This window comes from Narcine bancroftii, chromosome 11, assembly GCF_036971445.1.
Source record: "Narcine bancroftii isolate sNarBan1 chromosome 11, sNarBan1.hap1, whole genome shotgun sequence".
Lineage (NCBI taxonomy): Eukaryota > Metazoa > Chordata > Chondrichthyes > Torpediniformes > Narcinidae > Narcine > Narcine bancroftii.
The window spans coordinates 11005947-11078035 of record NC_091479.1 but is presented as its reverse complement, the minus strand read 5'-3'; the positions used below and the strand labels follow the sequence as shown (position 1 = coordinate 11078035).

At 42.8% G+C, this 72089-nt stretch overlaps 2 protein-coding genes across 4 annotated transcripts in view; both read left to right on the top strand.

The window, feature by feature from the left end:
• The window catches only part of LOC138745512 (sorbitol dehydrogenase-like), an 18825-nt gene extending 3511 nt beyond the window's left edge, over positions 1-15314 (top strand). For both annotated transcript variants that reach the window (XM_069902601.1, XM_069902600.1), the window contains exons 3-9: positions 514-678; positions 3579-3738; positions 6197-6315; positions 8102-8167; positions 9792-9970; positions 12053-12174; positions 14932-15314. In XM_069902601.1, coding sequence (XP_069758702.1) covers positions 528-678; positions 3579-3738; positions 6197-6315; positions 8102-8167; positions 9792-9970; positions 12053-12174; positions 14932-15193 — 1059 coding nt within the window. In that variant the 5' untranslated portion in view covers positions 514-527 and the 3' untranslated portion in view covers positions 15194-15314. The remainder of the gene's footprint in view (positions 1-513; positions 679-3578; positions 3739-6196; positions 6316-8101; positions 8168-9791; positions 9971-12052; positions 12175-14931) is intronic.
• A 9891-nt stretch (positions 15315-25205) lies between these two features.
• On the top strand, positions 25206-56097 carry LOC138745511 (sorbitol dehydrogenase-like). 2 transcript variants are annotated; one of them, XM_069902599.1, is made up of 10 exons: positions 25206-25283; positions 27374-27438; positions 28364-28397; positions 35751-35915; positions 37781-37940; positions 42351-42469; positions 46073-46138; positions 47597-47778; positions 51228-51349; positions 54694-56097. In XM_069902599.1, the coding sequence occupies exons 2-10, from the start codon at positions 27382-27384 to the stop codon at positions 54857-54859; spliced, it is 1071 nt and encodes a 356-aa protein (XP_069758700.1). In that variant the 5' UTR covers positions 25206-25283; positions 27374-27381; the 3' UTR covers positions 54860-56097. The 2 variants fall into 2 exon arrangements, with proteins under 2 accessions (XP_069758700.1, XP_069758699.1); XM_069902598.1 differs by lacking the exon at positions 25206-25283 and having other exon boundaries at positions 27314-27438.
• Positions 56098-72089: the final 15992 nt, after the last annotated feature.

Sequence of the window (72089 nt, the reverse complement as noted above, 5' to 3'; positions counted from 1 at the left end):
CCTTGCAACCGTGTCTGCCTGTCCCGCATCGGACTTGTCAGCCACCAATGAGCCTGCAGCTGACGTGGACATTACCCCTCCGTAAATCTTCGTCCGCGAAAGAAGATTTCTATTAAATTTAAATTTAGACCTACAGCACAGTAACAGGCCATTTCGGCCCATGAGCCCATACCACCCAATTTACACCCAATTAACCTACACCGCTGGTATGCTTTGAACAGTGGGAGGAAACCAGAACCCCTGGGGAAAATCCATGCAGGCACAGGGAGAACATTCAAACTCCTTACAGACAGCGGGGGATTCGAACCCCAGTCCCGATCACTGGCGCTGTAAAGGTGCTGCACTAACTGCTACGCCATTCGTGCCGCCCAATTGTTAAAGGCATTCTTCTTTTAAACACTCGTGATTTTAAAGTAATTTCCATCCAAAATATTTAACTCTTCTGTCATGGGATATTTTCTGGTTTTGAATAGTCTTGTGTTTACCTTTGGTTTTTGCTCTACTGCCTTTCAGAGGTTCTGTTGACCATGCATTCAGTTGGCATCTGTGGCTCTGATGTCCATTACTGGCAACACGGAAAAATTGGAGACTCTGTTGTGAAGAAACCAATGGTTTTGGGCCATGAAGCCGCCGGGACTGTGTTCAAACTGGGGCCTGGAGTTCAAAATCTTAAAGTAGGTCAGTCCATAATAAAATGTAAAGGAAGAAGGTCTATATTTGCAGTGTTTTTCTTAACTTAAGGAGGCATCAAAATGCAAAACAACCAATGGTACGTATGAAGTGTAGACCCTGAAGTTAAGCAATGAGGAAATGCTCCATACATAGAGGATTTGAGTATAAGCATTGAGGCATCCTGGTCCAATTACAGAGAGCCCAAGTGAGACTGCATCTGACTTACACGGGTATTCTCTTCCTACTTCAGTAAGAATTGACGTAGTAGAGAGGCTGCAGGTCGATTCCTGGGTTGGTTGGCTTTGATGTAGAGGGGGAGACTGAGCAGACCGAGTTTATGCCCTCACAAATTTGAGAAGAATGAGTGGTGATCTCGCTGGAAAGTTCCAAATGCTCGACTGGGTTGATGTAGGGATGGTGATTCCACTGGCTGGAGAGTCCAAATCTAGATTGTAGTCTCAAAATAAGGGTTTGGCCATTTAAGATCAAGATTCAATCTACTGTCATGTAATAAAGACAGTGCAATATTACACTGAATTTGTTTTGGTCTGCTGTAAGGCAGACAAATTCACCACTGGCAGACACCTCTTACTGTCACAGAAAGAGAAGCAAGAGTCTCCTCAAGTGACCAGCTTCCCCGGAGTCTGTAAACCCACCCCCCCACATGGCTGCTACCGATCAAAGGTGTCGCCATCTTGGGTGCAGACCCTGCAGTTGCAGCACTTTTAAATAAAACCACTGTTGGCTTCACTAGCAGGCCGTTTAAAGCCTGTACAGAGCCAAGGACAGCTGAACTGGGCAGTTGGATCATGTGGGGGGGCGCCGTAACTCTGCTCCCTGCAGGCCTGCACCAGCAGCAGCGCTGCCATTTTAATTTTTTTCCTCAGTTTTGAGATTAGATGAATTTGCATCACTCAATGAGTGATTACTCTTTTGGGTGATCTGCGAATACACCCAAAATAACACTGACAGATGTTCAAGTATTAAGAAACATGACATTGGTGCAGAAAAGGGCCAAAATCAGTTATAAATGGAGGAACAGGCAGGGGTCAAAAGGCCTTCATCTCGTTTCTATCTCTTGTGTAGGAAATGCAGCAACTAATGTTTACCGTGGCTATATATTGCACCCAGTTCTTGGGACATGCCTTACCTCTTCTCAGTATGTTCAGGTAATCCTTCATCCACTCTTCCCTTCCCACCAATCGCCTGCTTGGCACCTACCCCTGTGACCGCAGGAGGTGCTCCACCTCCTCCCTCACCACCATTCGGGGATCCCATACAGTCCTTCCAAGTGAAGCAACACGTCATTTGTGAATCAGCAGGGTGGGGTTGGGGGGTCATCTACTGCATCCGGTGCTCCTGCTGTGGTCTCCTTTACATTGTAGAGACTGGATGTAGACTGGGAGATCATTTCATTGAGCACTTCAGCTCTGTCCCATCCAATATCCAGTTAACACCTTTTGTCTGTTAGTCTGTAACTTTTCCCTCTGCCCATTCTTCCCTTCTCCCCAAGCTTTTAATTTGGGTGCCTGCCTGCTTTTTCCCGATACCTTGAAGAGAAGTTCAAAACGTCGGCAATATTATCTTTACCTCCAATGGATGTTGCACAACCTGCTGAGTTCCTCCAGCGACTCTGCGCCTTTACTCACAGTGAATGAGAGAATGTTCCAAGAAGAAAAAAAGACAGGTTCTGGAAACAAAATAAAACTAGAAAATAATGGAAACCTATTCAATAGGTCAGGAGTATCTTTGGAGAAGGGATTTAGAATAAAGGTTACAAGCTATTCACCTTTTATCAGAATTATAACGACCAAATAAATTACAGAGGAGGGGTAAACATAAGTAGCCACTCTTTTCTCCAGCAACTCTTTATTGATGTTGAATTCCAACATCTGTAGTCTTTTCTATCTCCAAAATAAAGGGAGTGTCTGTGGTAGCCTACAGATGATCTGTATGGGGAGTATATTTAGAACGATGAATGAATTTAGCGGAGTAAGGGAACAAAACAGAAGGAGTTGTAAGAAGGCAGGAAATTGTTGGTAATCTGGAGTAGAACAGTGGAAATGTTTGGGAGAGAAAAATAGAGTTAAATTTATGAGGATTCTATTAGAATTAGGTGGATCTGACAAAAGTGGGTTAGTTGCAGCAGTTTTGAAAGAAATTAATTTTTGCTCTCTTGTGAAGGACTTGAGCCATCGTTAAATTGTGTTGCACAAAACAATATTGAGGTTGTTGACTTTCGTTTTGCGACTTGCAAAATGGGGTGGGACCGATCATAAGATCCGAACCTATTACCACAGTAATGACTGTCTGATATTAAACAGATGATATGTAATTACACTTGTCAGCCACAAACGAGCCTGCAGCTGATGTGGACATTACCCCTCCATAAATCTTCGTCCGCAAAGCCAAGCCAAAGAGAGTGATGTAATTCCACCACTAGGCCACCAGGGGTCATCCCGGTGACCTTGTCTATAAAGCAGTCCAGAGCGACAGTCCAGCCTTCCAGGTTCGTCTTGCAGAGAGTCAAGACCTTTTGTAATTCCACCACTAGGCCACCAGGGGTCTTCCCGGTGACCTTGTCTATAAAGCTGTCCAGAGCTACAGTCTGGCCTTCCAGGTTTGTCCTGCAGAGAGACAAGACCTCTTACTGTGCATATTAGTTTATTAAAGCTGTCTTATACTCGCACTGCTGGTGTGGTTATTGTCAGTACAGATACTCCCGTTAAAGGATGGTGTCACAATGGGCCTTTTGTGAAGTGGTCGATGAGATGCATTGGGATGGGAAAAACTAAGCTCAGATCTGGGAATGGAAGGTTTATATTCTATGCCATTAATAATTTTCTGAAATGCTAATTACTGGAAAGAAAAATCAATGTATTTATCAAATGTTCGCTTCACTGCAGGTGACAGAGTTTCCATTGAACCTGGAGTCCCGAGAGAAAATTGTGAATTTTGCAAAATTGGACGTTACAATCTCTCTCCATCTATTTCCTTCTGTGCTACCCCTCCTCATGATGGGAACCTTTGTCGGTACTATGTCCACAATGCCAGTTACTGTCACAAGTGAGTTTATTCTGGTTATTCAATTGTCCTTGATCATTTCTGAATCACAGGGTTTAAGAATAGAAATCAAGATTAAGCACATTGTAATCCTCCTGGGATTAATGTGTGGGCATGAATGAGCGGTGGGGAAGGGTACGATTAATATTGTGCATTGACTGAGAACACTTTCTTGCTCAAAGTCCTAAAAATCCAGACTGCTCTGGGAACGGGTCACTTATGTGGCACTTAATGTGCCTCTGTGGCACTTATGGCATGGATGCACGCACACAAAAGCTGAGAAGTCCATATTCTCGGGTCATCCGACTTCAGGCGAGAGTTTCCAAGAAGTCTGGATTCTCGTGTGATCCAGATTTCTGGCATTTGGATTTTTGAACTTTTCTGTATGCTGAAATTAAGGGTAAATGCAAAAAAGATGTCAGTTTATGATTTGTGTAATACACAAAAGTCCTGGAGAAACTCAGCAGGTAGCACATGATTTAGAGGAACTCGCATTTTGGACCTGAGGCCTTGATGACCGGCTCCTGCCCAAAACATTGGTCACCCTTTGCTTTCTATAGGTTCTGCGTGACCTGCTGAGTTTCTCTTAACACTTTTGTTCATTGCACAATAATCACAGTTTCTGGTGATTTTCCTGTTTAACTCACTTTATAATGTCCTGAAACTTGTAAAAAAGAGTGAACAATTCTCCATCAAGCAATGATTCAATCAGCTCCAGGTACAGGTACACAATCCTTTATCCGGAACCCTTGGGGGACAGTGTGTCCTAGATTTTTCCAGATTTTGGAAACCCAAATTTGAACCCACCCGATTTGTGCTGCCATATCCACCCCACCCCCTTCCGGTTGCGCTGCCTGACTCTCGCAGCCATCTCTCTCCCCACTTGCTGGATTTTGGAGCTTTCTGGATTTTGGAGCTTTCTGGATTTTGGAGCTTTCTGGATTTTGGAGCTTTCTGGATTTTGGAGCTTTCTGGATTTTGGAGCTTTCTGGATTTTGGAGCTTTCTGGATTTTGGAGCTTTCTGGATTTTGGAGCTTTCTGGATTTTGGAGCTTTCTGGATTTTGGAGCTTTCTGGATTTTGGAGCTTTCTGGATTTTGGAGCTTTCTGGATTTTGGAGCTTTCTGGATTTTAGACGTCCAGATAAAGGATTGTGTACCTGTAGTGAATGCAACGATGATTCTTTTGCCAATCATATTAAATCTATATTGTAGTCATTTCCACCAATAAAGATAGTTTCTATTTGGGTACCCTGATTTAATCTTTGATGAGTTTGAATATTCCCTATCATGTCAGCAAAATCCGGTACTTGTACAAAGGTTTTGCACTGACACTGTTGAGAAAAATCCAGGATCACTTGCATTCCTTTTTCGACCTGCCACTTCAAAGATCTAAGTGTGTCTACTCCCAGGTCTTTTTGTCCCTGAAATTGCTTTGGAATTATTTTGTTTTTCAAGGTAGAAGTAGCCAATTACAAATTCTCTCGTAGCAACAACTCAGTATCTATCGTGTGTGTGTGCAATGCCCTTCCCCAGAACATCAGGAGTAAAAGACATTAAACAATCAACTTCACAAAAGTGAAATTTAAGATGTTTACGACATTAGCCAATGCTAGTTCAGGAGGTCCAAGTTATTCACTTTTACAAGTATTCTCAAACTGATTTTTGAATAAACATTCAAAGTAATTTATGTTACATGCACAGCTTTTATAAGTCAGAGCAGTTTTGAATCTATTTGATTATGATATGTGAGCGTAATGGTCGAGATAATTAAAATCAGAATTTATTGTTATGACCATGTCATTAAATTCATTCTTCTGTGGCAGCATCAGATTGCAAACATTTATAAAAATCACATCACAAAATAAATAAAAAATAGTAGAACTAAAAGGAAAAGTCAAAGTGAGGCAGTGTCTATGGTTCATTGTTCATTAAGAAGTCTGATAGCAGAGAGGAAAAAGCCGTCCTTGTGTCACTGGGGGCTCGTCTTCAGGCTCCTGTACCTTTTTCCCGGTGGTAGCAGAGTGAAGAGGGCATAGTCTGGGTGGTGGGGGTCCTTGAGGGTGGAGGCTGGTTTCTGGTGCCCGTGATGCCACAGGCTGAGTTAACAACCCTCTGAAGTTTTTTCTTGTCCCGGGTATTGCAACCAGCCAGAACGCTCTCCACGGTACACCTGCAGAAGTTTTTGAGAGTCTTTGGTGACGATACCAAAACTCCTCACAAAGTATAGCTGCCTTTCATGAGTGCTAATTAACTAATAGGCAATTAATTAATTATCTATAAATATCTTTAGGAGCAGGACCTTTTCATTACTGATGAAATTAGTTAACAGGAGGTTTCTGAATATTAGAATTCTATTTTCAATGCTAAGCTCAAGAAATGACATGGAAAACTTCATACCTAATAAGTTATTTGCTTTAAATAAGGAAAGTTTTAATGCTTGTAATTTCCCCATGTTTCAGACTCCCTGAATGTGTGAGTTTTGAGGAAGGAGCAATGATTGAGCCCCTGTCTGTTGCGATTCATGCCTGTCGAAGAGGAGGGGTAAATGTGAGTCACAAAGTCCTCATCATGGGGGCAGGTAAGTAGTTAGTAATGCACATCACTTCGCAGTAACCAAGAGGGTTTTCACAGACGTTGACCTTTTCTAAGAGTTCCCTGCCCACCTGCTCCCCATACACACACATCCAAATAACATGAGAAAGTATTTGAAAGGAACCATTGATAAATTTTAGAAGTCACAAGAATATTTTGAATATACAGTAAAAGTCCTAAAATCCAGACTGCTCGGGGATTAGATTGATTTGGATTTTCTGGATTCTTGTGCAGTATTTTTAAATTTAAGGTGAATAAAGAAGAGACGGACAGGTAAATTTTGATATAGTTTATTAACTAAACATTTTTTTACATAAATACAAAGTTTAAAAAAAAACCCCAAATATTTATTTGTTAGTTTCCGCAACTTCTGTACATCTGTGGTGCTTACGCATGCACGCAAAAGCCAGCTATATTTGATAAGTTTGAGAGTTTTCAAGCAGTCCAGATTCTCAGGTGGTCCAGCTGTTTGAACTTTTAGTGTAGATTTTTTTGGATTAATGTGGATTAGTGTAGATTAATGTGGAAGCCCTAAACCATTGTCTAAAGTAATGACAGATAATTGACTTTATAGACCTTATTACAGGTTATTTATTATACAGCAACATTTATAGGTTTCTGTATAAAATTTGCGGAGTAATATTCACATTGTGATGGATTACAATCTTACCTTTGCACCAACCTTTTTATCTATTAGTTATCTGTAAGAACAGGGTTTTAGAACAAAACACAATCCACTGGAGGAACTCAGCAGGTCATGCAATAGAGGGAGAAAAAAAATTGTCAAGGTTTCAGGCTGAAACTGTTAAAACTGTGTAGTATCGTGTTTTGTTCTGGATTCTAGCAGTGCCCACTAGTATATTGCCCACAAGGCCAGCTGTTTTGGTCAGTCCAAGCACATCTGGACAGGGGCTATGAAAATGTTGTCTTTGGCCTGGGTAGGCTTAGTCAGGATCGATGCAGACAAGCTATAAAAGCATCTCACATATACAGATGATGTGCATTACATTGGTAGAGATTGACTGAACACCTGTTGATGCATATGTTCTTCAGACAATAGCATAGTGAGCTTAACAACACTTAACAATAGCATTTGTTGTCTTCAGGAAGATTCAATCAAGCAAAAATACATCGCCAATCTCCCAACAGTTGTGATGCATTCTGTTTCATTTGTGGCCAGTATACGATTAAGGCTAAATTCAGTAAACATTAATTTACTGTTTCTCCAACTTCCTACATGATACAGAAAATCTGAAATTATCTTTGTGTTCAGCTTGAAGTTGTCTATCATAGACCCCAATTTATTTTCAGGAAGCAAACCTTTTTTAAAAATAATTATTGACCAGTGTTATTCTGTATCTTTATGTTCAAAAAGGAGAACTCCATGGTGAGGGAGATCTGACCCTCATTCTTTTATTTAGAAGCTGATTCTGGCCATTTGAACCCATGCTGCACAATTACACCCAAATTAACCCTTATCTTTTGGAGGGGGGAGGAAACTGGAGCACCCAGTGGAAACCCATGCAGACACAGGGAGAACGTACAAACTGCTTACAGGCAGCACCGGATTCAAACCCGGATCGGTGGTGCTGTAATAGCATTGCGCTAACCGTGCCACCCACCTGATCACAAGCCTGTTGTTGAGTGACTTGAATGGATTGGATAAAGTTCCTTACCTCAAAGTTTACTGGAACTAGAATTTGTAATTAACTGTACTTCAATAAGTAACGTATTTTGAAACCAATTTTTGGTTTGATCTGTCTTTTATTTAGGGCCAATTGGACTTATGAGTCTTCTTGTAGCCAAGTCAATGGGAGCATGTCCAATTGCTGTTTGTGGTAAGGTTATTAATATGGTTTTAAACATTTTTGTACAGTGTTGCAATTTATTGTCCAGTATAATATTCCCTATTGAATTGAAGGACTTCCTAGACTTTTTCAGGGATACTAGGCAAAAATTACATGCAAGCTCACCATCTTTAGTGGGGACAGCATATTCCCTTCCCAAAATAACCTCTAGAAATTTGCCAGGGTTTCTGGTGTCATACCAGACCTCCGCAAACTCCTAAGGAAATAGAAGCGCCGATGTGCTTTCTTCATGGTGTCATTGGTGCGTTGGGTCCAGGAAAGATCTTCCGAGATAGTGATTCCCAGTTGATCACCCTCTCCACCTCTGATCACTGGATTGTATATCTCTTCTTTCCTTTCCTGAAGTCAACACAGCTGCTTATTTGACTTATTTGAACCTACAAACTTTTTTTTAAATTGAAGTTTAATTTAAATTAATTTTCTAATATTATCTTTTCCACTTGAAAATTACATCATAATCTGTAAGACTGTTTCATCGCTGGAATTAGTCAGATGCTTAGGGCTTTAGTTAGCACAACTGAATTCAATATACAATATTAAACAGCCATAGTTTTGTCCTGTCAGTTTTATTGCTGTTAATTATTCTGATGTGTTTGGGAGGTTTTTTTTCCAATGAGCATAACCTAAAATCCAGAATTAAATATTATCGCCACCTGGCATAATTTAAGAAAGTTTTTTTTTATATTGCTCATGTCAATATTTCCTTGAGACTGAGAAAAGACTTGTAGAGAGTAGAAATATCTGATGTCATACAAGAAATAGCGACAGGTATTGCCTGCGTAACCTAATCGACAAGATCATGGCTGTTCTGGCCTTTATAACCATATAACCATTTACGGAGCAGAAACAGGCCATGTTGGCCTTTCGAGTCCGCACTGGTTCACTGATTTTGTGCGCCCTCTTCAGGCAATGGTCCCGGTAGATCACTTCGATGGGGGAGGGGGCGAAGGGAGTCTCCATTGATCCTCTCTGCCACTCTTTTTGCAAACAAAGTCTGAAACTCATGAAAAATTCAAAATAAATTATCTCCCGTGCTGGATACTGAAGATCTTTCAAATTGATTGAACTGTCCCCTGTAAACCATGACAATGGTACAATCTGTATAATGAAGCAGCCTCATTAATCTCACAGATTAGCTTCTCTGGGTGAAGTCGTTCATCTTCCTTTTCTTAATTCTACTTCCTTGAATCTTGAGGCTATGTACCCTGATTCTAGTCTCATGACTAGTGGAAACAACTTTCCTGCTTCTATTGTATCTACTCTTTCATAATTTTATGTTTTGATAAGCTCCCGTCTCATTCTTCTAAATTCCAGCAGGTATAGTTAAAAAAAAAACACAGAAGTGCAGGGGAACACAGCAGGTCTCACAGTGTCCACAGGAGGTAATGATACGTCATTGACATTTCGGGCCTGATTCCATCTTCAAGTATAATCCTCACAAACTAACCCCCTCATCTCTGGAATCAACCTGGTGAACTTCCTCTGTAGTGCCTCCAAGGGCTGTGTATTATTTCCTCGGGCTATTGCAAAAGTAGCTGTGAAAAAGGAAAATTGTTCTTGCATGAGGTATTATCAGCCTCTTGCATTATTCCAGATATGATACAAGAGCGACTGGATATGGCCAAGTGTTTGGGTGCGTCTTCTGTCTTTAAAGTAGAAAAGACCACATGCCCTCGCGAATTAGCACAGAAGGTGAAGACCTCTCTTTGCGGCATGCCTGACGTAACTTTTGAATGCGCTGGGGCAGAATGCAGTGTACAAACTGGAATTTATGTGAGTATTGAAGTTGCAGAAATGATCAATGCTAAACGTTTTACATGATCTCCGCTATTTTTGCCTGATCTGTGGGCTCCTTATTCCTAATTTATGTATTGATTGGGTTGAAGTCTACCTGGTAATTTTTGTACCTGGTTGATGCTGGCAAGTTAATAATTTTAGATTCATAGAATGGGAGTTGTTCTCATTACCCATCATTCTCATTATTGTGTCATGACCAATGCTCCTATGTGCATTCACTGTCCTGTAGTGCTTGTCTGATATGATGTATACACTTAGTGTTTTACCTTATTGACACTACTTATGGAATTGTCTGAAGATAAAAATTGATATTGCAGTTCTGCCGTCACTATCTCAATCCTGAAGGAATGTGTGTTGAGCTGGTGACTATCCAGTGAAGCTTTTTCTTTCAACAAGTTCATTGTCATCTGATTGTACGTATACAACACATTGAAACAGCACATTTCTGGACCATGGAGCACACACATAAGCACACAGTGTGCCCTACACACCAACTATCTATCTGTATATAGACAATTTATGATCCAAAATAAATATTTAAAAATAACTTGCAAGTTTCTAGGGTTCTTCAACAGGAAGAACCTGATTACCAGCCTGGCACTCCTCCACCTCTTCCTTTAAGGTAGTGTATCATAGATACTGTGGGCTGGATGGTAAAGGTCCTTAATGATTCTCTGAGCCCTTTTTAAGAACTGTTCCCTTTAGATATCGTCGTACAAGGAAGGGACCCCAGTAATCTCAACAGTTTTAGTACTGTACTCTGAACTGACTTTCAATCTGATATTTTGCAGCTACCCTACCAGACTATTATGCAACCAACCAGGACACACTCTATTGTGTTCCTGTAGAACATTGTTGGGATGGTGGCCAGTAACCTTGCCCTTCTCAACCTCCTTAGTAAATGAGCGCACTTTTGTGCCTTTCTGGCAAGTGAGGTTCAAGATGGGTTGTCCTTTAAATGGAGGCCAAGGAATTTTATGGTCCCCACTTTCTCTATAATGCAACGATCCATTGACATGCAGTGGGGAGTAGTCCTTCATTTTCCTGATGTCCTCAATCATATTCTTTGTCTTGTCCATGTTGAGACTTGGGTTGTTGTTCTTACACCACTGTACAAACCTTTACACTTTCTCTCTGTAAGCCAACTCATCATTGTTGCCAGTGAAGCCAACCACTGTGATGTCATGTGCAAACTTGGATTTAGTTGGAACTGAACCTGGCAGTTCGGATGTGAGTTAGTAGCGTTAACAGTAGCGGGTTGAGCACACAGTCCTGAGGTGTGCCAGCACTCTGTGTGATGGAGCTTGATGTTTGCTGCCAACCTGGACAGACTGTGGACTTACATCAAGAAGTCCAGGATCTAGTTGCAGAGAGGGGTCCTGAGTCCCAGCAAGGACAGTTTATCCACCAGGCTCTGAGGCTGAATGCCCAGCTGAAGGTTTTGAACAACAGCCTGATGTATGAGGCATCATCCTGTAGGTGGGTCAGGACGGAATGGAAAGTTAGGGCTATTGTATCCTCTGCAGATCAGCTTGGGCACTAGGCAAATTGGATTGGGTCCACTAGCATTGTTCCTTTCGGTCTGCCCAGCAATAACTCCTTGGGTCCCTCCTTTATCTTATTTCCTTGGTGGTCCCTTAGCAACATAATCTTAAATCACCATGTTAGTTTAATAATATTTATTAGCAATGCCAAGGTCTTAGGACCATCTCATTAGAACCCTTAAATGCTTTTAAAATGTCAAACTGTTTTCTCAAAATTAGAATGAGATGGGCAGAAACCTCCTCCCTTATGGAAGGACCATAAATTTCCACCAAGATTTTCCCAATCCCTGTTCCCTCAAAATGCTGCAACTTTGATCTAATGGTTATCTTAATGACTTCAGATTATATAGCCATGTTGTGGTGTGCATTATAATCTGCCTCCCAATTTAAAAAAAAAAAAAAATCTTTTATTGTTCTTATAAAAGGGAAACGTGGTCAGCAGCAAATTTCAATTTTTATGTATTGCTATAGAATGAATAAATATTTATTTTTCTTGCTTCTGACCCTTTGTCAGGCTACCAAATCAGGAGGAACATTGGTTTTGATTGGCATGGGCTCACCATCAACAAATACTCCTCTTCTAACTGCAATAAACCGAGAGCTGGACATCCGAGGGGTTTTCAGATACTGCAACACGTAAGTACCATACCAAGAAGAGAGAGGCTATGTACAACAAAATAAATAACCTCTCAAACCCTTTCCCCCATTTATTGCAAATTACTTCTGCTGTAATATTTAAAATGAGATGCTATTCCCGATTCGCTTAATTTGCTCCCACTCTAATTCTTTCATTTTAACCTATTCACATTTTTTCTATCCCATTCTTGCTTATGCACCAACTTTTCTTTAATTTCTTCTTTGGCTTGGCTTCGCGGACGAAGATTTATGGAGGGGGTAAATTACACCCAAGATATATGACTCAGTCTCTCCTGGTGTTACATGTTCTCTGTATACCCTGAACAAACAATTTTCTCCTGAATACTTCAATGGACTAATTTCCCGTCATCATACTTAGATCCCCATTTTGGGTCACTTGATCAGCGAAAACAGCTTTACTAGATCTAATCATAGTGGCAGTGTTCACAGATGTTACAGTAGGTCGGCAGAGTAGTTAGTGGAACACCCTTACAGCACCAGTGATCGGGACCAGGATTCGAATTCTGCGCTGCCTGTAAAAAGTTTGTATGTTCTCCCTGCTTCTGTGTGGGTTTTCCCCCCAAGGGCTCCAGTTTCCTCCTACCGTTCAAAATTGTACCGGTGGGTTGTCGATTAATTGGGAATAATTAAGTGGCATTCGCCTTCTTCATGACCAACTCAACCCGGAGGTTAACCTTTAGGGTGTCCTGAACAAGGACTCCCGAGTCCCTTTGAATTTTGAATTTCCTCCCCATCCAAATAATTCTCTGAATCATCTTGAATGCTTTTTGCAATTCACTAAACTATCAAGCAGAAGTTTCCAAAAGTCTGTGGCAGTGAAGGCTACATTCCCCTTCAAGTTGTACGTTACCCTTGAAAATACATCAATTGTACCTTCATTATTGAATAGCACTGGATGAATATCTACATCAGATGGCCTCTAATGGCTTGAGGGTCTTCATGGTCAGCCTTTCAGGGCAATTAGGAATGGAATATAATGCTGTCCTTGTCAAGTCATTTCCTGTAAATGAATAGAAAAAAGTAACAATTTCTGCCTTATTCCAATAAAAAGGAAGTCAAAAATGGTTATTATTGTTTGTTCATCCATTCTGCCTTAATAATCAAATCTGCCATCCATTTTGATTCCCTGTCCCATTCCCATAATGACATGCATGTCCATGGTGTCATGCACTGCCAGACTGAGACCACCTGCAAACTGGAGGAACAACACCTCATCTTCTGTCTGGGCACCCTCCAACTGGATGGCAATAACATTTAACTTCTCTGGTTTCTGTTAGCCCTTCCCCCGGTCTCTCCCCTTCCCCTATGTCTTGTTCTCTCTCTCTCTCTCTCTCTCTCCCCCCTTCCCTCCAGCTCTGCATTCACAGAGCCACTCCCCTCCCCTGATCAATTCTCAATCTTCCCCTCCTGCCCTCCTATCCATGTTCAATTATCATCTTTTGCTTGTTAGCCTGTGCTCTGCACTCCACCTTTTCTTCCCTCCTCCCCCCAGCCTTTTAATTCGGACACCTGCCTAATTTTTGTTCATACTTTGAATAAAGAGCTCAGTCCCAGAACATTGGTTATATACCTTTACCCCCAATGGACACTGCGTAACCTGCTGAATTCCTCCAGCAATTTGTGTTTTTTATCATTTGAATGACAACTTTTCTTTGAGCTATTGTATTTTTTGCATTTCATTGAAAATTCTTTCAATGTCTGTATTGAAATAGAATTTAAACATTCTGTTTCAACACAATGACCATTCCAGACGACGAGTCATCTCTTTACTTATCGTTCCAAATGTTCATCCAGGGACTATTTCAATTGTAGTGAGGATTTCTGGCTGACAGTAACTGCAAGAATAACTGAGAAGACATGAAATACTGAACTTTTCATTTCTGGGTTCTGGTAAACAAGAACCTAATGGTACTTTTTTGAACATTCATTCTAATATGAATGAATCAACTGGTGTATGCAGTTGAAAAGTTCTTGTAAGGATTCTAACTAAAGTGGCGGTTAGCATAGCGCTGTTACAGCGCCAGCGATCGGGACCAGGGTTTGAATCCCGCGCTGTCGGTAAGGAGTTTGTACATTCTCCCTGTGTCTGCGTGGGTTTTCTCCAGGGGCTCTAGTTTCCTCCCACCATTCAAAAACATATCAGGGTTGTAGGTCAATTGGGTGAATTTGAGCTGCATGAACGCGTGGGGTCGAAAGGGCCTGTTACCGTGTTATAGGCCAAAAATGGCCCATCGAGCCTGCTCCGCCATTCAATAAGATCATGGCTGATCTAATTTATGACCTAACTCCACCGACCTGCCTTCTCCCCATATCCCCTAATTCCTCTATCATGTAAAAATTTATCAAACCGAATTTTAAATATGTTTAATGAGGTGGCCTCCACCACTTCCCTGGTTTGAGAATTCCAAACATTCACTACTCTCTGGGAAAAACTATTTTTCCTCATCTCTGTCCTAAATCTACTCCCCCGAAGCTTGAGACTGTGTCCTCTCGTTTTAATTTCCCCAACCAGCTCAAAAAAACCTTCCTACATCTATCCTATCCATACCCTTCATAATCCAATATGTTTCTATAAGATCTCCTCTCATTCTTCTGAACTCGAGCGAATACAATCCTAGACGATTTAATCTTTCATCATGAGTCAACCCCTTCATCCCAGGGATCAACCCAATAATGTTTAAAAAAAATTGTCAGAAATGAAACAATTAAGAGCCTGATTTTTGATTTTGATTTCAGGTGGCCTACTGCAATTGACATGTTGGCCTCAAAGAGAATTGATGTGAAGCCTTTGATCACACATCACTTGCCTCTGGAACAAGCCGTAGAAGCATTCGAGTTGGTGAAGAAGGGAACGGCACTCAAAGTGATTGTGTTGTGTGAGGAGGAGCAGCAGGGCAAATCACTGGAGCAGTGCCAACTGCAATGTCACCAGCTGCTGCAGCAGTGCCAACAACAGTGCCAGGAAATGAGAGACCAGTGTGCAAGCAGCCGCTCGTGAATCTCCTTGTGCTTCTCTGTCCCGTTCACACACTGAGTGACACATTTAGCACAGGTCTCACAAACGGTTTTCATTAATTTTACAGCCAACCTGTCTGTAATAAACACGCCATTTGAAACCACTTGTCCTTGTTTCGAGATCATGTTACACTTGATGACAAAGATTTTGCTGTATACCTTTGGGCTGCTAATCAAGAAAATCTTTAAAAAAAAAATACACGATGGGAAATTGTTAAAGCCATCACCGATATCTGTGATTTCCTCTCGTAAGTCGGCTTCAAGCACATAAAACGATGTGTCATTGAAAATACATTTTTTGCATTCACACATCGACTTCTTCCCCGCTGATCCTGGTGCAGTCAGTGACGAACATGGGTGAAAGGTTTCACCAGGACATTGCGACCATGGAAAAGTGGTATCAGTCCATCAGTGCTGGCCGACTATTGTAGGGCACTGACACGAGAGGCATCAGCCACTGAGTACAAATGAAAATCAGCACCGAAACATTTTTAGGTCAGTTGAACTAATGCAACGTGTCAGTGTCATTATGCGATTAAACGTGCCAAATGCAATAAAAGTTTGTTTCTCCAGCTTCTTACATAATACAGCAAGTCTGAAATTATATTTGCGTTCACCTTGAAGTTGTCTGTCATAATCCCCAATTTTTTTCAGGAACCAAACTTTTTGGAAAAAAAATTGTCCAGTGTTTTTATTTGATTCCCTCTTCCATTTAGTTCATTTTGCACCATAGAAGGATGCATTTATTTTGGTATTAAAGAAGAAAATCTGCAGACACTTGTGATTGTGGTTTACACAAAAATGCTGGAGAAACTTAGCAAGTCATACCACATTCTTCACATTGCAAAGATAAAGGTACATAACTAATGTTTTGGGCTTGAGCCCTTTGTCAAGGTGTAAGCAAAAAGCAAGGCACCTGAATAAAATGGTGGGGGCAGGGGGAAGAGTCAGGGTCAGCGCCAGAAAGATCATTGGGACAGCATTCGGGTAATGGGGTGAGAGGGGAGGCAAAGTCCAACATGCATACTCGCTCACCAGGAGGGGCATGCTGGTACCTACCTGCTGAACTAATGTTAACCTCCTCTATCCCTCTTGACATATCAGCTGAAACCACTGCTTTTATAACGTGGAGAGCCACTAGTGAGCATCAAGCTGGTAGTGATGTGGGTGGGGGCAGGTCTGACGGCGAGCGATGGCCAATAGCGTATGGGGGGCACCGCACCTTGCTTTTGGGGGAGGGCAATATCCGTGAATGCCCCCCTCCATTTTGGCGCTGACCCTGCAAAGAGGTGAGAGGACACAAAAGAAAAAGGCTGAAAATATGAGGGAGATAGCTCTCTGAAGGGAGTGGAGAACTGGATGAAAGGAGACAGAGGGAAGGGGAAGAAAGAAGGAGAGGGGAGTGACCGAAAAGAAACCTGAGAGCTTGATGGAGAGTGCCCAGATGGAATATCAGGTGTTACTCCTAATGGGTGGCCTAGGTTTGGTAGTGCAGGAGGCTATGGACAGACGTCAGCACAGGTGGGGGTGTGTAATTAAAAGACTGGCCACTGTGAGATCCCGTTATTTGCTGTCAACAGAAAGTGCTCCCATTCTACATCCAGTTTCCCCGATGTGGAGGAGGCCACAACGGGAGTACTAGATGCACTAAATAATCCTTGCTTCCCTTGGAAGGACCGTTTGGGCCTTGAATGGTGGTGGGGGATGAGGTGTGGACTTCCTGCCGTTACTGGTAGGTACCAAGGGGCTGATTCATGAGAAGGGATGAGTGGATGAGGGAATCATGGAGGAAACAATCTCTGCAGAAGGCAGACAGGTGAGGAGAAGGGAAGATGTGCCTGGTGATGGAATCATGTTGTACATGATGTAAATTGTGGTGGATAATATGTTGGATGTGGAGGTTGGTGAGGTGGTAGGTGATGATAAGGGGAATCCTGTCCTGTGCATCTGGGAGCAGAAGGGGTCAGGGTAGGTGCAGGAAATGGAGGAGATGTGGGTGAGGGCTGTTGATGGTGGTAAATGGGAAGCCACTTGGATGATTTGGAATGGAAGACCCAGTTCTCCTGAGCCAGCACACTGATGTAACTATGGAGAAGACACATCAGTACTTTTGTCTGAGGAGTTTCATCCTCGACAGGTATGCTGCAGAAGGCAGCCAATATCCTACAGGGACCTCCATCGTCTTGTGAACGATTTCTTCTCACTACTCAGCTGGTAGTAGGGACGGAAGCCGCAAGTTCAGAATCAGAGTGAGGTTTATTTTCATGAACATATCACTAAATTTGTGGTTTTGTGGCAGCAGTATTGTGCATTTCAGGTGCAAAAGTGCAATAAATTACAATTCCGTAAATACTTAAAAATTAAATAATTAGTGCGAGAAAGAGAAAAAATGAATTAGTGTCCATAGATTCGTTGTCTGTTCAGAAATCTGATGGCAGAGGGGAAGAAGCTGTTTTTTGTACCATTGAGTGTGTGTCTTCAGGCTCCTGTCCCTCCTTCCTGATGGTAGCAGTGAGAAAAGGGTTTGGGTAGTGAGGGTCCTTAATAGTAGAAGCAGCTTTCTTGAGAACGTCACCTCTTAAGATGTCCTTAATGGAGTGAAGACTAGTGCCCATGATGGCACTAGCTGAGTTCACAGCCTGTCTTGTGCATTGGCACCTCCATAACCAAACAGCGATGCAACAAGTCAGAATTTTCTCCACGGTACACCTGCAGAAATCTGCAAGAGTCTTTGGTGACATACTAAATCTCCTCAAACTCCTCACGAAATATAGCTGCTGGGTACGTTCTTCATGATTGCATCGAGATGATGGCTTCGGGAACTTGAAGTTTCTTACCCTCTCTACCGCTGACCCCTTGATGAGGACTGGTTTGTGTTCTCTTGGTTTCCCTTTCCTGAGGTCCACAATCAATCCCTTAGTTTTGCTAATGTAACAGGTTTGCATAGGGCGTAGACGAAGAGACGACTCATAGAATTGTTTTTCAGCATTTATTTGCTCCCTTTAGAAGACAAAATAATGCAAGCACCATTGTCTTCTGGGTTTTCTTTCTCTCTTACCCCTTTGCTCCCTTAGCAAGGTAACAGCAGTCAAAATTTGGTGTCTTGCAGCAACATCATAATGCAAACATTCATATTATGAACCATCTTACAACAATTAATATAAAAAAATAGTGCATGAAAAATAAGACAGTGTCTTTGGTTCATTGATTATTCAGGAATCTGATGGCAGTGTGGAAGAAGCTGTCCTTGTGCCGCTGAGTGTTCATCTTTAGGCTCCTGTACCTTTTTCCCAATGGTAACAGAGTGAAGAGGGTGGTGGGGTTCTTTGAGGATAGAGGCTGCTTTTTTAAGACACTGCCTCGTGAAGGTGTCCTCGATGGAGTGAAGTCTGGTGCCCGTGATGTCGCAGGCCGAGTTAACAACCCTCCGGAGATTTTTCTTGTCCTGAGAGTTGGCGCCTCCATACCAGGCAGCGATGCAACCAGCCAGAATGCTCTCCACGGTCCACTTGTAGAAGTTTTCGAGAATCTTCGGTGACATACCAAATCCCCTCAAATACCTCACAAAGTATAGCGGCCCCTTCTTTGTGAATGCATCAACGTGGAGGCTCCAGGACACTATCAAGATCTGTCTGCACCATTGTAACATCACATTTTTTGCACTATATGTATTATTACTGGCTTTCAAGTTCAAGTTTAAATATGTTGTTAAGAGTAAGCACGCATCACATACAACCCAGAGATTCTTTTCGACTTCTCAATAAAAAATGGTGGCCCAGCAGAGCTGCTGTCGCTGCAGCTCTGTTACTGGTTTGAACTTGTGGAGAGCGGGGAGCAGACACGCAATGCTCCCGCGGGGTCCGACCACCCAGTCCAAATGCTGTTGGCTTTGTACAAGCCTTAAACGTTTAACGCAACACTGTTTACAGTGCCAGGGATTGGGACTGGGGTTCAAATCCTGCGCTGCCTGTAAGAATTTTGTACGTTCTCCCTGTGTCTGCGTGGCTTTTCTCTGAGGGCTCAGGTTTCCTCCCACCATTTGAAATGTACTGGGCTTGTAGGTCATTTGGGTGTAATTGGGCAGCACTGGGTCAAGGGCCAAAATGGTCTGTTACCATGTTGTACTGTAGTTAAAATTTAAAGTTAAATGGCCTGGTAAAAGTACCAATAAAGGTTTACTTTAAAAGATATGAGCGCCTATGATTGGCATTGGCCTTGAGGGTTGCAGACTCTGAGGAAGCAGAGGAATGGTGGCAGGGCACCAAAAAAAAACAGGGAGACCACCCACCTCTGCAGAGGGACGGTTACCACAGCGAGGGGCTCTGAGGCTGAAGAATACTTGACGCGAGGAACCCATGCAGGCTGCGGGCTGCTGGAGACTGTCCTCAAGGGACTCGCACCGGGCTGCGGGAGACGGTGGTCAAGGGATTCACACCGGGCTGCGGACCGCTGGAGACTGGTCGAAGGGGCACCAGGAAGTGGAAACGAGAGAGTGCGGAGGGTGCGAGAGGCGCCTTGACGGCGTTGGAGGTGTAAATCTGGAGCTCGGGCTGCCAAAGGCTTGGACTGAAGTCCGTGCGGCTGCAGAAAAGGCGAATCCACGGACGCTCCGCGACTCTAAACGGACTCTCTTTTGCTTCTCTTTCTCCCACCATCGGGGGCACTGGGCGATTTCTGCTCAGGGCACATCTTGGTCTGCCTTACTGCAGCATGAAGGAGAATCACATTTTCTGTTTTATTACCATGACTATCAAAGAATTTTAAAGCTTGTCATGAGACAAGATAAAATGATATTATTGGTTCAAGCCAATAGTTGATCCAATCCACTTGAACTTGACTGCATTAAGTAGGAATTTCAGTGCATCTGTCCCTTGTACTCATGGCTATGACAATAAACTCATTGCCAACCGTCCAGCCCACGTGAGGCGCCCGCCCCACGTGACCCCCACACCTCGTTATTGCCACGTTCAAAACCCTCGCCCTCGATAACGGACGGCAGGTCCGCCGCGCGGCGGAATGACGCACGAGCCCGCCGCGTGACCTGGCTTGATCGACAGCAGGCCGGGCCAATGGGAGATGGCAATGGTCCGCGGACGGAAGGGCGTTGCTGAGCGGCGGCTGTGGTGAGCGGGTAAAGAAGGTACCGTGTCCTGACCTGCTGTGAGTGCCTGCTGGTCCCTCCTGGAGCGGGTGCCCGCTGGTCCCTACTGGAGCGGGTGCCCGCTGGTCCCTCCTGGAGTGAGTGCCTGCTGGTCCCTCCTGGAGCGGGTGCCTGCTGGTCCCTCCTGGAGTGGGTGCCTGCTGGTCCCTCCTGGAGTGAGTGCCTGCTGGTCCCTACTGGAGCGGGTGCCTGCCGGTCCGTCCTGGAGCGGGTGCCTGCTGGTCCCTACTGGAGCGGGAGCCTGCTGGTCCCTCCTGGAGCGGGTGCCTGCTGGTCCCTCCTGGAGCGGGTGCCTGCTGGTCCCTCCTGGAGCGGGTGCCTGCTGGTCCCTACTGGAGCGGGAGCCTGCTGGTCCCTCCTGGAGCGGGTGCCCGCCGGTCCCTCCCGGAGCGGGTGCCCGCCGGTCCCTCCCGGAGCGGGTGCCCGCCGGTCCCGCCCGCAGCGGGCGCCCGCCGGTCCCGCCCGCAGCGGGCGCCCGCCGGTCCCTCCCGCAGCGGGCGCCCGCCGGTCCCGCCCGCAGCGGGCGCCCGCCGCTCCCGCCCGCCGCTGCTGTGTGGCATGGCTTTTGATCTTTGATCTCAGCCACCGCTGGTGATCAGGTAATGATTTTTATCTTCTCCGAACGGTTTTCTATTGTTTTTAGGGATTCAGAATTACCTATTTGGCATAGCTTTCAATTTCACTCACCACTGCCACCCTGTTGTGTCCTGTTTGTATGTCGGAGGTAGAGGTATTAATAAAGCACTTGGGAGCCACAGAATAGATCCAACTCACTTAGTTTAATTACTCCATGCTCACTGCCGTGCGTAACACTCCGTTAATCCATTCTTGCGCACACTCCACTCAGAGGTGTGATATGACCATTATAGTATTCATGCTCCTAGCAGTAAAATAGTTACGGGTATTTTTTAATATGCACACATAAAGAGCCTAGAACTGACAGAAGGCAATGGGTCAACTTGGTGATACATTATCTGTGGACCAGATTCATGCTTGACAAATCCAGGAGGAGCCCTGCAACAAAGTGCATCTGTAAACAGGATTAGCTGAAGATCTGGGCTAATTTTTAACCAAAAGGTAGATCCCAATTCCTCCACCTCAAATAATTTAACAATGGCTGCCAATTTTCACACTGTGCAAAATGTTTTGATCCAGGTAGGAGGCAGTGGCCTGGGAATCTTATTCTGTGCTTAAGAATGTCTAATATATTTTCATCTCTTTCGTCAGATGTACCCAAGTGTATACATTTAATGTATTTCACTTAACAACTTGAGTACACTCCATTCCAGTGCCTGTGCAACAGTGTGGGATCAGTAAGCATCTGATATTTAATTATATTGTTGTTGAGGAACAGGAAACAAACCAAGAGAATGATGCAATGGGATTTTCAACACTGCTTTGTGTAAGAGTTCTGTTTTAAGTACATGATTGGGAAGTACTTGTCAAGGCTAACATTATGGAATTCTTCATGCTGAACCTTTGGGATGTTGGGCCAATTGAAAATATCTAGGCTGAAGTTAACATTTTAGTAGTTTAGGTAGCAAGGGATATTGACAAACAAAAATATAGCAGCAATTATCAAGGATCCACACTTCCTAGGATATGTACTCCTCGTTGCTGCCATCAGGAAAGAGGTATAGATGCCTCAGGTCTTGTACCACCAGGTTCAGAAACAGTTGCTACCCCTCCACCATCATAGAAAACTCTTTGGCTTGGCTTCGCGGACGAAGATTTATGGAGGGGGTTAAAAAGTCCACGTCAGCTGCAGGCTCGTTTGTGGCTGACAAGTCCGATGCGGGACAGGCAGACACGGTTGCAGGGGAAAATTGATGGGTTGGGGTTGGGTTTTTCCTCCTTTGCCTTTTGTCAGTGAGGTGGGCTCTGCGGTCTTCTTCAAAGGAGGTTGCTGCCCGCCGAACTGTGAGGCGCCAAGATGCACGGTTTGAGGCGTCATCAGCCCACTGGCGGTGGTCAATGGGGCAGGCACCAAGAGATTTCTTTAGGCAGTCCTTGTACCTTTTCTTTGGTGCACCTCTGTCACGGTGGCCAGTGGAGAGCTCGCCCTATAACACGATCTTGGGAAGGCGATGGTCCTCCATTCTGGAGACGTGACCCATCCAGCGCAGCTGGATCTTCAGCAGCGTGGACTCGAGACAGCATAGAAAACTACAGCACAGAAAAAAGGCAATTCGGCCCTCTCTAAGAGAATTCACTGAAACATCATTTCTCTAGGCTCACTGACCTGTCATTTATCCAGCTGTTCTATTTCCCTCTGCAAGTTTTGTAAGCCTTCTTCGCTGTCCACAATGCCTACAATCTTAGTGTCATTTACAAACGAGCTAATCCCATTTACCACGTTATCCAGATCATCGATATAGATGGCAAACAACAATGGTCCCAGCACCGATCCCTGAGGCACCCCACTAGTCACAGGCCTCCAGTCTGAGTAGCAATCATTCACCACTACTCTAGCTTCTCTCGTCCAGCCATTTATTTTTTTTTTTTGAGCCTTTTTTTAAACAATGGAACAATGTGAGCTACCCTTCAATCCTCGCACCACACCTGTGGCGAAGGAGATTTTAAATATTTCTGTCAGAGCCCCTGCAATTTCTACACTAGCCTCTCTCAAGGTCAAAGGGAATATCTTGTCAGGTCCTGGGGATTTATCTACTCTTATTTGCTTTAAGACAGTAATCACTTACTCCTAAATCTTTACAGGTTATATTACCTCACTGTTTTCCTTACTTCCCACGACTCTGTGCCCATTTCCTGCATGAATACTGATGGAAAAAATATTTAAGATTTCCTCCATGTCTTTGGCTCTGTACAAAGCTGACCATTCCGATCTTCAAGGGATGTGCCTTATTATCCTTTTGCTCTCAATATATCTAGAAACCTTGAGGATTTTCCTTCACATTATCTGCCAAAGCAACCTTGTGCCTTTTAGCCTTCCTGATTTCTTTCCTGCATTTTTTATACTCCTCAAAGTCCTCATTTGCTCCATGTTGCCCATACCCGCTATACATCTCTCTTTTCCTTCAAACCAGATCCTCAATATCCCGTGAAAACCAAGGCTCCCTAGGCCTGATAAACCCTGACAGGAACATACAATTTCAGGACTCTCATAATGTCATCTTTTAAGGGCCTCCACTTACCTTGCACATCCATGGCTGAAAATAACTCCTCTCCAATTTAGAACCTCAACCTGAGGCCCAGATCTATCCTTCTCCATAATTCATTTGAAACTAATGGCATTATTATTACTAGAGCCAAAATGTTCCTCGACACATACTTCTGTCACCTGTTCCCTAATAAGAGATCCAGTATTGCACTCTCTTAGTTGGTACCTCTATATACTGAGTTAGAAAACTTTCCTGAACACATTTGACAAATTCCAAGCCATGCAGCCCTTTTACAGTATGAGTGGCCCAGTCAATATGTGGAAAATTAAAATCTCTTACTACTTTCACAACCTAGTGTCTCCTGCAGCTGTCTGCTCTCTCTTCAGTACAGTTTAGTTATCAGTAAGGAGCAATTCTGTCTGGCCCACGGGGAAAAAAAATGTCAGGGTTATATGGGATGTCATGTGTGTACTGTGACAATAAATTTGAACTTGGAACTTAAATGAAAGACTAAAAGAATTGTTTAGGAATTAAATGGGGAGAGTGGACCAACAGTAGAGCCCAACGATACATGAAAGAATAATTTGTAAGCGACAACAGAATGATTGGTATAAGTGTGACATAAAAGGAGAAATGGATGGCATGCATACCCCTTGAATCGAGTTGAAATTGTGAAGATGAGAGATAAAAGCTATGTAAGCCTGGGTTAAATATGGGCAATTCATTCAATGTGATAATCAATGCAGAAATGTGACAACTAACTACATTGTTAAAGTAATAGACGGCAGAGGAGAAAAAAAATTGCACTTGCTAATTCAGATCAGTTCACTAGAGAATGTGTAAATGCAGAAGGTGTAGAAATGACAGCCCTGTATCATGTCGATGGATTGAACGTGGAAGCTTTATTAACTATTTGAACTGTCATGGTCTAGATTCAATAAATATCCAAGAAAGTTTGCCCATAGTAAAGTTGGAATAATGATCCTCATTTTGCATATAGTTGTTTATAACAATAAGAATCTTTTATGCAGTAGTGCATAGACATTATGAAATAATTGCATTATCTTTTGACAGCTCTTGCAGTTACATTGTTATATATTCCATGTAAACATCCGTTAATGGTTATATGTCCTGAGTTTTAAAAAAAATACATTTATGAAGTGAGTATCCCAGAACATTTTACTGCTAAATTGCACTATAGAGAAACCCAACAGCTGTGCAAAGCATCAAGGTAAGTGATCAGCAAATTTCATTGAGCTGTTGCACCGGAAAAGATGCTGGCTTTTCCAGTGAAACAGTACACGGGAAAGTGTAACTAAATGGTCATCTGAAAGATTGCGCACCCAGCACATTGTTTTAGTCTGTTGTTTTATGAACCTGGATATGTTTGAGTCTCTGGATTGCTCAGGCTAAATTTGCACATCTTAGAAGGGTAATGTACCTTTTTGTGTAATAATCTGGATTGTACGGTGTCTGTTCTTTGTAGGCCAAAAGTTCCCATTGTATTTCTACTGGCATGTAGTATTCTCTATTTGTCAAGTGTCCCAGGTGACTTATTTGAGCAAAATTTAAAAAAATAATTTTTGTGCAGATAGATTTGAACTTTGATTTGAGTTGTTGAAATGCTAGGGTTAATATTTGACATGTGTACAAATACCTGTAATCCATGTGGAATAAAGTAAATGCCACTTTGACAAAATTGTTGTTTTTGAAATGATGAAACTCCACTATTCCTAAATGAACACTGCAGACATTAAAAGGAGAGTTGAAAAATGTTGCCCCGAAGAAAGGTAAAGAAATTAACTTGTTCCACCGACTACCTTATTTAACATGGAAAAAACACGCAAATGTGGTAAAGGCGAAGATACAGAACCAATGTTTCGGGCTTGAGCCCTTCATCAAGATGTGGGGGAACATGAGAGATGTCTGAACAAAAGGAGGGAGGCGTGGTGAGTGTGGGAGATGATAGGTGGAGGGGGAGAACACCATGGGGGGTGGGGGGGTGGAGTCTAGGCTAGGTGGAGAGAGAATGGAAGTAGGAAATGGAATAACTAGTTAAGGGGGGGGGGAGGGAGAAAAAGCAAGCTGGTTAGTGGAATGCAGTGAACTCATTGTTCAGGCCCTGGGGTTGGAGGGTGCCCAGATGAAAAATGAGGTGCGGTTCCTCCAATCTGTGGGTGGTCAGGGTGAGGTGAGGTAGTGTGAAAGGCCATGGACAGACATGCGAGTTTGAGAGAGAGTGACTCAGAATTGAAACGTTTGGCTACGGGGAGGTCTTTTTTGTTGCAGACAGGGAGGAGATACTGGGCAAAGCGATCTCCTAATCTGCAACTGGTCTCTCCGACGTAGAAAAAGCCACAGAGAATGCACCGGATACAGTAAATGAGTTCTGTGGAGGTACAGGCGAAGTGTTGCTTCATCTGAAAGGTCTGTTTGGGACCTCAATTTCTCCGACTCCGTTGCATCTGCTCCCAAGATGAGGTCTTCCAGTCCAGAGACTCTGAAATGTCTGCCTTCTTCCACAAACGTGGCTTCCCCTCTACCACTATTAACTCAGCCCTCACCCACATCTCCTTGATTTCCTGCCTATCTGCCCTAGCCCCGGTTTCCCCCAGAAACAATAAATACAGAATCCCCCTCGTCCTCACCTACCACCCCACCAGCCTTCGCAACCAACACATTATCCGCAGGAATTTCTGGCACTAACTACAGGACCCCACCACCAGACACATTTTTCCTTCTCCTCCCCTCTCAGCCGTAGGGACTGCTCCCTCCAAGTCTCCCTTGTGCACTCTTCCCTCCACATCCATCACCCCGCCCCTCCCTGACACCTTCCACTGTGGTCGTAGGGGGTGTAATACCTGCATCCACACCTCCCTCACCATGGTCCGAGGTCACACACAGAGCTTTCAGGTGAAGCAACACTTTGCCTGTACCTCCACAGAACTCATTTACTACATCCAGTGCACCCTCTGTGGCCTTCTCTACGTCGGAGAGACCGGTCGCAGATTAGGAGATCGCTTCGCCCAGTACCTCCTCCCTGTCTGCAACCAAAGCGACCTCCCCATAGCCAACCATTTCAATTCTTAGTCACACTCTCAAGCTCACATGTCTGTCTATGGCCTTTCACACTCCCCACCCTGTCCATCCCCAGAATGGAGGAACAACACCTCATTTTTTTGTCTGGGCACCCTCCAACCCCAGGGCATGAACATTGAGTTCACTCCATACCACTAATCAGCTTGCTTTTTCCCCTCTCCCCCCCCCCAACTAGTTATTCAGTTTCTACTTCCTTTCTCTCTCCACCTAGCCTAGACTCCCCCCTATGTGGTTTTCTCCCCCTCCACCTATCCTTTCCCACCCCCTCCCCTTCCCCCTTTTGTTCAGACATATCTTGTGTTCCTCCACACCTTGATGAAGGGCTCCAGCCCAAAAAGTTGGTGATGTATCTTCACCTTTGCTACATAAAGGCTCTGTTTGACCTGCTGAATTTAGGTTCCTCCAAGAACCCTGCCTCGAGTTCCCCACCCCCTTCCTTCTCCGAATAGAGAGTTATCTTCCTTGGAGCCCTCTGCACTCTTCCCCATTTCTGTTTGAAGAACTCCGCAGGTTAAGGAGTATCCACTGGAGACTGAGAATTTAGTTCAGCTTCACTCGTATTTTGGTCTATTGTTTTTAAATTGTGGAGATGGATCTCTGGTGAAATGCTTATAAATTCCCATTGCTCTTGTTTGTTATTTGTAAAATATATTCAACTGTTTCTATTGATTTACAAGCTTCAGCCCAAGGACACAATTACTTATAAAAGAGCCTTTGGACTCATTTAGAATCAGACATTGGGTATAGATGCACGTGAATGCCAAACTGCTTTAATCTGCAGGATTGAAGATGACGCAGCGTGAAAACCTTTCTGTGGTGCTCTATGAAAAGAAGAAACTGGGATTGGTAATCGACTTCTCTTGTTTTATAACTTGATAACGACAGGAAGTAAGATAGATGAATGTATTGATCTTGCAGTAGAAAGAACAAATTCAAAAGGAACATTAACTTTCACTCTCAACAATAACTTGTGAGCAATTGACTTGTAAACCCTTGGTAAATAGGAAAATTCACAGGTAAATCTTAATAGGGTTTATTTTGTATCTGTTACTACTAGAATATGAACAAAATTAGTGGATTTTAATCCTGTTATTTTAAAATAAAAAGTAGAAGAAAATCTGTTCAATTGGTTTAATATTAACAGTTCTGAATAGACATTTCTTGGATATTGTACAACCTTGAGAAGTGGTGCAATTTTAGAAGAACACTAGTTTGGAAGTGGTCCTTTTTTAGTTTTAACTGAATTGAATTTTAGCCAAATTACTTTCATATGTTTGCAATAAATTCACAAATTGTCCCACTTGTTCTTGAGTGAAACACAAAAGCCTGCAGACACTGTGATTGTATTCAAAACACAAAAATCCTGGAGGAACTCAGGAGGTCTTGCAACGTCCATAGGAGATAAAGATAGATCATCGAGATTTCGGGTCTGAGCCCTTCATACTTAAATTCTGTGAATGTGCAGATTAGTGTGTGTGTGTGTGTGAGAGTGACAGGTAGATACAAAAGCTTACAGACTGAAAGTTTATCAAGTTAAATTAATTTGCTTAATTGTAATATCATTTCATTTAGATCATAATCTAAAACACTAGATTTGCATCATAATCACATTATGTAGACTTCTTAAATGTTTAAATGTATTGCATGCAAGTGCCCTGTACTCCTAGTCTTCCATTTTATTTGTGACATAGGGTCTCAAGGTTACATACTTTGAGACATCATGACGGTTCAAACCTCTCTCAAATACATTCTCCATCCTCTCCCTTCACAGGAAAAGCGACCGATTCCAGAACCGGGCCCTGATGGTAAGTCTTTCATGCATTAATCATTAATATTTATTTTCATTCATGGTACTGTAACTAGAAAGTATATGAAAGTTTGTAGATGCTGTGATTGAAGTGAAAGCAGAAATGCTGGAAGAATTCAGCAGGTCTCACAGCGTCTACAGGAGGTAAAGATAATGTAACTAATGTTTCAGGCCTAAGCCCTTTTTCAAGGTATGAGCAGAAAGGTGACAGGCACCTGAATAAAAAGGCTGGGGGAATGGGAGCACAGGCCAACAGACAAAAGGCTAGAATTGATTATTGTAATTTTTCTTTCTTTATAATAATTAAATCACATGTTATTAACATATAACATTACAGTACAGAAACAGGCCATCTCGGCCCCTCTAGTCTGCACTGATTTAAGTGAATTCCTCTTTGATGCTTCTTTTTCTTTACTTTCTTTAATATTGACATGCAGATCGATATCTAATATTTTGTTAATATTATTGATATTGATGTTTTTCTTTTTGATTATTCTTCATTTTTTGACTGCATGTTTGTTGAAAATTCTCAAACTAAAATATTCAAAAAAAAGGTGATAATTGGACGAATAGGTGGACAGGAGGGGAAAAGGTAAGAATTGATCAGGCTAGAAGGTGCCCAGACTGAATATGAGGTGTTGTTCCTCCAATTTGCAGGTGGTCTCAGTCTGGAAATACATGAAACATGGATAAACATGTTGGCATGGGATTGAGGCGGGGAATTGACATGAGTCACTACTGGGCGATCCCCACTATTGCCACAGACAGAGCAAAATCAAGTTTATTGCCATCTGATTGCACAAGTACAACCCGAGGAAACAACGTTCTCTGTAAAACGTGCAGACAAACAACCAGACATACCACACATACAACCAATACATATGCAGCACAATTATTTCATACAAATAAATAAATAGAATTTGTTTCATGAATCTGAGAGTCTCAGATGGTCAGCGTGAACAGTTCCTTTCGTCGTTCAGCATTCTCATTGCCCGTGGGAAGAAGCTGTTCCACAGTCTAGTGGAGCTGGCTCTAATCATTCTGTTTCTCTTCCCTGACGGGAGGAGCTGAAAGATGCTGTGTGCAGGGTGAAGGGGTCCTCAATGAATTTGCACGCCCTCTTCAGACGATGATCCTCCTACATCACGTCGATGTGGGGGAGGGAGACTAAGGTGTTGAACGATGCAATCTTCCAGTCTGTGTCCAGAACTAGAAAATATTGGATTGTAATATAGACTTACTGTGATAGTACAGATTCTATAACCAATGTGTATGTAGATCACACATGTCAAACTCAGGCCCGCGGGCCAAATTTGGCCCGTGATATAATTCTATTTGGCCCGCAAGATCATATCAAATATGTACTAGAGCTGGCCCACTGGAAACCGCGCCAGTCTAGCGCATGCACAGCTAATACTACAAATCCCAGAATGCTTTGCAAATGCGTTGGCGCCGACCCGTCAGCCCGCTAATCGCCCCCACCTCCTCTCTTTACTTTCATTAGTATCTGCGACCTGTCGCCTAACTCACATGTAATAAACCCCTTACGAAAAATGGCCAAACGAAAGACAGAAAACAGGACCTTTCAAGACAGGTGGGAGGCAAACTCTGACCCCACAGTTTGATGAACTTGCATCTAAGAAGAGATGCCAAGTATCTGGTTTAGACCCAGGTGCATCAGAGTAAATCACAGTATCGCAAGCTAAGCTTGGATTAATATTTTCTTTCGTTAATTTTGGACTGTTCATCGTTGAAAGATTGGATTTTCATTGAAGCAAGTTTTTTTTTTACTTGTTGGCTTGTGAAAAAAAAAACATTTAAAAGGAGCTTAAAGGCGAGAGAGAAATATTATTTATTGAATATTTTATTTCTCAATTGTTAAAGCTTCTTCTGGAAAGAGTTTATCCAAAACTATTATTAAACATTTATTTTAATAAGAAAAAGTTTAACATTACATATGTTGAAAGAAGAGAAAACATGCAGATGTTGTTGAAAATTTTCAATAAATATTTAGTTTGGCCCACAACTTAGTCCAAGTTTTTAATTTTGGCCCTCTGTGAATTGGAGTTTGACACCCCTGATGTAGATGGTCGTGTAGGATGACTGTGATTGGCTGAGAGCGTAGCACCACCTACTGGCAGGTCTTAAAGGATGGCTCCTCGCCAGACCAGGTCATTCTGGACTGGTCGACCTCCATGTGATACGCTCCAGTCTTTTAGTTAATAAAAGCCTTGTTTTGGATCAACAAGTCTTTGGTTCTTTCGACGCGCTCAACACTTACAATTTGTGGCAGTGAATAAATGATAAATAAGAAAACTATTGATACGGAAAAAAAAATAGAAAACATTAGAAACACTCAGCAGACCAAGCAATGGCTGGAGAGTGACATATGCGACATATATTAAAAACTGGATAACACTGGTTCTATGCATGCCTAAAATCTTTTCATCTCTATCCTGTAAAAGGTCAATAACCTCTCTCCATTTATATTATCTGACCAGTGTTAGGTCTGCTTTGTTCATGAATGAGTGAGACAAACACCAGGCTGAGTTGAAATCAGGGTTCTTTGTTCTTTATTACCGGATTGTAACACTTGCGACTAACCATGTTAGTCGGAGAATGCATTCTCCCGTTATCAGCAAAATGGTGATTTTTTTATACCCCTGGATATGTGCTTAGAACATCATCATATCATTACTTGTCCAATGACTAAAACTGTTGCTATCCTTTCCCTGCTAGCTTCCTGCCTCTCAATCCATCAATGTCTCTCTTATCTTGTAAGTACAAGGATGCATTCACATCTTGTTACAGCCCTGCACATTCCCATCTCATGATGTTTTACCTTACACCAGCTGAGCATTTTCTGTTTCTAAGTCAAATTCTTTGTTAATTAAGGAAATACTAAGAATGTTTCCATTTTTGGGAAAATTATTTTACTGTCCATTGAGAAATCCAAGACTATGCCCTCGAATATGAAGACTAATCTGGTGGAATGCCATTACAATTAAGCCATTAAAGCAATCTTGCAGGACACCATGTGTGTAACACAAAATTTGAAAATGCAGAACTGATTTTTCTTTTTTACTTTATCATCAGTCAACTCTGTATTTTATGAATTCTAGATGCAAAATCATTTCTAGTCTAATTTTTCTGAGTCATGTCTACCACATTTCTCAACATGTTAAATCCAAAAAAGTTTTAAAATTTTGCATTTAGTGTTTTTCCCCTTGGAGGGGTTGTGCTATACAAAAATAGCATAATTATACATTTGTATCAGTTATGGATACCTTTCATGAATTACTCCCTTGAGTTAATAGCCTTGAAATATGATGTAGTTTTGTGTGTTCTACTTCAAGTCCGGAGACTATACCTGGTCTGATACAGACATTATTAAGGTTATTTATTTCTAATAAGCACAGGCGATTTGTACAGACCTTGACTCAGCAAAGCAAACTGTTTAATATGCATATGTTAAGACTTCCTTGTGCCTGTCTGTTATTTTACTCCTATTTTGGTGACTGGCTCATGTCCAAAATGTTGGTTATATCTATATATTTGCTTCCTATGGATGCTGGATGACCCATGTTTCTCCAGCTCCTTGCGTATTGCACTGCAATTACAGCGTCAGCAGACATTCCTGTTTAAAGAACAGTCTTTTCACAACTGTTGCTGCCTATCTCCTGAGTTTCAGCCCTTTGCACCTGAATGCCTGAGTCTGTCGCCTGGGAAAGAGTTTGTCCTTTCAGCAAAAGGACAGCAGGTGATGTTCATTTCCACAGCGTCTTTAACGAGCAGGAATGTTATCAAATAAAATGTCATCAAGCCACTCGACAAGATGATCCAGGTGCAGGTTAGTGGGACTAGACAGAAAAATAATTTGGCACAGACTAGAAGGGCCTGTTTCTGTGTTGTAGTGTTATATGAAGATATTGCAGTAGGTAATAAAAAAAAGAGCACCTTAAAGGAAGAAATAAATGCAAAGTTTGAGGAAATTCCCATACTTACCCTCCTGAATGCATGGCCAATTGTGGCATGGTAATTGAAGACTTTTTGTTTGGAGATAAACCGAGTTTCTGGAGGCTTTTCAATAGGATCATTGCTCCTCTGACAGACAATAGACAATAGGAGCTGGAGTAGGCCATTTGGCCCATCGGGCCAGCACCGCCATTTTAGATCATGGCTGATCATTACCATCAGTACCCCTTTCCAGCCTTATCCCCATAACCCTTAACTCCGTTACCCACAAGAGTCTTATCTAACTTTCTTTTGAATTTAGTCAGCGAATCCGCCTCTACCAGAGCATTCCACAGATTCACACTTCTCTGGGTAAAAAAAATGCTTTCTCATCTCCGTCCTAAAGGGCCTACCCTGTATTCTTAAACTATGCCCTCTAGTCCTCGTCTCCCCCATCATTGGGAACAAGTCATCCGACTTCACCCTGTCTATCCCCCTGATGATTTTGTATACCTCAATCATGTCCCCCCCTCATCCTTCTAAACTCCAATGGATACAAGTCCAGTTTTTCTAGCCTTGCTGCATATGACAACCCTGCCATCCCTGGAACTAACCTTGTAAATCTGCGCTGCACACCCTCCATAGCTAGTACGTCCTTCCTCAAGTTTGGAGACCAGAACTGGACGCAATACTCCAGGTGGGGTCTCACCAGGGCCCTGTAACTGCAGAAGGGCGTCTCTGTTCCTACACTCCAATCCCCTCTTTATGAAAGCCAACATTCCATTTGCCTTCTTCACAGCTTTCTGAACCTGCATGCTAGCCTTCAGTGACCGGTGAACAAGTACACCCAGGTCCATTTGCACTTCCCCACTCCCAAGCTGGTCTCCATTTAAATAATACTCAGCTTTCCTATTACTTCCCCCAAAATGAATAACCTCACATTTGTTCACATTGAAATTCATCTTCCATTTAGCCGCCCACTCCTCCAGCCTGTCCAAGTCCCTCTGCATTTTCCTGACATCCTCCTCACACCCCACACCGCCACCCAGTTTGCTCATGTTATTTATAATCCCCTCATCCAAATCATTAACATAAATTACAAACAACTGAGGACCCAACACCGATCCCTGAGGCACTCCACTCGTCACATCCTGCCATTCTGAAAAAGACCCATTTACTCCAACCCTTTGTTTCCTATCTCTTAACCAATTTCCTATCCACGTCAGCACCTTACCTCCAATACCATGCTCCCTGATCTTGCCCACTAGACTCCCGTGCGGTACCTTATCAAAGGCCTTCTGGAAGTCCAAATACACCACATCCACTGGCTCTCCCGAGTCCACCCTCTTTGTCACATCCTCAAAAAATTCCAGAAGGTTAGTCAAGCATGACTTACCCTTAAGGAATCCATGCTGACTAGCCCTTATACTATTATTACTGACTAAGTGTTCTGCTATTTCTCCTTTTATGATGGACTCCAATATCTTCCCCACCACTGATGTCAGGCTAACCGGTCTATAATTTCCCGTTTTCTCCCTCCCTCCCTCCTTTCTTAAAAATCGGCACCACATCAGCCACTCTCCAATCCTCAGGGACCTCCCCGGAATCTATGGAACTTTGGAAAATGTCGACCAGTGGCTCCACAATTTCCATAGCAACTTCCTTAAGCACCCTGGGATGTAGCCCATCAGGCCCTGGGGATTTATCAGCCCTCAGTCCCAACAATTTACTCATAACCTCCTGCTTCTGGATCCGGATATCCATTAGATCCCCTACCTCCCCAGTAAAGTTCCCCAAGTCTCTTGGTACCGCATGACCACTACCCCCTAACTGACTATAACCTATATCCTCCTTGGTGAAGACAGTTGCAAAGTATTTGTTAAATTCCTCTGCCATCTCCTTGTTTCCGGTAATAATTTCACCCTTGCCCATTTTCAAAGGGCCAATTTTAGACCGAACCAACTTCTTCCTCTTCACATACTTAAAAAAGCTTTTGCTATCCTCCGCAATATTATCTGCTAATTTCCTCTCGTACTTCATTTTCCTGTCTCTTATGGCTTTCTTAGTTACCCTCTGATGTTCTTTGAAGGTTTCCCAATCCTCTAATTTCCCACTCCGCTTCGCTATCTTAGACTTACTCCCTTTGGACTTGATAATGCACTTGATTTCCTTAGTTAGCCAGGGCTGCCATTTGCATCTCCTAGAGCCTTTCCTCCACTTTGGAATAAATTTGTCCTGAATCCTCGTAATCTGTTCCTCGTAACTCTTAATTATCATTATTATTCAAAAATCTATCTAATTGTGTTGCAAATTCATTTACTGATGCAGCCTGTTAATCTTCACTGGGCAGAAAGGGATAATGTGGCTAGAAGTAACATAGAAGAGCAAAGTGACAAGGATTTGAAAGCAAAGAACTTTTATAATCAATTAATAACTTAACTGCGGACTATTGTTAGCAAGAAGAGGGCACAACAGCAAAGTTTTGAATGTTGTCAAGTTTGAAAGCAGAAAAAGCAAAGCTTATGAGTAGTTAATTGGATTAATGATCGAGTGACGTCTGGGAGAGTTTAAGGCCTTGGGGTTGCGGCAGCAAATGAATTGCTGTAATGACTGAGTTGGGAGATCTTGTGTCCGATGGGGCTCTTGTTTATGGCTTGCAATGATCTTCTCTCAGATTGCAGGAAAATTATTCTGCAGCCTGGGTGGGGACAGAGGAACAGAACGGGGAGAAAAAACTGGCTTCAGACATCTCTATATTTAGTGTCATATGTTAAGCATACTTAGAATCAGTGAAAACCTCAAAAGGAATAATTTTGTGGGAAAAGATACTGTGGTTTCTGATAGCTCTGTTGAGCAACAGCATGAGATCCTTTGGAGGTAGAGGTAACAGTGCTGGATGTGAAGACTGGATAGTTTAAGATAAACATGAATGGAATCAAATAAGTGTCTTCCCCCAATTGGACAACAATTGAGAATTGGGTGTTTTCAAATGTGTGGGGAAAAAAAAAAATCTTCAGACTGGCCAAGAAGAGGAAGAATAGATCGTCAGTGTCAGGATCACATTGATAAAGAGATTTTTCGGTTCTGTGGCAGGGTTGCAAATTTGATTGGATATGCATCAATGGTCCTTCTTGAGGGTGAGTTGATCTAATTAACTCTATCATTTACAGCCTCTGGGGCTACAACATCAACATTCTTTCAGTCGTGTTTTACTGCATTGTGTCAGCTTTTTGTTCTAACCTCGTGTGAACTCTCTCCTCAAAACCCAAAATTTAAGTTCTTTATTTTAACAAATCATTTCTGTGGAGTTGTCAAGACATCCTGAGCTGTAACCGGGACAGGTTAAAATGCAGGGTTTCCAAGGTTTTAATCTTTGATAATCACGCGATTCTTTCAGAGGTCTTGCTGAAGATACATTCAGTGGGGATCTGTGGCTCTGATGTCCATTTCTGGCAAAATGGAGCAATTGGATCATATGTTGTGAAGAAACCTTTGGTTCTGGGACACGAGGCTTCAGGAACTGTGTTTAAAGTGGGACCTGGAGTACAGCATCTTAAACCAGGTCAGTCACCATAATCAAAATGTGCTGAATGAATTTTGGGGTGAAATTTGTAAATATTAGTTTGTGGAGAACACAAGTGCACCTATATTTTTGCAGGCTGTGAAAGGGAAAGCTGGTTCTCATCTCAAAACGTAGATCAAAGAAAAATAAATTTTTAATAAACTGCAGGTGCTGGGATCAGACTGAACAAAAGAAGCTGGATGGACTCAGCGGGTCAGGTAGATCCATGGGAGAAATGGTCAATCAACTCTCCAGGTTAGGACCCTTTAGAGGAAGGGGAAAGTCAAAAGTGAGAATGGGATTAGGTGTTATGTGAGGAACAAATTCGATGGGTCCAAGAAGCAATGAGTCTAGCAATGAAACTGCACGAGATGTAGATACACAGTAGAGGAAAATGCGAACAGTATCCACTACCCTTCCTCCCAGTGCAGGGACGACACCCAAGATAAATAGGGAGAAAAGAAGCACAGTACGATGACAATTAATTAGTGTACACCACAAAGCCCCTCACCCGTTACTGGCACACACCTTGATATCGATTCTCCGGTGTCGGCCCTGCTCGTGTCCTGGAGTGGAGCTCGGTTTCATGCTCGGGGAAAAGAGGCCCAGCAGCTCCATGTGACTGGCTTTGTACTTCTCCCCTCCCCCCTACCACCTTGTGGTCAGTGGGGCAACCCAGGTGATTAACAGAGCCAGTGATGACATGTGATTATATTGAAAAGGCCAACTGCAAGGTGAGTGCTCAGCTTGACCTTGATTGACAGATGATGTGACTAGGTTCCAGAAGGAGAGGTCATGTGACCCTTCACAGTCTACATCCCAAACAGGTTCCAGCCAGAGGTCACATGATCCTCTACAATCCACACTACAGTAAGTAAAGAAGAGATTGAACCAGAGTTACCCAAAATTGAAAAATTCAGGGCTCATGCTGTTAGGTTTAAGGCGGTCCAGGAAGAATAAGGTGTGTTGTTCCTTGACAATGGATGAGGCTGAGAACAGGCATGTCTGTGTAGGAATGGTGGAAAGAATTAAAAGGGGTAGCAACCAGATAATCGAGCTTGAACGACTGCACACTGGTGTATAGCAAAGCAGTAGGCCAATCTACCAATCTCCTTTTACACTCCTCTGCTTTTATTCTCTGCAGCCCTCTTCTATGCAACCACAGGTGCTTGGTCTTATGGCTATTGGTCAGTAAGGACATGAAAGTCGCCAATTGTGATCTGAGCATTCTAGCATTGATAGATGCACCATCCAACAGCACTAAAGAAAATTGACTTTCTCATATTCAGGTCATTGAGGCAATTTTAATCTGCCCCAGCTGAGCACAGATATCCAAGCCAGATATTAAGTTTAGGGTTATGTGTAGATATCTGGTTCAGAGTTTAACTCTAAATCTTCAGATGGTTTCCCAAAGAAAGGAACGTTGAAGCTAGGGTAGAACTCAAACATCTATTTTCTCCTCCTGAGTAGAAATAAGAGGAATGGTTTGTCTTCTGGGATAAATCTCTTTGAGAAGCTGTAACACTTATTTTGATGTTCAGAACATGTTTTTTATTTAAACTTTATGTGCCTGTTAAGTTAAAATTAAATCCTGCCGTTGTCACAAAGATCTTGCTATTTTCTGTGAATTTATTTTTGTTGATTCAAAGCAAGGCAGCTTTTCATGAGCTGCACAGCACAACACTACTTTTTTCATTGTACCTTTGAGCACATGACGATAAATAGTTCAAATAATAAATTAGTTGGATAACCACAAGCTTCAGGTCCAGAGAGGTCATCCATACTGGTGTAAAGTTAATTTGTTCAAAGGTATCAGGCCACATAGTGTATCCTTGTTTTGGTTACGTTATTTTTCTCTGTTACAGGTGACAGAGTTGCCATCGAACCAGGATTTCCCAGGGAAAATGATGAATATTGCAGAGCTGGTCATTATAACCTCTCCCCAGCAATATTCTTCGCTGCTACTCCTCCTGATGACGGGCTCTTATCCCAATACAGCGTACACAAAGCCAACTATTGTTACAAGTGAGTCACCGGAGTATCAAATGTTTGTTGAGACATGATCCTGGCAGTTTGACTTGAAGCATTATGTTGTGGGCAGGTAATATTGTAGATCTACATTGGTAGAATGTTTGACCCTTTCCCATAAGCGGCAAATGCATTAGTATTTTATTCTGATATACTGTAAATCCTATTTTTTTCCCAACAACTATTTTGGAAATAGAAACACAAGGATGATAATCAGTTTTCACTGTGATCTTCACCAAACTGAGCCACATCTACAAGTTTAAGTGTGTCCTTATTCTTAAAGAAATCTGAGATGACATGTCCTGAATAAACAATAGATCCATTGATAATTTTCTGGAATGCCTACCCTTGTTGCTTTATGAACATGGTGATGAGAGTTCCACAATAAACTACCAAACAGGTTAATCAAATAGGACTGAACTGTGTTTGAAATCCTTTTACAAAATTGCTAAACATAAAATAAAGTGGTAACAGGCCATTTTGCCCAATTTACATCCCATTAACTACACTCCCGGTACGTTTTGAACGGTGGAGGGTAATCGGAGCCCCCAGAGAAAACTGCACGGGCACAGAGAGAACATATGAACTCATTACAGACAGCGTGGGATTCGAAACCTGGTCTGGTCCTGATCGCTGATGCTGTTAAGGCATTACACTACACTTGTGCAAAATAATGCACAAGTTGTAAATCTGAAATAAAAATGTTGTAAATGCTCAGTGAGTTTTAGCGACAGTGGTTCTCAACCTCTTTCTTTCCATCACGTACCACTTTAAATCATCCCTATGCCATCGGTGCTCTGTGATTAGTAAGGGATTGCTTAAGGTGGGATGTGAGTGGGAAGGGAAGTTGAGAATCACTGCTCTAGACCCAATTGTTACTGAAATGTTTTGCTTGAGGAAAAATTGTCACTGGCCCATTTCCTTTGGAGTTCTGAAACCCTGCACATAACGAGTCAATGAGGGACGATTAAAACAGTTGTTCTCAAACTTTTTTTTCTCACCCACATACCATCTTAGCAATTACAACTTTTGTACTCAGTACTCTGCCCAGTGAAAGCACTCTTTCAATTTAATTAAATTTTGCAGGTACAGAAAATGATTTTTTAACTGAATATATACAAATGAGATTTGCAATTCTCACAAATTGGAATGTAACCTAACTTTCAAGAGATAAAGGGAGATAATGGAGTGGTTAGCTTAATATCTGTAGTAGAGAAATATTCACTTTTTTAAGGAAGGGAACTTAGAAAATAAAAATAGACCTGTGCAGAGTCAATATGAATTAATGAAAAGGAAATCATTTTTGAGATGTTGAATATTTTGAAAAAATAGAACCGATGAGGCCGAACCAATTCATATGGTATGTTTGGACTTTCAGGTCTTTGATTAGGTGTCACAAAGATTATTACTATATATACTGTTGTATAGGACGACCCTGGAATTTCCACCCAAAATGTTGCGTTTGGAGCGATACTCTTTCATACAAGATACTCTTTCACCATCCGCCAAAATCTGGCACTTACTGCTGACCAGTTGATCCTGTTAAAAGCCAAATCACAATATTTTAATAACAAATGATCATTTTAAAGGTTTACATTTTATTTGGATATTTTAAAATAAACCTCTGACAGGTGTTACAGGCTGTTTAAAGCCTGTACAGCGCCGACAGCAGTTGGATCAGGCTGATGGACCCCGCGGAGGAGCACTGAGACTTGACAAGTAACTAACAGGGCATGCGCGAGATTGCATCAGAATTGGCAGGAAAATGGCGGTGGAGTTGATATTTCGTTGTCGAGGGAAGAATTTTATGCTCTTTGTATCGGACAGGGGTGTCAAACTCAAATTCACAGAGGGCCAAAATTAAAAACTTGGACTAAGTCGTGGGCCAAACTAAATATTTATTGAAAATTTTCAACAACATCTGCATGTTTTCTCTTCTTTCAACATATGTAATGTTAAACTTTTTCTTATTAAAATAAATGTTTAATAATAGTTTTGGTTAAACTCTTTCCAGAAGAAGCATTAACAAATGAGAAATAAAATATAAAATAAAGTTTGCTGTAAAACCAGACTTCTTTTCATCTCCTCCACCTTCTGGAGCTTTTGTTTCTCGTTCAGATCCTTATACCTGTCCTGGTGTTTCGTTTCATAGTGTCGTTTTATGTTATATTCTTTAACTACAGACACGCTGGCTCCACACACAAGACAAACAGGTTTGTCTTTTAAAATGATGAACATATAGTCTGCCTCCCACCTGCCTTGAAAGGACCTGTTTTCTGTCTTTCTTTTGGCCATTTTTCGTAAGGGGTTTATTACATGTGAGTTAGGCGACAGGTCGCAGATACTAATGAAAGTAAAAAGAGGAGGTGGGGGCGATTAGCGGGCTGACGCCAACACATTTGCAAAGCATTCTGGGATTTGTCCAAGCGCTATACTGGCGCGGCGGCCAGCGGACCAGCTCTAATACATATTTGATATGATCTTGCAGGCCAAATATAACTATATCACGGGCCAAATTTGGCCCGCGGGCTTGAGTTTGACATGTGTAGTATAAGATGACCTGATTTTAAGGTGAAAATGTTAAATTTCGAGAATCGTCCTATACAATGACATATATGATAAACAAACTTAGACTGCAGTGAAAAGGGATGAGGTGTTCTATTGTACTGAATTGTGGACTGTTCAACAGGTAGAAAACAGAGTTGGGAAAAATTGTCAAATTTTGCATTGGGAGACAGAGTCAAGTGTAGTGCCATAGGGATTGGTGCTGGAGTTTCCAATGTATAGCAATGAATGAGGGATGGTTATATCAAGTGGTATATTTACAACTTTACTGATGTCACAAAGGAATATGGATCGAATACGAGCTGCAGAGAGGCTTCAGGGAAATGAATAGATGAAGTGAATTTGCAAATATGTAAGTAAGTCATAAACGTACCAGGACGTGACAAATGGAATGTAATCCAGAACAAAATGGGTTTATCCACTTCAAGTAGAAAGGTAATTTAAAGGTTGCCTTGCATTGGGGCAGGGTATTGAGTACAAAAATTGGGACATCCTTGTAGAGATGTTCAAGGTCCACCAAGCAATTAGGAAGGCCTTTTCCTTGGTTGGGGGCAGATGGAACCAATGGCAGATTTCAAAATAAGGGGTTGGCCATTCAGGATGGAGATAAAAAGAGCATAGTGAGTTTTTGGAATTCTTCACCCAAGAGAGCAATGAAAAATTAAGAAAGAAAATGATGGAATTTTAAGATAGTTTAAAAAAAAAAAAATCCACATTTTTACTTCCTCTGCCTTTGCAAGCACATTCACAGGGCTAGCAGAAAAAAGGATATGGAGACATGGAAATTAAATTCAGTTCCCCCCCCCCACCTCCCTTATCCACCTATTACCTCCTGCCATTGGGACCATACCCCTCCCCCCATCATTTTAATCAGATCCCTGCCGACATTTTTCCATACCTTGATGAAGGCCTTAGCCCGAAACGTCAGTTGGGTATCCTTATCTTTGCTATATGAAGTACACGGTTTGACCTTCTGAGCTTTTCCAGCATTGTGCTTTTACTTCTTTTTCCCGAGAAACTGGATGGGCAAGTTAGACCCCTATCAATGTTGCAAATATTGGGCTGTGGCGGTGGACATTCTCATGCCGAACCGGCCCTGCGTGTATCGCTATGCGGCGGGGCAGTCATGGAAAGATGGCATCGTCAGGGGTTTCTCCCTGTCTCCAGCATCCCTTCTAGCGTGCGCCCTGGCCAGCAATTATGACATCACATCGCATGTGGTGGCTGAGCCCGCGCTGCCCTTAAAGGGGCACGCACTGAATTCAAATAAACAGTCAGTCGTTATCGACTTTGGGTGTGGTGACTGTGCTTTCTTCAACAGAGCAGAGTGCCACAGAGCATTGGTATTTCCCTCAAAAACAAAGTGATTTCTATAGTGCTCTGTATTATTGGATGTACCAAATGACTCAACAGCTAATGAAAACCCTTTGAAGAATATTTGGTCCATGCCATTAGAAGGAAATGAGTCATCCAAATTGTTCAGAGCAAGTCTTGCAGTTGAAAAGATAATTGTGTACAGAGAATCTGCTTTTTTTTTGCTAATTTAAGAAAATCTAAAGATTTTTTTTTTAATTGCATTGTTTTAAAAGTATAAAATAGAGAAATATTTTAAACGGAGATTGGCGATGTATTTCAGAAATTCTCCCATCACAGAAAAATGTCTCATCGAGTTCAGATGGAGAGTTCAATGTCTGTCCCATTTATCATCTATTGTGTGTGACCTGAAAACTTTGGCATGGATGCTCGCTGAGAGAAGCTCTTTGCTTTGAACACAATTTATTAACTCCTAGTTCTGTTTCAGTCACAATTTTGACAGGAAAAGTTGATGTTTCCTTATTTCAGGCTTCCCGAATCTCTCAGCTTTGAGGAAGGTGCCTTGATTGAACCTCTTTCTGTTGCGATCCATTCCTGCCGCAGAGGGGGAGTAACATTTGGTAGTAAAGTCTTCATTTTGGGAGCAGGTAAGATGGGAGTTGTATAAGATACTATTAATATTCATTTGGCACTTAAGTTCTTTCTTCCAATTATGCATCGGTTTGAACCCATGCATGTAAATAGAACCATAGAACATTACAGCACAGAAACAGGCCTCTTTGGTGCTTCTAGTCTGTGGCAAACCATTTTGTTTTGCCTAGTCCCACTGACCTGCACCAAATCCATGGCCTTCCATACCTCTTCCATCCACGTACCTGTCCAAATTCTTCTTAAATGTTAAAATCGAGCCTGCATTCCCCACTTCAGCTGGCAACTCATTCAATTTAGCTGCACAATTTAGCTGCTGAAGATCCAACTGCGCTGGGTAGGTCACGTCTCCTGAATGGAGGACCATTGCCTTCCCAAGATCGTGTTATATGGGGAGCTCTCCACTGGCCACCGTGACAGAGGTGCACCAAAGAAGAGGTACAAGGACTGCCTAAAGAAATCTCTTGGTGCCTGCCACATTGACCACCGCCAGTGGGCTGATCTCGCCTCAAACCGTGCATCTTGGTGCCTCACAGTTCGGCGGGCAGCAACCTCCTTTGAAGAAGACCGCAGAGCCCACCTCACTGACAAAAGACAAAGGAGGAAAAACCCAACACCCAACCCCAACCAACCAATTTTCCCTTGCAACCGCTGCAACCGTGTCTGCCTGTCCCGCATCGGACTTGTCAACCACAAACGAGCCTGCAGCTGACATGGACTTTACCCCTCCATAAATCTTCGTCCACGAAGCCAAGCCAAAGAAAAAAAGTCATGTGGTTCTCTGAATATTTAAGAGAATATTGGGTGTAATATGTGTCATTATTGGTGACAAATAGAGCATTAATTGATGGCTGTAATCCATTAACAATAACCAAACTTTACATGAATGTTACTGCTATATTTCAGCAAAAATAAGTCATTCTTGTATTCTACTTGGAAATTTCAGATAAGGAAATTGCAAGTTCAGGCCCCAGTCCAGATCTAGCCCATATTGGTCATGTCATTCTTCACAGACATGGTTAGTCAGATGGTTCCAAGTTAATGATAACAGTATCCAAGCACTCTTTGAAAGCCATGAATTTATACCAACCCAAGTTAACAAAATTCAAGATTTCTTTACTGTCCTGTAATAGTACAGAACATATATTACATGAAATTGCCTACTGCCTGCTGTAAGGCAAATAAAGAATCGCCATTGTGTCACCCAGAGCCCTCTATAACATGAGATAAAAAGAAGCCCCTTCAGAGTCGCTGAGTGTCTGTGGATTCACCTCTAGTCCTCCTGCAGCCTACGCAGCTGGATAGACAGACTCCTGTTCACTATGGCAGCAACCCGAGCTTCAGATCCAAACCTCTGACACGATCAGGAAGTCTTTAGCGCACAAAGCCTTCTTTCCCCCAGTGCCCATTAAAATTCCAGCTCCGATACCTGGTTCCCATGAGCCAGTCTCCTGCAGCCACACGTCGCCTGTAGCCTGTGTGGGTCCGTTGGTCGCTGAGCCTCTCACTGGTCTCCTGTGCTTCTCCTTTTTAATGGGGGTGTTCGTCCTGTTTCTGCTCCCCGAAGTGTGCACCTCTTGTGGCTGCTGCCAAACACAGGCATTGCAATCTTTGGCTTGGACCCGTGATTACAGGATTTTAATTTTTAAAAAAACCCCGTTGGTTCCTCGAACAAGCTGTTTGAGACCTGTACAGAGCTGCCGGCATTAGGACAGGTGGTTGAACCCTTCGGAGGAGCGCTGTGTCTCCGTTTTTCCAGATCCACCCCAGTGGCAGTGCCGCCATTTGGAATGATAATTCCTCATACAACATTGCACATAAAATAAATAGCTGGTCATTAAACTTGTCAATAATCTAAATGAACAAACAAATAAGACTCTTTATACTGATATGTAGTCAATTGTTATATAAGTTAGGCTTCAAAAGAAAGGAGGTATCTGAAAAATATGATAATAGTCTACAACTCTTGTCTTAATTCTTTTGATGCTCTGTTTTGTAGTGTTCTGTGCAGGGACTCATGATATGGTAACTCGTCTAACCAGTAAAAAATGCTTTGTGGCAAAGTACTTGACAATAGATCCATAGCTTCTTGCAGCCTGAAAACATTTAGATCCTAAATTCTGTTGGGAAGAGAAGGAAATTGTTTCCAAAAAAAAACCCAGAAATGACACACACAGTCACGTCTCCTTGTGTGGAATTGTGCAAGGTTTTTGTTTTTTTAAGATTCCCAACAAATAGTTACAGAGTTTCTACCAAATCCATTATAATTCTTATGTAACATACTGTTAATAGAAGAAATGGAGGATTTATTTTATGTGTCGGTATCTTATTGACGACCCCAGAATTTCACTTAAAATGTAGGTTGAGCTACACTTGCTGTATAAGACTACTCCAAGTCTGGCACTTAATGCTGACCAGTGGAGTGATGCTGTCACAAAATTTTAAAAGCAAGTTGCCCAGTAAAGATTTAAATTTTAGTTTTCAGATTTATTGTCAGAGTACTTGCATGACATCGCATGCAACCCTGAGAATCTTTTTTTTTGTGGGTGAGGCATAATTACCACTTATTGGCAGTGCAAAAATAACTCCACACGGCATATACATGTAAACAAATAAAGAACCTTAAAAAGATAACAAATGTAAACAAATTGTGCAATACAGAAAGAATTTTTAAAAAATCAATAAATTACACAGGAGTCCTTAAACGAGTCCCTGTTTGAGTTTGTGGTTGAGGAGTCTGATGGTGGAGGGAGAGCAGCTGTTCCTGGCCCTGGTGGTGTGAGTCTTGTGGCACCGAGACCTCTTTCTGATGGCAGCAGCGAGAACAGAATGTGTGCTGGGTGGTGTGGATCCTTGATGGTTTCTGATGCTCTCCAACGGCAGCGTTCCCCATAGATGTTCTAGATGGTGTGAAGGGTTTTGCCTGTATTGTCCTGGATTGTGTCCACTACCTTTTGGAGGGCTTTACGCTCAGGGGTATTGGTGTCCCCATACCAGGTTGTGATGCAGCCAGTTAGCACACTTTCCTACACATCTGTCGAAACTTGCCAGGGTTTCTGGTGTCATACCAAACTTCCACAAGCACCTGAGGAAGTAGAGGTGCTGGTGTGCTTTCTTCACAATGCTATTGGTGTGTTGAGTCCAGGAAAGATCCTTGAGATAGTGACTCCCAAAAGGCGCACCCTCTCCACCCCTGATCTCCCAATGATCACTGGGCTGTGTACCTCTGGCTATCCTTTCATGAAGTCAACAATCAGCACCTTCGTTTTGGTGACGTTTTAAAATGAGCCACCATCGGCTCCTTTAACAGGTCGCTTAAAGCCTGCACAGAGCCTACGGCAGTTGCCCCGGGTGGATGGACTCCGTGGGGAGTGCTGAGATTTCGCTGTTAAGGTTCATGTTGTTTACTTTCCATATAAGGCGACCCCTTGTTTTGGGGTGACATTTTTAAGATTCAAAAATGCTGATTATATATGGTAATTCACCAGAGAATCAAGAACATATTTTCTCCAGACCCCTCCTGTTGAGGGATCTGGTGCCTGGAAAATGTCCTATTTGTCCTATCCTAGCCACGTGATGTTCTAACATGGCTGTTTTTTCAGGGACAATTGGGCTTATGAATCTGCTTGTTTCGAAGGCCATGGGAGCATCCCAAATTTTGATCTGTGGTAAGTTGTTTGAAATTCCAGGACAAGAAAAATGCTGTTTTCACACCTAATGCTCTCCATTCAGAATCCAGGTTCTTTTATTTATTGTTGGTCTAAAAATAATGGTTATCTCGGTGTTTAAACTTTTAACATGTCTGTGTTTACACATGGGAAAAATGCATTATATAATCTTTATTTGCCATTGATGTTTCATTCTCCGTCTACTGCTTCTTGAAGATTAGATGTACTCCCCTTGCATGTCTCTACCATGGTTTTCCACATAAAAAAGATTTCATTATTTGCATTGTGTCCATGCCATATCTCTGAGAAAAGCTGATCAACTAGTCCCTTGCCATATGTCTTTGGTATTTCTGTCTACAATCGTATTATTCATCCAATTACAATTTATCTTTAAACAGTTTATTTTTTTGCCGTTCCTGTTTTATTTTTTCAGGAAATCAACACTGCACTTGTGGTTATAGTTGAGAGAAAGCAGTGTATTTTGCAATAACTCTAGAAAACTAACCAAGGGGAGCTGGGTGATGGCATGCCACTGGCTAAATAAACTAAAAGGTTTTGATTTGGAGCAATGGCATTTGGGAAGATTGTGGATATAAAGTGTAGGCACCAAAGAAAAGGTACAAGGACTGCCTAAAGAAATCTCTTGGTGCCTGCCACATTGACCACCGCCAGTGGGCTGATAACGCCTCAAACCGTGCATCTTGGCGCCTCACAGTTTGGCGGGCAGCAACCTCCTTTGAAGAAGACCGCAGAGCCCACCTCACTGACAAAAGGCAAAGGAGGAAAAACCCAACACCCAACCCCAACCAACAAATTTTCCCTTGCAACCGCTGCAATCGTGTCTGCCTGTCCCGCATCGGACTTGTCAGCCACAAACGAGCCTGCAGCTGACGTGGACTTTTTACCCCCTCCATAAATCTTCGTCCGCGAAGCCAAGCCAAAGAGAAGAGAATTACTAACAAGGAACCAGCATTGTTGTTGAGAAAGAAAATTTAAGAATGAGGCAGAGACAAGAAATAGCCATTATTCTGGCAGCTTTAAGTACAGGTACACAATCCTTTATCCGGAACCTTGGGGGACAGTGTGTTCCGAATTTCAGATTTTTCTGGATTTCGGAAAGCCTGATTAAACCACCCGAATTGTGCTGCCGTATCTACCCCCAACCCCTTCCTGTCGTGCTGCCGTTCTCTTCCCCACCCCCGCCCGCCCGACTCGTGCTGCCGGTCTCTTCCCTCGCCCACCGACTCGCGCTGCCGGTCTCTTCCCCCTCGCCCGCCCGACTCGCGCTGCCGGTCTCTCTCCCCACTTGCTGGATTTTGGAGCTTTCCGGATTTTATATGTCCAGATAAAGGATTGTGTGCCTGTAATTTGTATTTGCTTCTCAGGACAATATATACTCCCAATGTCAGGCTTTCTCAGATGTCACCCAGTAAAAAGAAACTCACTGCTCCATTACAGATTTGTCGCAAAATCGACTGCAAAATGCAAAGGAGATGGGAGCTACTTTCACCTTTCTCACAGACAAAAATACATCTGCAGAGGAACTGGGCCAAAAGGTGAAGGATGCTCTTGGTGGAGCTATGCCTGACATATCTATTGAGTGCACTGGGGCAGAATTATGTATCCAAGCAGGTATCCATGTAAGTATGATTGATTATGAAGTTTTACCATCTGCTGACTTTATCGAGTTCAGGGATGAACTTTGCAACTAAATCTCACTAAATTGTAAAATGAAAATTCAGCCACTTTCCACTGGATTACTAAGCCACAACTTTTGGTGCTAGTGAGGACTGTTCTGGATTTGGTTATGGTTCTCTGTCTTGGACAATAGGTGCTAGAGTAGGCCAATTGGCCCATCAAGCCAGCACCGCCATTTATCGGATCATAACTGATCTTTCTCTTTCATTAACTAATCCCAGCCTTATCCCCATAACTCCCCTGTCCACAAGAGCCTTATCCAACTCTCTCTTAAATCTATCTGTCTTGGCATGAACAGTGAAGGCTCATGATAATAACTAATAAAAGCATCTGTTTTAGGATATGGTTCCACTACTTTGCAGCATTGTTCAAGACCTGAGGCACAGGTGAGTACTAGGGAGATATCCAGTACTGGTCTAAAAGAGAAAATGTAAGAAAAAGAGCATATCAGGCAGAGTTAATCAATTATGTTAATGACCTTTCAATGGAAATAGTTAAAGATGAACATAACAAACCTTCAGGTACCAAAAAAAATGGGAAGGAGTGGAGACTGCAGAGGGCAAGGTTGTGATTGAATGGGGGGGGGGTTGGTGGGAAGAGAAAGGTGATGGAAGATATTAATTGACAAAATGAATGATAATGGAATATAATATAAGCCCCAAAGAAAAAGAAATTGCATATCATTTTCTGAAGTGAAACCTGAAAGTCTGCAGATTTTGTGGTTGCAGTAAAACCCAAAAATGCCGGAGGAACTCAGCAAGTCTCACACCGTCCATAGGAAATAAAGATATAGAACCGACGTTTCAGGCCTGAGCCTTAAAGAAGAGCTTTGAAGGCCTGAACCTTGAAGGAATAATGGAATTCTGAAATGAAAATGCCAGAATACTGATTAGTTCAAATGGTTGGACTTGAATCCAAAAGGCTACAATTCGGCATCTGCAAACGCTTTCTAAATGTTTTTTTAAAAAAAAAGCAATTATGCCTCAAGAAGCTTGATGTTTTTTCACAGCAATAAAAGATGGCCAGTGTGTGCAGTGTTGCGCAAATCGCACAGATCTTGAGAATTAAAACTACGATTAAAATAAACAATCAATCAGATTGCAGTTACAGTACAACTCCAATTATCCAAAATCAGATAATCCAAAATCCTCAGTTATCCTTTTTTTTTTAAATATTTCGGATAAATGAGGATATCCAAAACAATCAGAAATCCTCTGTTATCTGAATTTTTTTCTGGAACCGAACTGACCTCACAGGTTGAGAAAAAAGTCACTCAACTTGACAATTGACCTAATTTCAGGTAACTCCCTCCCTTCTCTCTTTCCATTTCTTTACCTTCCCCTATTGACTTTTCTCTCCAATTCTCGCTCTTAAACTGCCTGCTACTGTCTCCCAGCCACAAGTGGTTGGAAGAATCCCTTGTCCCCAAGTCATCAAGGAGAGCAGGACCTCAGGCTCCCGGGCAGGAGTGGGACCTAGGCCTCAGTGGCACTCCTTCTTCTCCCTTTCCTTCCCTTCCTCCCTCTTCGGCACACCAGAGTTCCCGATGCCAATGCCAAACCCTCCCCTTAGACTCCCCAGTGTGTGGTAGGCTTAGGGGAGGATTTGGAGTTGGACAACAGGAGCTTCGGTGACTAGGGAGACAACCCATCAAATCGCCACCGGCCCGGGAAGCCTCCCAGGGGATCAGCGGCGGTTGGGAGGTCTCGGTGTCAGTGGCGGTGGTTGGGATATGTCAGGGATCAGCGGCGGCCAGCATTTTTATGGTAAGAATTAAGCATTATTTTAAGCTTTCCCTTGTTTGATGCAATTTAAACATTGATATAAGTGATTTGCTGTTGCTTCTGGGCTGTTTTTAAAAAAACTGACCAGTTCTCTGAAAAAAAACAATTTATCCAATATAAGCCCAGTCCTGACTATTTTGGATAATTGGCTTTGTACTGTATTTTGTTGCATGTGTCCTTCACATCATTCCAATTCATAGCCACCTGGAGGAGTAAATGCTCAGATAATTCTTGCAGGTAATTTGCTGCTCAAACTGCTTCATTATAAATAAGACATCTTGAAAAGAAGTAGCTTAGATCGTAAATCTTATTGTTGCCTTTGTACTGATTCATCCCAGTTCTCCTTTACTGAGCCAATAGAATAGGATCTTGAAAGTGAGATATAATAAATCCTCCTGTATATTCCCTTCCCAATGCCTCAAATACGTTTTTATGTGAATCAGCAAATATTGTATAAAACAAAAGTAATATTTTTGGCTCATGATGTGGCCATGAGCCCCATTGGGGAGAGCACATGTTGATTGGGTGCCGACGTCACACAGCAGCATTCAGTCAGTGGGGGTGGGGGGGATGCCAAATTATCACGAGCCTGTCAGATTAATTTTTCATTTCACTCCCACTTTAATTTCTCTCTTTGACCTTCTACATTGTTCCAACAAAAGTTAATGCAGGTTCAAAGAGCATCAATTTATCTTCCAGCTTCCAACTAACTTTTTGAGAAGTAATTCCTTTGTAACCAACCCAAAATAGTTTCTGAATTTAACAATTTCTTGGATCTATTTTGTACATTCTGCATCACCAATTTGAAAATGAACGAATGAATCTTCTTCATTTTGGTATTCTATCCATCCGTGTTTCCTTTTTAATGCATCCCTCCAAGCCTATTTTATTATTTTGGCTTGAAGGAACAGTTGGATTATTTTGGAATATTGTAATATTTCAAAATCTCAAATGATATGAGGGCAACAATACTTCTGAGTGGAAAGCCCTGCAAAAGGTAGCGGACACAGCCCAGTACACCACAGGTGAAACCCTCCCCACCGCAGAGAGCATCTATGGGGAGCGCTGCTGTCGGAGAGCAGCTGCGATCATCAAGGACCCACACCCCCCCCCCCAGCACACGCTCTTCTCGCTGCTGCCATTAGGAAAGAGGTCTCGGTGCCACAAGACTCACACAACCAGGTTCAGAAACAGCTGCTACCCCCTCCACTATCAGACTCCTCAACTATAAACTCATTTAAGAATTCTACTTGCATACTATTAATGATTGAATATTTATTTTCTCTATTGCACAGTCAGTTTGTTTACATTTCTTTCTTTTGTATACAGTTTTTGAGTCCAGTTTTTTGCACTACCAATACATAGAAATTCTGCCTTGCCCACAGGAAATGAATTCAGGGTTGTAGGTGATATATATGTTCTCGGGCAATAAATCTGAATTTGAACTATTGAAGAAATTAATAAATATAAAAATAATCTTCAAAAGATTTATATAAAGAGTTCTTGAATAAGAAATCTTCTGTTAAGAGGAAAATATTGTCTTTAATTGCATAATTTAATGACCTGCATACGTGTTATCTATCAAATTGCTGTGTCTATTTTCTTAGGCAACAAAACCTGGAGGGATTTTTGTTTTGGTTGGTTTAGACAAACCTTCGGCAAATATCCCAATATTGAAAGTAGTAGTTCAAGAGATAGATATCCGGGGGGTTTTCAGATACTGCAACACGTAAGTACTAAATAATAAATCATGCATTTCAACGTATCGGTATTTACTATGAACCGGTGGGGAATTTTCCTGTGCTTCAGTTAAGCAACATTCATAAGTTCACCAGAGGTCCTACCATATTAACAATATTTCTAAAGTTATATTAGTCAATCAGAAAATAGTTCCAGGTTATTTTTTTTCTTAAGCTTTTTTGATCCTAACAACTCTGGTTGCTTAAAAGAAAATAGTTATGTACCTACTTTAAAATAAATTGCACTTAGCCAGTTTGCAATAAATAAAAAAGGACGGCATTGTACGTATAGCTTAGCACAATGCCGTTACAACGACTGGGGGTCAAATTCTGGGCTGTCTGTAAGGGGTTTTTTCCGGGTGCTCCGGTTTCCACCATTCAAAACGTACTGATGTTGAAGGTGCATTGCGCGTAATTGGGCGGCACAGGCTGTATGTCTAAATTAAAATTAAATTCGTAGAACAGACTTAAAATGCCTGCTATCATCGAGAATTCCACATTGGAACATTTATCCCCTTCCGTAACTTAAAGAAGCAGATTTTTTTTTCAGAAATCAAAGATGTACTTCACTCAGTATAAAATTTATTAATTGAAGACTTGATCATTGCTCTATTCGGTAACAGAGCGGTTCCACTTAAAACATGAGAAATAGAAATGGGACATAGCTATTCCAGCGTGGCCTACCATTGAAGAAGATCAGTGGAAATCCTATAGCACACGCACTTCCCTATCAACTATTCTTCCCAATTATTGTCTGAACATCTGTTTCGAGGACTGTATTTGACTGCATATTCTAAATTTAATACTTCCTATTAATTTACTAAATTTTCTAAGCAATTTAGTAGGGTCAGGTGTTAATTGGAAAGGATTGAAAATGTGCTTGGGGCCTTAACTCATGTTTAATTCGCCATCATTCAAGCTGGTGTGAATTACAAATAATTTGTGCTGCTTCTTTGTGATCAGTACCATCCAACACCAAATGCACCATTATTAACATTGGGGCTTAGTTCAGCATGAAATCCAAGTCCCTGGGTGCTTTAAAGGTGGCCTGTTTTCCTTAAAGGTAGCTACTGGAGGTAGTGGAAGCGATTTGAGAAATTTTTGCAGTTTGTTGGGAGAGACGGCTACCTGTTGAGTGGAATTGAGATCTCTTCATTGGAGCCACATATTGAATGAAGTACAATAAGATGAGCACAAGGAATGTAGGCCTTGTAAGCCTGAAATGGTGTCCTGCACATAGTTCATTCATTTAATGAGACTCCACACCTACAAGTTCATTTGCCATTAACCGTAACACTTGCCCTTACACACCACTGATATTCACCCACTGGCAGTTTTTAAGCCCAAGCATACACACGCCTTCAATACCCACACATCCTGACAGGCTTAGCGCACTCCTACCTTGGAAATCAATATGGAATTTGAGAGCATTTATTAAAGTCCATACAGAGGCTGGTGAGCAAAATTTAGGATCTTGGAATTGAAGGGTCAGTGGTACCATGTTTTATTTTTTGAAAAAATGTTTAGCCATATAAAATAGAATCTAGTTGGGCATAAGGGGTTGGCCCTTATGTTTGTTGATCTGTGTATATCACTCAAGTGCTTCACTTCCACAAATATATTATCAAACCTGTTAAGAAGCTTCAGATTTCTGCACGATTATCGAATTCATCTTGGAGGCATGTTAACTAGTAATAGAGATCAAAAATAGACTGCCAGTAAACAGAATGAGCAGGCAAACAACAGGAAGAACAAGTATCAACTGAATGGCACAGTTCTGAACGTATCTAAAGAGTGAACTGGGGTTGTAAGTGCACTGGTCCTTGAGAGGTAGGCCAGCTTAGGAAAGGAAATGGAAACATTGAATACAAAACCTGTAAAATAAAATGCTGGTTAGGCCACAGCAGGTGTATTGCATCCAAATCTGATTATTTAACTTTAGGAAAGATGTCCCAGAGAGGGTTGGAAATGTATTAATATCTTAAATTTAATTTTTTTAATTTGTATTTTTTTAAAATGAAGATATACAGCACAGTAACTGGCCTTTTCAGCCCACGAGCCTGTGCTGACCAATTATACTTAATTTTCCTACACCCCCGGTACTTTTCGATCGGTAGGAGAAAACTGTAGTCCCCAGGGGAAACCCATGCAGACATCGAGGGAACGTTCCATTAAGGGCCCAGAGGATCCCAAAACCCAGCAGCAATAGAAATTCACCAAGACGAATGGTTAAACAAAAGTCATTTTTAAATTTTCTTTAAGCATAAAAGCAGGATCAAACTTTAACTTATTACTATTAACCCCCTTCTAATTCTAAGCGCATGTGTATAAGTTCAGAAAAGTTCTTTGATTTACAGTTTCAATCTCAATTCTCACTCCTCCAAGTTCACTGGGATCAGGCAAATCTTATAGCACAGAATTTAACATTTATGAATTTTCACCAAGCTCTGGTATGTAAATGGTTACCACTCAGGAAGATTCTTGTTGGTTTCAGAGAGAGAGATTTGTTGCTTGTTGGACACACGCAAATTGATTCCCTCTGATCAGCCACTTCATTGTCTTGCCAAAGAAATTTGCCCATCAGGGTTTTCTAACCTCTTCTTCTGTAGGTCACCACAAACTTCCTTTCATTTCCCTTATTTCAGGTGAAACATTCAAGCCAGCCATTTCCTCTTGTATGGACCATGTTGGCTGAACTCGGAACTCACGACCCGTCTTCAAAAAGGGGTTTCAACAAGCTGCCAACTTGCCTTGACTGCAGAAACCATTTCTCTCTCTCACTCTCTCTCTCAGAATCCCTGTTTGGTCTTTTCTCTCTGCTTGCCAAACCACACAATCTTCTTAGAACAGGAAACTGCATTCAGACAGATTGCGGAACTGGACCCAAATGTCTGACCCTGTTCATCTTGCTTTCAAAACAATAATCCATTACTCCACAGCATGTCCAATTAACACCTACTTGTGAAGTCTTGAGCTTGGGTTCTTCTCTTTGCACCTCCTTATGAAAACCTCTAGCATGGCAGATTTCATTGTCCCTACAAAGGCCCTGGGCCCGGGGTGTCCGGTTTGAGCAAAGCTCTTACATTTTAAATGAGATCTGTTTTGTGAAATGTTTGTGTTTGTGACCTACACTAAACCCCCCACAATCTATCTGCTTCAAAAACACATATATATACAATATGATTTGTTTTTCTTTCATTAAATATACCATACAATTGTTGTTATTTTATTGTGAAGATGAACCAGTTTAAATGTGAAAATAGAAGATAATCAAAGTGGAATATTCTCTACATGGTTTTACATTGTTCCCTTTCCTTTGTTCTTGTCAACTTAGGTGGCCTGTGGCAATTGACATGTTGGTTTCAAAGCGTATTGATGTGAAGTCTCTGGTCACACACCGCTTTCCCTTGGAAGAAGCTGTCAAAGCCTTTGAAACGGTAAAAGAAGGCAAGGGAATCAAAGTTATTTTGAAGTGTGATTCCAGCAACCAAAATCCCTGAGAATTGTGCATTTTCTTATAGTTGTCATCATTAAGTGACAGTCATTGACAAATTTGTTAGTGGTTGATGCGTCGTGAAGGTAATTTCCCAGATAATGATGCACATACAAATAATCCATTGGTAAATTGCTTGTAGCTTTGTTTAATATCATGCTCCTTACATACAAAGTAAATCAGCGATCTTAGTTTCGATGCTATAAGCATTCATTAAGTAATGTGTCAATTTTGTTTTCCTGAACAGTCCATTAGGGTTGAAAATAACTTGTTCCTACATTTCTGGCTTAATAGTCAGTCCAGAAATGAATACAGCCCAGTGCAAAGGGAAACTCAAAAACTGCAGATGCTGGAGTCTTGAGCAAAGAAAGAACTGCTGGAAGAACTCAATGGATCAGACAGCATCCATGTACAAATGGTCAGTCAACATTTCAGGTCAGGCCCATTTATCAAGACAGCAGAGGGAGTTGGATGGGCTGGGTGAATTGTGTGTTTCCTCAGCTGTTTTCACTTTGCCTCCACATGAACCTACTGGAGAGACACAAAGTATTCAGTGTCTTACTGCATGCCTCTCTCGTTTTGAGGGGCCAAAGATTCCAATAAGCAAGTGAGAATGAGAGTTGAGTGCTTGCTTGGAGTATCTGATATCAGACATAGGGAGCTAGCTGAGAATGATATGATGTTGTACTAGGGATATTGATTTAGCAGAGACCATTGACATTGGCTCAGCAAACGTGCCACATGTTACAGAGGTAGCATTTAGTGCTTCAAGGTGCTCACTGTAAACAGGAGTGTAGGAATCACTGCTATTCAGCAGACCCTCACGTTGAAGGCTTCAAACGTTCTTTGCACTGGGTGGCTAATTGTATTAATTCTATAATGTATGCCACTTTAGATTGATGGACAAGGCAGCCACTTAATAGTGGGGTTCAAATATGTTTAAAAATAATGTAAATGGAATTTGGTGCTTATGAATGCCAAGTAGTCCCACAACTTGACATTTGTTTTTAGATTGTTTCCAGTCTTGAACTAATCTGGCTCCTGTGAGTTAATCTCAAAAATTTTAGTATGAATAATTTATACCATGATGCAACAATTCAATCTTGCCATTACAGTAATATATCATGGGTACATTTGATTGATCAAACAGCAGAATTGCTGTTTCAGGTTCTATGTCAAAAATGAATTGCTTAATTAATTTGAGGATCAAGTCTGAAAATAAATATGGCTTATAAAAATAAATAACCTGAATTTTTTTTTCATGCCTTTTGTTCCCAATCACAACATAACTCTTCTGTGTGCAAACATTCATAAACATAAAGCATAGAAGAAGGTGTAAATCGGGGGTGGCCAACATTTTACATTCTATGCATCAAAATAAACGACGACAAGGTCTCATGAGAGCTGCCATGTTTGGGTTCGGCCTTTTACGAAGTTGAGAACATACAGGAAGGGTAGACGGAGCGGAGGAGAAAGTGATGTGTGTACGCTGTGTGTGGGAGGCACTGGCAGCGTCATAGGGATTAGACCCGGGCGGCAGGTGGGAGGGATAGACTCAGGCGGCAGGTTGGAGGGATCAGACTCGGGCAGCAACTGGCGCTCGGATGCCGTTAAGAGGAAGAGGAGCGAGTTGGAGGTATACTTGTAAGCCTGTAAATTCCGGGGCTCAGGCGTTGAGAGGAGTGAGTCGGGTATGACGGGGATAATTGGTCAAGGGGCAATAAAAAGAGGGTGAGGAAAAGGAGCGGCCAACGAGTGAGTGGCCAAGCATATCTGGATTAAGGTAAGATGGTATATTTGTCACGTATATATCTTTTTTCTCTTTGTAAAGTAAGGGGGGAGGAGAGAGACATATGTGTGTGAGAGCAGTTTGCGGCTCTCAGTGTCAGATGTGAGAGGTCCTGGAGTCTAGCCTCCCGGAGGTCCACGTCTGCACTAGATGGGCTGAGCTGCAGCGTCTTGGGGACCAAGTCAGGGAAATGGAGCTGCAGTTCGATGACCTTGCTCTAGTCAGGGAGAGTGAGGCTGTCATAGACAGGAGATATAGTCAGGTGGACTCACCAGGGCCACAGGAGGAGAGTAAGTGAGTGACGGTTAGGAGAGAGAAAAGGAAGAGTCAGGTTCAAGAAAGCCCCTGAGCCTGTAGTCCTCAACAATCTGTACTCCTCCCTGAGTACAGTTGAGGGGGAAAGTCAGGCTGGGGAAGGCAGCGGTGGCTGTACCTCTGGCACAGGGTCAACCTCTAGCCCAGTCTGTAGCCCAGAAAGGTAGGGAAAGGAAGAGGAGGCAATAGTTATAGGGGATTCGATGGTCAGGAATGATGGAGGATTCTGTGGACACGACAAAGGAAACCGGATGGCGGTTTGCCTCCCTGGTGCCAGGGTCCGTGATGTAACTTCGCATGTCTGTGACATCCTAAAAGGGGAGAGTTGAACCAGAGGTTGTGGTACATGTTGGTACCAATGACATAGGGAGGAAGGAGGAAATGATCCTAAAAATGAATATAGGGAGTTGGGTAGGGAGCTGAGAAGAAGGACCGCAAAGAGGGTGATCTCTGGATTACTTCCTGTGCCTCGCGATAGTGAGTGCAAAAATAGATTGAGGTGGAGGTCGAATGCATGGCTAAAGGGATGGAGTAAGGGGGCAGGGATTCAAGTTCTTAGATCACTGGGACCTATTCTGGGGGAGGTGGGACCTGTATCGAACAGATGGGTTGCATCTGAATCCCAGAGGATCCTGACGGGGGTGTTTGCTAGGGCTACTAAGGGGGCTTTAAATGAGTATGGTTAGGGGAAGGGGTCCATGTGAGGGAGGACAGCAGAGAGAGGTTTTGTCAGCAAAGAGAAAAGGCTTGTAGACAAAATTTGAGGGTGGAAAGGCAAACGATCAAGGAGGAAAGGGATTAATGCTATGATGGAGGGGGGGATGATGGAAACAAATAATATGTGGACAGTAAAGGGGGTAGGCAGAAGGTAAAATGTGGGAAATTTCTGAACTGTATTTACTTCAATGCTAGGAGTATTGTAAGAAAGGTGGACAAGCTGAGGGTATGGATAGACACTTGGCAGTATAACGTGGTTACAGGAGGGATGTGACTAGCAGTTAAATATTCCGGGATTTTGCTGCTTTAGGTGTGATAGAATTGGAGGGGTAAGGGGGGGGGGGGGTAGTGTGGCTTTACTTGTCAGGGAAAATATTACAGCGGTGCTGAGGCGTGATAGATTGGAGGGCTCGTCAAGGGAGGCGGTGTGGGTGGAATTAAAAAATAGAAAATGTGAGGTTACAATTATAGGGGTGTATTATAGACCACATAGTGGAGAGCGAGAACTAGAGAAGCAAATGTATAAGCAAATAGCTGAGATATGCAATAAGCACGGTTGTGTTAGTTGGGGAAAATAATTTTCCTAATATAAATTGAGAAACGCAGTCAGTGAAAGGGCTGGATGACTTAGAATTTGCAAAATGTATTCAGGATTGTTTTTTTGCAGCAATATGTTGAGGTACCCACTAGAGACGGGGCAGTGTTAGACCTACAGTTGGGGAATGAAATAGAGCAGGTGACGGAGGTGTGTGTTGGGGAACACTTCAGATCAAGTGATCATGGATCCATTAGTTTCAGTATAGTTATGGAAAGGGATAGGTCTCGTCCAACGTGAAGGTTTTTGAGTGGGGGAAAGCCAGATTTGATGACATGAGAAGGGATTTGCAGGGAGTGGTTTGGGCTGAGTTATTTTTTGGGAAGGAGATAGAGGAGAATTGGAGGGGATTTAAAGATAAGGTTTTGAGGGTTGTTAGGTCTGCTTTGTTCATGAATGAGTGAGTCAGACACCAGACTGAGTCGAAATCAAGGTTCTTTGTTCTTTATTGCCGGATTGTAACACTTGCAACTAACAGTGTTAGTTGGAGAAGGCGCATTCTGCCGTTATCAGCAAGTGGTGTTTTTTTTATACCTCAGGATACGTACTTAGTAAATTATCATACCATGACATTGTCCAATGAATAAACTGTTGCTGTCCCTCTCTGCTAGGCTCCTGCACATCATTCTTGTTATTGCCACACTTATCTTGAGTGTACAAGGTCACATCTGCATTCTGTTACTCCTTAGTACTGGGTGACTCCTCCTCCGGTCCCATCTCATGATGTTTTTACCTTACAGGGTGCAGAATCTTTATGTTCCTGTTAGGATAAAAAGCAGGGCCAGGTGTTCAAGAGAGCCGTGGTTTTCAAGAGAGATTAGGAAGTTGGTTCAAGATAAATGGGAGGCCTACATTAAATACAGGAAGCAAGGTATGGACAAGATACTTGAAAGATGCATAGATTATAGGAAGAAGCTTAAAAAGGAAATTAGGAATTTGTAAATAAGGTATGAGATGGCTATAGCGAATCGGGTGAAAGTAAATCCGAAGGGTTTTTACAAATATGTAAATAGCAAAAGGAGAGTGAAGGATAGAATTGGTCCACTAGAGAATTGGACCGGACAACTGTGTGAGGAGCCAAATGAGATAGGGGAGATGTTGAATGAATTCTTCTCATCGGTATTCACTAGGGAAAAGGATATGGAATTGTGTAGGATAAGTGAGGCAAAAGGGGTAATTATGGAAAACCAGCATTAGGAAAGGGGGTGTTGGAACTTCTGAGGCATATAAAGGTGGATAAGTCTCCAGGTCCCAATGGGATTTTGCCCCGGACCTTGAGGGAAGTCAGGGAGGAAATAGCGGAGGCTCTGACAGTGATTTTTCAACAGTCACTGGAGGAGGGTGTGGTGCCGCAGGATTGGCCTGTTGCAAACATGGTTCCTCTGTTTAAAAAGGACTCCAGGTGTAGGCCCAACAATTATCGGCTAGGTGGGACTAGTGGAGTTCATTTAAATCGATGCCAGGTGCCTATGGAAAGCAGGACTCCCAATCATATCACTGGTTTGGAGGATGGTTTGGATGCCTGGACCTTGGGTCCCCTGTTGGGACCGACAGGAGGCTGTGGAGGTTTCTGGGGATGCAAGTGGTGGTGGGATCCAAGGACACTCAATGTCTGAAAGAGCCCATTGAGAGCTACTCAGTGGGAGCTACTCAGTGGGAATGCATGTAACTGCAGTATTTGAACACAACTTTGGGCACACATATTTCCTACTGTGTGATATTTGCCAGCAAAACCATATCAAAAACAAAGTGATGTTGATCAGGGACTGAGAGGTTAATGATTCAAGATTCAATTTATTGTCATATGATTTTTTAAAACTGTCATATTACACGGATATGCTTTTACATCAGGCAGATTTGCCATCAGCAGAAATTGCCTGTAAAGCCTCTTTCAGTCGGAAAAAGAGAAGCAAAGAGAGTTTCCCCGTTCCCTCCAGACTCGTCGAGTGTCCTTGAATTTGCCTCCTTCACTCCCACAGCCTCCACAAAGTCAGTCGGCAATCTGAACTCCAGGTCTGAACCTCCTTCAGTTTACAACCAAATTCCGATACATGGTTCCTCTTCAGCCAGTCTCAAGCCGTCTGCAGCCTTGGTCGAATCCTTTGACTGCAATCTCCAGCGGCCCACAGTCTGCGTGGGTTCCTCGCCTTGAGTCACCATCAACCCACTGCTAGTGTTTTCTTCCGCCTCAGAGCCCCTCATTAGGTGACCGCCGCTTGGTTCATCTCCACTGCTTCTCCTCCAATGGTGGTGGGGGGGAGGGGGGGTGGTCTCTCCATTGTTGGGTGCCCTGAACCAGTCCTCCACTTCACTGGAGTCTACAACTCCTTGTAGCTGCGGCCAATCATAGGCGCCACCATCTTGTGCGCAGACCCCACATCTTGAGATTTTAAATAAAATAATTTTAATTTAATAAAATTATTTCAAATAAAATGATAATGGTAATTTAAATAAATGATTCTGTTTTATCATGAACATGGCAGGTTTATAACATCTCTGATGAGCAACCCTGTGAAAGACTTGGTCTTAGGAGGTGTAATACTTGCACCCACACCTCCTCCCTCACTACGGTCCCAAACAGACCTTTCAGGTGAAGCAACACTTTGCCTATACCTCCACAGAACTAATTTACTGCATCCGGTGCACCCTCTGTGGCCTCTCTACATCGGACAGACCGGTCGCAGATTATGAGACCTCCCCATAGCCAACCATTTCAATTCTGAGTCACACTCTCAAGTTCACATGTCTATCCATGGCCTTTCACACTCCCCCCATCCTCACCACCCGCAGATTGGAGGAACAACACCTCATTTTTAATCTGGCCATTCACCAACCCCAGGGCATGAACGTTGAGTTCACTGCATTCCACTAATCAGCTTGCTTTTTCCCCTCTCCCGATCCCCCTTAACTAGTTATTCCAGTTCCTACTTTTCTCTCTCCACCTAGCCTAGACTCCCACCCCACGTGCAGTTTTCTTCCTCTCCACCTATCATCTCCCACCCTACCTTCCCTTCCCCCTTTTGTTCAGACATCTCTCATGTTCCCCCACACCTTGAACATTGGTGATGAATCTTCATAAAGGCACTGTTTGACCTTCTGAGCTTCTCCAGCATTTCTGTGTTTTTCGTAATGGATGATGTAGGCATTTGGGAATAGCAATACCCTCTGTATTTGCCACCTATCGGTTTGCGTGAATGAAGTAGAAGAGGAAAGATGTAAGAGAGTCATGAATAGTTGGAGTAATCCTGTAACAACAAAGTTCTATGCCCAAGGTGCTGGGCAGTGCATCTACCACAAGGGATTGCAGGCTCTGTGGACCGGCACAGGGCATCGGAAATGGGGTGAACCTCCCCCTGTTGAGAAGGAGGCATACTTGCAGGACAGACGATGGCAGTGGAGCAGCAAGGGGCTCAACAGCTGAAGGACACACACGCTATGGGGCTGTTGGAGACTGGCTCCCGGGGACCAGGTATCAGAGCTATGATTTAAGAGGTGCTGAAGGCTTCCTGATGGTATGGGAGGTTTGGATCTGGAGTTGGGGTCGCCAGTGGTTTGAACTGGAGTTTGTGCGGTTACAAAGGCTACGGGAGCGCTGGAGGCAAATCCACGGACACTCATTGACTCTGAGCCAATTGCAGGGGTGGCCAACCTTTTAATTTAGACATACACTATGGTAACAGGTCATTTTGGCCCATGAGACCGTGCCACCTTATTAACCTATACTCTGGTACATACTCATGGGCCAAAATGGCCTGTTGCTGTGCTGTATGTCTAAATTAAAAATTTAAAGGTTGGTCACTCCTGTCTATTGCTTCTCCCACCTATTAGGGGCACTGGGCAATGCTCATGGTGACAGCTTGCCTTAAGGCTCTGCGATTGAAGAATCCAGAGGCAGTGGGCTGTTGGCGACGAACCCACGCAGGCTTCAGGCTGCGGACTGCTGGAGAATGGCTCGAGACTGGCTGAAGAGATACCAGGCATTGGAACCGGGATATGAGAGGGTGCTGAGGGCTTCTTAATCATGTCAGAGGTTTGGATCTGGAGCTCACGTTGCTGATGGTTTGGACTGAAGGCTGTGTGACTGCAGAAACTGCGGGAGCGCTGGAGGTGAATTCACGGACACTCAGACTCTCGTGGGACCATCTTTTGCTTCTCTTACTCTAACTTCAAGGGGCCCCAGGCAATTTCTGCAGATGGTGAATCTTTGTCTTACAGGAGGCTAAAGGAAATTTTGTGTTACATGACATCTCACTGGCATCTCACTTTGTGTAGAGCCACCTCACTGGCTCTACACAAAGCCCTGTGTCTTGGATAAACTTGTACCTCTCACTTTGTTCGTTTTAGATTGGTCACAGTGTTCAAGCTACAGAAAGAAAATAGACACCCACACTGAGAGCAGTTCAGTTTATACAAGTCTTTATTACTAAATCTAAAGCTGAATTCACACTACAATATGCAAGCCCTTCCCAATTATACTTATCAATGCCTGGACTGGTCCCAACTGCCAAAGCGAGGCGATGACTGCACACTTGTAGTAGGTTGTCTGGGCGCCGGTAGCAGCTTCTCCACCTCCCCGGACCGGGACGTCGGTTTGGAATCTTGAAGTTCTTCTTCTTGCTGAGAGATGTTGCCACCTCTTAGAGAGTCTCAAACTTCAGCACTGGGACCATGGCTTATATTCCCCAAAAGTTGTTTACTTCAGATCTTATCTCTTTGAACAAATGATTTAATTATCTTCAAGGTCTCCTGACAGTCTGCGACCAACAAAAGGCAACTGCATCTCTTGACCTCATAGTGGAAGTTGGATAATGCCTACCATATGCATCCCCGGGCCCCATAGTGGAATTTAGGTGTGTTTACTAAATATGCATCTTGGGCCTCATAGTGGAATTGAGATTATGTCTTCTGATGTAACTGCATCCCTTCTTGCATCAGCTGGACTAGGGCCCCATGGTAGAATTTAGATTGTCTTCTGATGCAACTGCATCCCTTCTTTCATAAGCTAGTCTAAATCCTCCATTACACCCTGGAACACCTGGACAGCAAAGATGCATACACCAGGATGCTCTTTATCGACTACAGTTCGGCATTTAACACCATCATCCCCTCAAACCTGATTAGCGAACTCCAAGACCTGGAAGTTAACACCCTCTGTGTATTTGGATCATGGATTTCCTCAACTCCAGACCACAATCAATGAAGATTGGTAAGAACTTCTCCTTCACAATCTCCATCAGTACTGGAGCACCACAGGGTTTTTAGCCCCCTGCTCTACTCACTTTACACCTATGACTGTGTAATTCGGTATAACACCATCTCCAAATTTGCTGACGATACCTCGGTAGTGGGTTGTATAAAGGAAGGGGATAAGACCGCATACAGGATGGAGATTGGAAACTTGGCTGAATGGTGCAACCTTTCACTCAATGCCACCAATATTAAGGAACTGATTGTTGACTGAAGTTCTTAGGAGTCACTATCTTGGAGGATCTTTCCTGGACCCAACACACCAATGGCACGCCAGCACCTCTGCTTCCTTGGGTTGGCAGAGGTTTGGTAGGACACCAAAAGCCCTGGCAAATTTCTGCAGAAGTGTGCTGACCAGCTGCATCACGGTCTGGTATGGGGACCCCTATATCTCTGAACATAAAGCCCTCCCAAAGGTAGCACACACAGCCAAGGACATCATAGGCAAACCCTCCCCACTACAGGGAACGCTGGAGATGTGGGGAAATCTTTCTGCTCTTGAGTGAGGAACATGAAAACAGTTGATAAGAAACCTCCTCCAGCAATCAAGTTTTTGATGTTTAAATTATTTATAAACTGAGAAAAATGGATTTTCCAATGATGGCATGGCATCCATCTCCATGGCCTTGAATTATTTTACGTCATACAATAGACTATTTTTGATAATTACAGAATTAATTTGCTATATTTCTCTTAAATATATCTGAACAAAGAAAAACTCAATTTGATGTTGAATGTTAACAAAATTAAACAAGGCTTTAAATCAAGTTTGTTCATTGATACTGTGACAGAGTATATAATGTGTTTTTGTGAGATAAATTGGGAAAGGTTTGTTAGAGTAGGTCACATACACACACTTTAAGAGAGATCTTGTTTGAAATACTGGAGCTCTGCCCCATGCCAGACATATCGGCTACACAGCCTTTGCAAGAGCTTTGAAGAGAGCTCAAGATACTTCACTAATGGATTGTTATTTACAAAAGGCAACAGATGAAAGAGCACGTTGGAGCTGATGCTGTCTGGAAGTGAGCTTGCTGTTGTAAGAGGGTCATGTTGGTTTGCAAGCAGAGAGGGTAAAATAGGCTTTTCTCTCAGAGAGAGAGAGAGAGAGAGAGAGACACACACACACACACACACACACACACACACACACACACACACACACACACACACACACACACACACACACACACACACACATGTACAGTGTTACAGCCAGCAGACAGTAGCTGGGACTGGATCAGGACAAACTGGCAAGCTTATGGAAAGCCCAGTTGTAAGACGGCCTGGTCAAACCCCTTGTGGTTCATGCAAGAGGAGAGGACTGGGTGTCTAATGTTTCACTTGGAAGAAGTGAAACAGAAAGGTTCGCTGTGATGATCTGAAGAACCCTGAAGAGGCACATTTCGTCAGCAAGACACTGAAGTGGCTGATTAAAAAGGAACTATAAATCTCTCTCTGAAAACTGACAAGATTCTTCCTGAGCAGTAACCATTTAACTTTCAAGCACCAAAGCCTGGTGAACTTTATAAATATTAAATTCTGTGCACAGTATAAGAATTGCCTGCAACCAGTGAATTTGGAGGATCGAGAAGTGAGATTGGAATGAGAAGTGAGATTGGACAGTGAACCAAATAATTTTTCTGAACTTACACACACGTGCGCTTAGAATTAGAAAGCCGTTATGCTAGGTTAAATAAGTCAATAGAGATAAGTTAAAGTTTGATTCTGTTTTCATGTTGAAAGATGAAAGTAACTTTTGTTTAAGTAACCATTTGTCTTGGTGAATCTCTATTGCTGCTGGGTTTATGGGTCCTCTGGGCTTGTAACATCATGTGTGTCAAGTTGCAGTTTATTATGCAAGTAGTCCAGGTAAACATAGTACAGTGAGTGCAGACTCATAGAAAGAGATCAGTTGGTACGGAGCTAAACCAAAAAACACGATGTTGGAGAAACTCAGCAGGTCAAACAGTGTACTTTGTATAACAAAGATAAAGATAAATAATCAATGTTTTGGGCGAGCCCTTCATCAAGGTGTGGAAAAATGTTGTCAAACATCCAAACAGAACCTACACGAACGACTTTTCTCCTTTCTGAGGAAATCGGCAACTGGCGTCTCCCTGCCAGCGTGGCTGGTGTCTCCAGGACCAGTACTCCTCCGTAAGCACACGAGGACACACAAATGCAACTTCCTGGTCGAGCAGGTACACCTCCTCCACACAAACCCAAGCTATGCCTACATCAGGGCACAATCTTGACCAGGGATCTGGCATCAGCAAGGACTCAGCCCCCACCCTACCCCAGCCACACCTGGCCTATCCTGGAACCCCCCCCCGGGGATGATGCCCACCTGCTGCTTCTTTACCAGCCCCACCCCCAGAGGACCCGCCCCGCACCTACTCCCCCACTCTCTCCCTGCTTGCGCCACCGGCTGCCCTGACCACCCAGGACCCATCCGGCCATTGACCAGGAGCCTGTCCTGCAACGGTCCCAGTGACAAAGGTGACCTCTTGACCACTTGAATTTGTAAATACCCTAGAAAACCCCCACCCCCCCCCCCCCCCTGTAGACTCTTTTAAGAAGGGGGTGAATACAATAGCCACACTCCTATGGCCTACTGCAGGGGGAAGCCACTGTACCAGCAGGTAGGAAACCTGGGAGGCTGGCCCCACCAGGCCGGCTGTCAAGCACCAGCCTGTATAAAGACTTGAACCGGCCCCTTCTTAAATCAGTTGGGCACGTGGATCCCAGAGTTTACAGAAACCTGGTGCTTTGTGTTTGTTCATTGCACCACAAAATATCACGCTACTGTACGTTCATTCACCTCTCAGCACAAGTTACATTAGTTGGAGTTTTTCCTCTTGTTAGAATATGCTGAATAAAAGTTCTATTTTAAGAAAAGGTCAAATACTTTCCAGATAAAAATAATGTCAGGATTAAACATGTTCAACCATGTAAATCTGATCTCTATTCAGGTTATGTGTCTGTGAGATGGTGGATGGTGAGATGGTGGTGGAAGAGTACATTTATAGTACATTGTTCATGTTGAAGGATATTTTTGCAAATTTGGAGCCAAAACTTTAGGTTGAGGCCTCTTAACAGTTGATTCTAGAAGGTAAAATGCACATTCCACTGTTTTAATTTATATAAAGGAGAAGTGCATTTTATCTTGACTTAGCTGAGCGTCTCTGGGATTTAGATCCCAGAACAATGGAATGTGGATTTTAGAAAATAACCTTCATTCAACCTTATCCATACTTAAAGCATGGTCAATTAATGTTTAGAAACTGAAGCTCAAAACACTTCACTTTCCTAATCCCTCATGGAAGACTTTGTCTCCAGGAGAAAGCAGGAAATAAATCACGAAGGAAAATAGCAACTTCATCCATTAGTGACACAAGAAAGGCTGCTGGAAAGTGGAGCAAAATGCAATTAGGTAGAGGAGCTCAACAGGTTGAGCAGCATCAGTGAGAGGAAAAAAAGAATGGGCAATATTTTATAAGAAATAGGAGCAGGAGTCGGTCATCCGGTCCATCACTATTCAATGAGATCATAGTTGATCTGATTGGCTCATCATCTACCTGTCTTTTCCCCATATCCCTTAATTCCCCTATTTTGTAGAAATCTATCCAACCTGGTCACCTCCACCACTTCAATGGACAGCAAATTCCACTGATTCACCACCCTCTGAGAAAGCAGTTTCTCCTCATCTCCATCCTAAATCTACTACCCTGAATCTTGTCCCCAAGTTCTAGTCTTCCCCACTCATGGGAACAATGCATCTGTCTTTTTGCAGAAACTGCCAAAATGTTTGGCCTGGAAGTCAGCCTGAAGAAAACTGAGGTCCTCCATCAGCCAGCTCCCCACCATGACTACCAGCCCCCCCACATCTCCATCGGGCACACAAAACTCAAAACGGTCAACCAGATTACCTATCTCGGCTGCACCATTTCATCGGATGCAAGGATCGACAACGAGATAGGCAACAGACTCGCCAAGGTAAATAGCGCCTTTGGAAGACTACACAAAAGAGTCTGGAAAAACAACCAACTGAAAAACCTCACAAAGTTTAGCATATACAGAGCCGTTGTCATACCCACACTCCTGTTCGGCTCCGAATCATGGGTCCTCTACCGGCATCACCTACGGCTGCTAGAACGCTTCCACCAGCGTTGTCTCCGCTCCATCCTCAACATTATTTGGAGTGACTTCATCCCTAACATTGAAGTACTCGAGATGGCAGAGGCCGACAGCATCGAATCCACGCTGCTGAAGATCCAACTGCGCTGGGTAGGTCACGTCTCCAGAATGGAGGACCATCGCCTTCCCAAGATCATGTTACTTGGCGAGCTCTCCACTGGCCACCATGACAGAGGAGCACCAAAGAAGAGGTACAAGGACTGCAGAAAGAAATCTCTTGGTGCCTGCCCCATTGACCACTGCTAGTGGGCTGATATCGCCTCAAACCGTGCATCTTGGCGCCTCACAGTTCGGCGGGCAGCAACCTCCTTTGAAGAAGACCCGCAGAGCCCACCTCACTGACAAAAGACAAAGAAGGAAAAACCCAACACCCAACCCCAACCCACCAATTTTCCCTTGCAACCGCTGCAACCGTGTCTGCCTGTCCCGCATCGGACTTGTCTGCCACAAACGAGCCTGCAGCTGACGTGGACATTACCACTCCATAAATCTTCGTCCACGAAGCCAAGCCAAAGAAGAAGAGAAGATCCTTTCTAAATTCAAGTGAGTTCAGCTCCAGACAACTCAATCTCTCCTTATTAGGTTACCCCCCCTCCCTTTGGAATCTACCTGGTGAACCTCCTCTGCACCCTCCAAAGACAGTACATCCTTAAGTAAGGAGACCAGAACTGCACGCCGTACTCCAGATGCAGCCTCATCAGAGCTTAGCAGCATCACCTCCCTGGTCCTAAATTCCATCCATTTAGGAATGGCCAGCATTCCTTTTGCCTTCTTGACAGCCTGCTGCACCTCCAAATTAACATTTTGCGATTCATGCACAAGCCCTCCCAAGTCCTTCTGCATGGCAGCGTGCTGCAATTGCTTGCCTTTTGAATAATAATCTCATCTTCCATTTTTCCTTCAAAAGTGGATATCGTCACATTTGCCAACATTGTACTCCATCTGCCCACTCACTTAATCTATCTATATCTCTCTACACTTTCTCCATATCTTCTGCACAATTTGCTTTTCCACTCAATTTACTGACATCAGCAAACATAGATACACTAAGCTCTAGATCATGAAGGTATATTGTGAACAGTTGTGGGCCCAGGACCAACCTCTGCGGCACCCCGCTCACTGGAACCTTTCTGCAAGACTTGATAAAAGGTTCTGACTTGAAATATTAACAATTCTTTCCCTCCTACTGTTGTTGCTCGACCCGCTGGGTTCCTCCAGCAGATTTTGCAAGAACTTAGTCCAATTTAGTAAATTAAAAATCTTTGGGGAAAATTGGTCTCTGCTGCCCAAATTCAGGTACAGATCTTCCAAAACTCCACCAGCATCAAAAGGTCTTGCAGATCCTGACAACTTTCAGGATTTAAATGATTTTTTTTCCTCTCAGCAGGTTCCCCACAATCCCCCCACCCCCAACCCGTTTGTCAGCTTTCTGACTCTGCTTTGGCTCTCTCCGCTGTGAGTGTGGCAGTCTACTTTGTAAATCTCAGCATTGTGGTATAATCCGACCAGAACCCAATGTTGAGTGTGCGTCCACAGACAAGGCATGACAGGGGACTCATTTTATGTCTTACCTGCAGCCTTTGGTTTTCTCTTATTTAGTTATTTTTGGGCACTGACTCAGCCCTTCATTGGTTATCACCAACAATTCTGGATAAGGTGATGCCTTCTTGAACCATTGCCGTCCTGCCTGTTCAAACATACCATTTCTTGGTGCATTTAAATAAGTTTGGTGGACAGCCATATTGCTGGCTCACCTATCTGCCAGTCTAGGCAGGGACAGCAGAATTCCTCTCCCGAACTGGCTAGTTTCTAACGATAATTGGGTAGTTTTGTGGTTATTTTACAGAGCATGGTTTTTTTTAAAAAAAAAGAAAAATCCAGATTATTGAGTTAAATTTGAATTCTGCAACATTTTCCCACAATCTACAATCTTTAACTTCTGAATGTTACACATTTTGGGAAGATCACCTATTAATCATCCAATGTCTAGGTCATATAAAATGCAGCCTTCTGAATTATTCCTTCATGTCAGGGATCACTCTGCTTACTTAGCAAGGCCTCTTGGCTCGTAAATTCGACCAGTGACCTTGGAATCGGAAAAGTAACTAGAATAAATACTGAAACAAGTTTTTCCCCTGTGTAAATCGGTAGTACAGCTATCTCTGAACTCTCCAAGACTGATTATCAGCCTTAACAGGGACGATTGATTGCCTTTAATTTCAGACTGAGAGTCGAAGATGGCTCATGTTGTCGGTTGTGCTCCATGCTGTGGAAGATTTGAGACTGGTAACTTCTATTCTGTTTCATCCTTTGCGTAATACTTGCATTGGGAAGTTCGGAGGGGGATGGGGAAGAGGTATCGCAGATCAGCGCTCTTTATCTTGCTTCAGTGGACTGCTGGGGTGCATTAGTTGTGTGAGTGCATGCTTCAGCATATATTGTATGATATCAGGATATATTATGAAATCCATCAAAACATTATGGACAGAAAGAGTTTGCAGATGATGCGATATTTTCCATGTGGTTGCAAGTGAGGAGAAAAGCTTTAGATAATAAGAAGGTACAGATGACAAAAGAAACCAAATCCCATTTAAGCTTGCTTGAGGAGGTGAAACCACGCAAAGGAACAGATAATTAAAGGCAAAATATTGAGCAGCCATTCTCAGAGGGCCACGGGACGGGTAAAAGACTTGTTTTCTTTTCACCTCAAGTAAAATAATTTTTTTGACGTGGAGAGTAGGAGAGAAGTATTGAAGAAACCAAAACTTGACTGCTTCACAGGGAAGGGGGCCCATGAACTTTGAGCAAAGTCTTAAAGGGAGCCATAGGCGAGAAAAAGGTTGAGAATGGCTGGCATAGAGGAAAAAATGGAGCATTCAGGGAATGGCAACAGTAAAAAAAAAAGCATATGTGATGTGCTTTATTTGGCCAAAATGTAGAATAGAATAGTGTATGATGCTACCCTGGTCACAGCATGTACACCGTGAACAGTTCTGGTAACTACATCAGGGTTTCTTTTTAAAGTGTTCACTCTTGGGAGATTCGCAGAATTGTTGGGATTGAAATACTGCAACTGTGAGGAAAGTTTGGGAGAATCAAGCTAATTAGCCGTGATCGGGACCGGGGTTCAAATCTGGCACTGTCTGTAAGGTGTTTGCAAGTGCTCCCCATTTCTGTGTGGATTTCCTCCGGGTTCTCCAGTTTCCTCCCAATGTTCAGTGATGTACCGGGGTTATACGTCAATGGGTGTAAATGGGCGGCACGGTCTTGTTGGCCGAGGGCCTGTAACCATGCTGTATGTCTAATTTTATTTTAATGAAGTAGAATTGTGATGTGCCTTTTAAGGACCTGATGGGCCATTGGGGCTGATGATGGAATAAATACAAAATGCTAGAAATATTCAGCAGGTCAACCAACATGCATGGAAATTATGGGATGCTGTCGATTAGTGGTTTTCAAACATTTTCTTTCCACTCACATTCTACCTTAGGCATTCCCTATGCCATCGGTGCTCTGTGATTAGTAAGGGATTGCTTAAGGTGGTATGTGAGTGGAAAGAAAAAGTTTGAAAACCACTGTTTTAATCGTCCCTAATTGACTGGTTATGTACACGGTTTCATAACTCCAAAGGAAATGGGCCAATAACAATTCTTCTCAAGCAAAATATTTCAGTAACAATTGGGTCAAGAGCAAGTGGTCCCTTCCCACCCACATACCTTATGGCATAAGGATTATTTAAGGTGGTATGTGAGTGGAAAGACAAAGTTTGAAAACCAGTTGGGCCAAATGGCTTGCTGCCATGTGGTAAATGGTATGGACTTGAGCATGAGTTTCTTCCAACGAGCATAGATAATTTGACCATTTTCATCCGTGTTATTGAAGCTTTGGTATATTTAGTACCCTGCCTGTGCATTATGAACTGTGTTTTCGGGCTATTAGTTCTGTTTGTTAGTTCCATGAAAGTTAATAAAACAAGACCTCCAAGTAAAAACACAGAAATGCTAGAAGAGGAAATGTGTGCATTTCCTCCAGGTGATCCAGTTTCCACCCACTCTTCAAAACGTACCAGGGTTGTAGGTCAATCGGGTATAATTGGGCGGATGGGCTCATGGGCCATAAGGGCCTGTTACTGTGCTGTATGTCTAAATTTAAATATAAAGCTCAGCAGGTCTTGCAGCCTCCATGGGAGGTTAAGATATATAACTGGCATTTTGGGCCTGAACCCTTCTTCAAGAGCTTTCACTACAACACCACCAAGAAAGAGTTTCACCACACAGTATTTGCTTTCTGTAACTTCTGTGGCAGTTGAAATCTCTAATTACTTATTATTTCCTCTCAGGAGAAACGCCCAGTTGCGGAACCAGGCTCTCATGG

Excerpts from the sequence above, each read along its gene's own strand:
- LOC138745511 (XM_069902599.1), top strand. The coding sequence starts at position 27,382 with ATGACGCAGCGTGAAAACCTTTCTGTGGTGCTCTATGAAAAGAAGAAA. Across the intron at positions 28,398-35,750 it reads TCCAGAACCGGGCCCTGATG|AGGTCTTGCTGAAGATACAT; the intron begins GTAAGTCTTTCA and ends CGATTCTTTCAG. Across the intron at positions 46,139-47,596 it reads ATCCCAAATTTTGATCTGTG|ATTTGTCGCAAAATCGACTG; the intron begins GTAAGTTGTTTG and ends GCTCCATTACAG.